We start from the raw sequence: 72,089 nt of genomic DNA, 5'->3' as shown, positions 1-72,089 counted from the left end.
CAGAGAGTAGTTAAAGTAAACATTGGTCCCTTAGAGGATGGGACTAGAGAATTAATAATGGGACACACAGAAATGGCAGACACTTTGAACAAATATTTTCTATCGGTCTTCACGATAGAGGACACTAAAAACATCCCAATATTTGATAAGAGTTATTGCTGGGGGCGGGGACATTAAAAGAATCACTATCACTGTCACTGGAGATAAAGTACTCAGCAAACTAATGGGACTAAAGGTGGACAAGTCCCCTGGATCTGATGGCATGCATCCCAGGGTCTTAAGAGAAGTGGCTGCAGAGATAGTGGATGCACTGGTTGTAATCTACCAAAATTCCCTGAATTCTGGAGTGGTCCCAGTGGACTGGAAAACAGCAAATGTAACATCCTTGTTGAAAAAAGGAGGGAGACAGAAAGCAGTAAACTAAAGACCAGATAGCCTACCATCTGTCAATGGGAAAATACTGGAGTCCATCATTCAGGAAGTAGTAGCAGGGCATTTAGAAAATCATATTGCAGTCAAGCAGAGTCAACATGGTTTTATGAAAGGGAAATTATGGTTGACAAATTTGCTAGAGTTGTTTGAAGATGTAACGCGCAGAGTGGATAAAGGACAACCCGTTGATGTTGTATATTTGGATTTCCAGAAAGTATTCGATAAGGTGCCACACAAAAGGTTACTGCACAAGCTAAGAGCTCACGGGGTTGTCGATACTATTTCAGCATGGATCGAGGATTGGGTAACACACAAAACACAGAGTCGGGATAAATGGGTCATTTTCAGGTTGGCAAACTGTAACTAGTGGGGTGCCGCTGGGACCTCAACAATTTATAATTTATATCAATGACTTGGATGAAGGGACCCAGTGTAACGCAGCCAAATTTGCTGCTGATACAAAGATAGGTGGGAAAGCAAGTTGTGAGGAGGACGCAACAAATCTACAAATGGATATAGACCGGCTCAGTGAGTGGGGAAAAATCTGGCAGATGGACTATAATGTGGTAAATGTCAGGTTATCTCCTTTGGTAGGAAAAATAAAAAAGCAAATTATTATTTAAATGGACGATTACAAAATACTGTTATACAGAGGGATCTGGGGTTTCTTGTACATGAAACTCAAAAAGTTAGTATGCAGGTTCAGCAAGTAATCAGGAAGGCAAATGCAATGCTGGCCTTTATTGCAAGGGGGACGCAGTATAAAAGTCGGGAAGTCCTGCTACAACTGGACAGGGCGTTGGTAAGACCACACCTGGAATACTGTGTACAGTTTTGGTCTGGACTTGTCTCCATTCCCGTGCTGAGGGGATTGCTACACCAGACGGGAGGGCAACCAGGGAGTGAACCTGAAGGTACCTTCTGTGGCTGGGTTCAGTTCTATACTCCATGCTTCCCCTCCCTCACATCTCTCCCCCTCCCTCCCATCTCTCCCCCTCCCTCCCATCTCTCCCCCTCCCTCCCATCTCTCCCCCTCCCTCCCATCTCTCTCCCTCCCTCCCATCTCTCTCCCTCCCTCCCATCTCTCTCCCTCCCTCCCATCTCTCTCCCTCCCTCCCATCTCTCTCCCTCCCTCCCATCTCTCTCCCTCCCTCCCATCTCTCTCCCTCCCTCCCATCTCTCCCCTCCCCTGAAGGTGCTGACTCTGGCTGGGTTCAGTTTTACAGCGACATTGACCTATTTTGGTCAGAGACACACCTGCTCGGCCTGACGCAAGCTTTCATGACATTTAACATTGCTTCTAAAACATGGTGTTGATAGTGCATTAATACAACTTTGCTCGAATTGTGTGCTTTGTGCATCTCAACCACAATGTCTGTGACATTTACAGAGACGTGCACACCTCGCGGTCTCAGCTGACTGGTTTACATTCTCGCAGCCGAACATCCTGTCCCATGCGATTTCTTGGAACATTGTCTGTGATGTACTTTATTATTACAGCTCCATCCTCCTGTTGCTCAGGCAACCGGGTTTGCTGCTGTCCTACTTTGACTATTGCCAGGGTCTTTCGACAGTGAGATTCTAAAATCCCATTTCATCGACAATCACTGGTTGCCCTCTGTCCCCTCCCCTGAAGGTACTGACTCTGGCTGGGTTCAGTTCTACACTCACTGGTTCCCCTCCCCTGAAGGTGCTGACTCTGGCTGGGTTCAGTTCTACACTCACTGGTTCCCCTCCCCTGAAGGTGCTGACTCTGGCTGGGTTCAGTTCTACACTCACTGGTTCCCCTCCCCTGAAGGTACTGACTCTGGCTGGGTTCAGTTCTACACTCACTGGTTCCCCTCCCCTGAAGGTACTGACTCTGGCTGGGTTCATTTCTACACTCACTGGTTCCCCTCCCCTGAAGGTGCTGATTCTGGCTGGGTTCATTTCTACACTCACTGGTTCCCCTCCCCTGAAGGTACTGACTCTGGCTGGGTTCATTTCTACACTCACTGGTTCCCCTCCCCTGAAGGTGCTGACTCTGGCTGAGTTCAGTTCTACACTCACTGGTTCCCCTCCCCTGAAGGTGCTGACTCTGGCTGGGTTCAGTTCCAAACTCAGAAGAACATAAATAGGAGTAGGAGTAGGCCATACGTTCCCTCGAGCCTACTGCGCCATTTAATACGATCATGGCTGATCTGATCATGGACTCAGGTCCACTTTCCTGCCCGCTCTCCATAACACCTTATTCCCTTATTGGTTGATAAACTGTCTATTTCTGTCTTAAATTTATTCAATGACCCAGCTTCCACAGCTCTCTGAGGCAGTGAATTCCACAGATTTACAACTGAGAAGAAATTCCTCCTCATCTCAGTTTTAAATGAGCGGCCCTTTATTCTAAGATTATTCCCTCACGTTCTAGTCTCCCCCATCAGTGGAAACATTCTCTCTGCATCTACCTTGTCAAGCCCCCTCATAATCTTATAGAAACATAGAAAATAGGTGCAGGAGTCGGCCATTCGGCCCTTCTAGCCTGCACCGCCATTCAATGAGTTCATGGCTGAACATTCAACTTCAGTACCCCATTCCTGCTTTCTCGCCATACCCCTTGATCCCCCGAGTAGTAAGGACTTCATCTAACTCATTTTTGAATATATTTAGTGAATTGGCCTCAACAACTTTTTGTGGTAGAGAATTCCACAGGTTCAGCGCTCTCTGGGTGAAGAAGTTCCTCCGCATCTCGGTTCTAAATGGCTTACCCCTTATCCTTAGACTGTGACCTCTGGTTGTGGACTTCCCCAACATTGGGAACATTCTTCCTGCATCTAACCTGTCTAACCCCGTCAGAATTTTAAATGTTTCTATGAGGTCCCCTCTCATTCTTCTGAACTCCAGTGAATACAAGCCCAGTTGATCCAGTCTTTCTTGATAGGTCAGTCCCGCCATCCCGGGAATCAGTCTGGTGAACCTTCGCTGCACTCCCTCAATAGCAAGAATGTCCTTCCTCAGGTTAGGAGACCAAAACTGTACACAATACTCCAGGTGTGGCCTCACCAATGCCCTGTACAACTGTAGCAACACCTCCCTGCCCCTGTACACACATCCCCTTGCTATGAAGGCCAACATGCCATTTGCTTTCTTAACCGCCTGCTGCACCTGCATGCCAACCTTCAATGACTGATGTACCATGACACCCAGGTCTCTTTGCACCGCCCCTTTTCCTAATCTGTCACCATTCAGATAATAGTCTGTCTCTCTGTTTTTATCACCAAAGTGGATAACCTCACATTTATCCACATTATACTTCATCTGCCATGCATTTGCCCACTCACCTAACCTATCCAAGTCGCTCTGCAGCCTCACAGCATCCTCCTCGCAGCTCACACTGCCACCCAACTTAGTGTCATCCGCAAATTTGGAGATACTACATTTAACCCCCTCATCTAAATCATTAATGTACAGTGTAAACAGCTGGGGCCCCAGCACAGAACCTTGGGGTACCCCACTAGTCACTGCCTGCCATTCTGAAAAGTACCCATTTACTCCTATTCTTTGCTTCCTGTCTGACAACCAGTTCTCAATCCATGTCAGTACACTACCCCCAATCCCATGTGCTCTAACTTTGCACATAATCTCTTGTGTGGGACCTTGTCGAACGCCTTCTGAAAGTCCAAATATACCACATCAACTGGTTCTCCCTTATCCACTCTACTGGAAACATCCTCAAAAAATTCCAGAAGATTTGTCAAGCATGATTTCTCTTTCACAAATCCATGCTGACTTGGACCTATCATGTCACCTCTTTCCAAATGCACTGCTATGACATCCTTAATAATTGATTCCATCATTTTACCCAATACCGATGTCAGGCTGACCGGTCTATAATTCCCTGTTTTCTCTCTCCCTCCTTTTTTAAAAAGTGGGGTTACATTGGCTACCCTCCACTCCATAGGAACTGATCCAGAGTCAATGGAATGTTGGAAAATGACTGTCAACGCATCCACTATTTCCAAGGCCACCTCCTTAAGTACTCTGGGATGCAGTCCATCAGGCCCTGGGGATTTATCGGCCTTCAATCCCATCAATTTCCCCAACACAATTTCCCGGCTAATAAGGATTTCCCTCAGTTCCTCCTCCTTACTAGACCCCCCGACCCCTTTTATAACCGGAAGGTTGTTCGTGTCCTCCTTCGTGAATACCGAACCAAAGTACTTGTTCAATTGGTCCGCCATTTCTTTGTTCCCCGTTATGACTTCCCCTGATTCTGACTGCAGAGGACCTACGTTTGTCTTTACTAACCTTTTTCTCTTTACATATCTATAGAAACTTTTGCAATCCGTCTTAATGCATCCCGGGAATCAGTCTGGTGAACCTTCGCTGCACTCCCTCAATAGCAAGAATGTCCTTCCTCAGGTTAGGAGACCAAAACTGTACACAATACTCCAGGTGTGGCCTCACCAAGGCCCTGTACAATTGTAGCAACACCTCCCTGCCCTTGTACTCAAATCCCCTCGCTATGAAGGCCAACATGCCATTTGCTTTCTTAACCGCCTGCTGTATCTGCATGCCAACCTTCAATGACTGATGTACCATGACACACAGGTCTCTTTGCACCTCCCCTTTTCCTAATCTGTCACCATTCAGATAATAGTCTGTCTCTCTGTTTTTACCACCAAAGTGGATAACCTCACATTTATCCACATTATACTTCATCTGCCATGCATTTGCCCACTCACCTAACCTATCCAAGTCGCTCTGCAGCCTCATAGAATCCTCCATGCAGCTCACACTGCCACCCAACTTAGTGTCATCCGCAAATTTGGAGATACTACATTTATCCCCTCGTCTAAATCATTAATGTACAGTGTAAACAGCTGGGGCCCCAGCACAGAACCTTGCGGTACCCCACTAGTCACTGCCTGCCATTCTGAAAAGTCCCCATTTACTCCTACTCTTTGCTTCCTGTCTGACAACCAGTTCTCAATCCATGTCAGCACACTACCCCCAATCCCATGTGCTTTAATGTTTCGATGTGATCACCTCTCATTCTTCTGAACCCCAACCTCCTCAACCTTTCCTCATAAGCCAACCCCCTCATCTCCAGATCAACCTACTGAACCTTCTCTCAACTGCCTCCAAAGCAAGTATATCCTTTCGTAAATATGGAACCCAAAACTGCATGCAGTATTCCAGGTGTGGCCTCACCAATACCCTGTATAACTGTAGCAAGACTTTCCTGCTTTTATACTCCATCCCCTTTGTAATAAAGGCCAAGAGTCCATTGGCCTTCCTGATCACTTGCTTTACCTAACATTTAGCGTGTCGGGCACAAGTTCCCCCAGGTCCCGTGTACTGCAGCAGTTTGCAATTTTTTTCCATTAAATAATAACTTGCTCTTTCATTTTTTCTGCCAAAGTGCATGACCTCACACTTTCCAACATTATATACCATCTGCCAAATTTTTGCCCACTCACTTATCCTGTCTATGCCCTTTTGCAGATTTTTTGTGTCCTCCTCACACTTTGCTTTTCCTCCAATCTTTGTATCATCAGCAAACTTGGCTACGTTACACTCGGCCCCTTCTTCCAAGTTGTTAATATAGATTGTAAATAGTTGGGGTCCCAGCACTGATCCCTGCAGCACCCCACTAGTTACTGGTTGCCAACCTGAGAATGAACCATTTATCCCAATACTCTGTTTTCTGTTAGTTAGCCAATCCTTTGTACCTGCTAATATATTGCCCCCAACCTCCTCAACATTTCCTCATAAGTCAACCCCCTCATTTACGGAATGAACCTTGTGAACCTTCTCTGAACTGCCTCCTCTCTTCTCCACTGAAGATGCTGACTCTGTCTGGCTTCAGTTCGAAACTCACTGGTTCCCATCCCTCTCCTCACCTGAAGGTGCTTACTCTGGCTGGGTTGAGTTCCACACTCACTGGTTCCCCTCCCCTGAAGGTACTGACTCTGGCTGGGTTCAGTTCTACACTCACTGGTTCCCCTCCCCTGAAAGTACTGACTCTGGCTGGGTTCAGTTCTGCATTCACTCGTTCCTCCCCTACAGGTACTGACTTTGTCTGGGTTTAGTTCCACACTTACTGGTTCCCCTCCCTCTCCTCCCCTAAAGGTGTCAGCTCTGGCTGGAACAAGTTCTACAATCACTGGTCCCCTTCCCTGAAGGTGCTGACTTTGGCTGGAATCTGTTCCAAACTCACTGGCTCCCCTCTCATCCAATGCAGATGCTGAATCTTTCTGGTTTCAGTTCTGCACTCACTAGTTAACATAAGAACATAAGAAATAGGAGCAGGCATAGCCCATACGGCTCCTCGAGCCTGCTCCTCTATTTAATACGATCATGGCTGATCCGATCATGGACTAGAGTCCACTCACCTGTCCGCTCCCCATAACCACTTATTCCCTAAGCGTTTATGAATCTTTGTTTCTGTCTTAAATTTATTCAATGTCCCGGCTTGCACAGCTCTCTGAGGCAGTGAATTCCACAGATCCACAACCCTCTGCGAGAAGAAATTTCTTCTTTTAAGTGGGCGGCCCCTTATTCTAAGATTATGCCCTGTTGTTCTAGTCTCCCCATTATCAGTGGAAATTCCTCTCTTCATCCACCTTGTCAAACCCTCCTCATAATCTTACACATTTCGTTAAGACCACCGCTCATTCTTCTGAAATCCAATGAGTAGAGGCCCAACCTCAACCTTTTCTCATCAGTCAACCCCCTCATCCCTGGAATCAACCTTGTGAAAATTCTCTGAACTGCCTCCAAAACAACTATATCCTTTTGGAAATATGGAAACCAAAACTGTACGCAATATTCCAGGTGTGGTCTCACCAATACCCTGTACAACTGTAGCAAGACTTCCCTGCTTTTATACTCCATCCGCTTTGCAATAAAGGCCACGATTCCATTGGCATTCCTGGTCACTTGCTGTACCTGCATACTATCCTTTTATGTTTCATGCACAAGTACCTCCAGGTCTCGCTGTACTGCAGCACTTTGCAACCTTTCAACATTTAAATAATAACTTGCTGTTTAATTTTTTTTCTGCCGAAGTGCATTACCTCACACTTTCCAACATTATACTCCATCTGCCAAATTTATGCTCACTCACTCAGCCTGCCTATGTCCTTTTGCAGAATTTGTGTCCCTGCCTCACACATTGCTTTTCCTTCCATCATTGTATCATCAGCAAACTTGGCTGCGTTACACTCGGTCCCTTCTTCCAAGTCATTAATATGGATTGTAAATAGTTGGAGTCTCAGCACTGATCCCTGCGACACCCCACTAGTTACTGATTGTCAACCCAAGCAGCAACCATTTATCCTGACTCTCTGTTTTCTGTCAGTTAGCCAATCCTCCATCCATGCTAATATATTGCCCCCAACCCCGTGAACTATTATCCCCTCCCTGTCCTGTCCCCCCTGAAGGTACTGATTCTGGCTGGGTTCAGTTCTACACTCACTGGTTCCCCTCCCCTGAAGGTACTGACTCTGGCTGGGTTCAGTTCTACACTCACTGGTTCCCCTCCCCTGAAGGTACTGACTCTGGCTGGGTTCAGTTCTACACTCACTGGTTCCCCTCCCCTGAAGGTACTGACTCTGGGTGGGTTCAGTTCCAGACATTGACATCATTCACTTTGTTCCTGCACCAAGATGGCTACACATGCGCTCTGCTACTCACTGAATCAAAATAGCGGAGCGCTGAACCTACCTTCCTGCACGAAGATAGCCGCCGTTAGCCTGGGCCTGTGACCGGGAGAAAGCCTCGAAGCTGCAACCACCGATATTCCGGATATTATTCCAGGCTTGCAGCGGGCATCGGTTGTTTATGAAGCCTCCCTGGCTCCCCGCTGGTCCATTACTCCGCTCTTTTCCACTGAAAAGGACACTTCTGAGGAGGCTGTACAAAACGTGTTGCCGCCACCATTACACACACCGCGCATGCTCCAAACACAGCCTGGGCCCGCGCCTGCGCACTGAGCTCCTGTAGTCTGGGTGCGGCACATTCTCCCCCGCGGGGCATGCTGGGTACATAAGACCATGAGAAATAGGAGCAGGCGTGGGCCACCCAGACCCCCGAGCATGCTCCCCATTCAATAAGGTCATGGCTGGTCTGATCATAGACTCAGCTCCACTTCCCTGCCCACTCCCCAGAACCCTTCACTCCCTTACCACACCTGGAGACCTGTGCACTGTTTTGGTCTCCTTCTCTCAGGAAGGATATCCTTGCCTTGCTTAGATACAGAGTAAAGCTTCCTCAACACTATCCCACGAGACATTCCAAGGTGAGATATGGAGTATATCTCCCTCAACCTGTCCCATGCATTCCAGAGTGGATACTGCATTGGTTAGATAATAAATAAAGCTCACTCTACACTATCCTATCAAACACTCCCAGGATAGGTACAGCACAAATTAAATATACAGTAAATCTGTGCCAAAGGAACTGTACCCCAGTGAGAGTCAGTGCCAGAGGAAACTACAGCATGGGATAGATACAGAATAATGCTCCCTCTACACTGTTCTGAACAATCCCAGGGCAGGTAAAGCACGGGTTAGATGACCATAGCTGGCCCCTCGAACGAGGATGATTTGCTTCCACATGAGTTCACAGATGTTTCAATGAAGGACCCAATGTTCCAGTCCTGACCTCCAATTGAGGAGGTGGAAGATGCCTATGGGTGGATTGTTTTTAACGTGTGGTGACCGTTGCACACCAGCCACGACACGGGCATGACAGAGCTAGGATTGGTCCAGTGGGAAGGGTTAATCAGGATTACTGGAGACCTGTTTTGCTGTACGGAGCTAGTGTGCACAAATATAACAGTGTGGGCTGGTCCGTCCTACCCCTGGGCTCTCGCCTCTTTTGCGCCCGGTACCCTCATTCGCCGCACCTCCACCACGATCTCTCGCCACTCCTCCACCACAAACATTCACTGCACCTCCGCCACGATCCCTCTCCGCTCCCCCTCCAAAAAAACACTCGCCGCACCTCCGCCACGATCTCTCGCCACTCCTCCACCACAAACATTCGCCGCACCTCCGCCACGATCTCTCACCACTCCTCCACCACAAACATTCACTGCACCTCCGCCACGATCTCTCGCCACTCCTCCACCACAAACATTCGCTTCACCTCCAGCACGATCCCTCTCCACTCCCCCTCCAAAAAAACACTCGCTGCACCTCCGCCACAATCTCCTGCCCCATCTCTGCACCAAACATTCACTAAACCTCCATCACGATCACCCACCAAATCTCAGGCATGCTCCCTCATCACTCCTCTGCCCCGATCACTCGTCACAAGTCCACCACAACCTTCCATGTTCCTCTGCTGTACCAGGGCCCTGCCGATGCTCCTGCTCACGCTCCAAATGGCAATCTGGGGCCTGATGATGTCACCCAGTCGTCTACCTCGAAGCCGTCACACATTTGTGTCAGCTCACACTGAAGCTGCAGTGGCTCGCTCCTGCTCTTTTTATAGCCCCAACCTGTGGAGATGTTCTCTCGCAGGTTGGGGTGGCCCATGATGTGATACATGGGTTAGATACAGTGTAGAGCTCCCGCTACTCTACTCTGCCACATTAAATACTCTCAGGTGAAGTACAGCACGGTTTAAACAGAGAGTAAATCTCTCTCTACACGGTCCCATTAAACAGTCCCAGGGCAGGTACAGCATGGGTTATATCCAGTATCAAGCTCCCTCAACATTGTCGCAACAAACAGACGAGGGTTGGTACAGCATATATGGAGTACATGTCCCACAAACACTCCAGGGCAGGAACAGCACGGGATAATTACAGAGTAATTTCTCCCTCTACACTGTTCCAATAAAAAAAATCCCAGGGCAGGTATAGCACAAGTATTTCATTGTTGATCTGTAAATCAAGTGCCCCCTGATTAAAGCTGGGGTGGGGGGACACTATAACCAACAAAATAAACCAATTAAACTTTGGACAGTAAACTTAAATCAAATTAAAATTTGGTTGCTGGGGGTGATGATGCACTCCAGTCACTCCGGCTGAGTAGCTCTTCCCGGAGTCACAGTGCGCATTTCGTCCTCCAAGGGGTATAACGGATATGAGTAGGTACACAGTAAGAATCGCAATACACTGTCCCATCAAACTCTCCCAGGGCAGGTATAACCTGGATTAAATACAGACCAAAGCTTCCGCTATACAGTTCCCAGGGCAAGTACAGTACAGGTTAGACACAGAGTATGTCTCCCTCTAACGTCCCAGGCATTCCAGGGCAGATACAGCATTTATTAGATATTGAGGAGATCTCCCTCTATAATGTTCAACCAGACATTCCCAGGGCAGGTACAACACGGGTTAGATATAGAGGAAAGTTTCCTCTACACTGATCTATCAAACACTCCCATCACAGGTACAGCACGGGTTAGATACAGAGTAAAACTCCCTCTACACTGTCCATCAAACACTCCTAGGGCACGTACAGCACTGGGTACAAACAGAGTAACGTTCCCTCTACAGTGTCCCAGCAAACATTCCCAGGGCAAGTACACAAATGATAGATACAGAGTAAATTCCCTCTACACTGTCCTATCAGCCACTCCACGGCAGGTACAGAAAGGGTTATAATGCAAAGTAAATAACCCTGTACATTGTCCCATTAACCATTCCCAGGGTAGGTAAAGCAGGGGTTAGATACAGAGTAAATCTCCCTCTACACTGTCCCATCAAACACATCCAGGGCAAGAACAACACGGGTTACATATTGAGTAAAAATCACTCTCCACTGTCCCGTCAAACACTCTGAGCGAAGATACAGCACAGAGTAGATACAGAGAAAAACGTGTTCTACACTATCCCATCAAAAACTGCCAGGGCAATTACAGCAGGGGTTAGACAGAAATGTTTAGGCTGGATGTTCCAGAATTGAGGACTGGGCAACAGAAGGCACAGCCACAAAAGCCACCAATGGTTGAACAATTATAATCAGGGATACTCAGAAAGACTGATATCTCATGGGCGGGATCGGCGGGCGTGGGGGTGTTGTGGGGGCAGTGTGAGCGGAAATTTTGAAATCAAGGCATTGCTTCACTGTCGGTCAGCGAGCACAGGGGTGATGGGTGAGCTGGACTTGGTGCGAGTTAGGACAGGGGCAGCCGAGTTTTGGATCAACACTAGTTTATGTAGGTCAGAATGTGGGAGGAGTGCATTGGAATAGTCAAATCCAGAAGTAAAAAAAGGCATGGATGAGGGCTTCAGCAGTGGATGAGCTGAGGCATGAGCGGAGATGGGCGATGTTACAGAGGTGGAAATAGGCATTCTTAGTTATTTTGTGGATATGTGGTCAAAAACTTATTTCAGGGTTAAGTATGTCACCAAGGTTGTGAACAGTCTGGTTCAGGCTCAGACAGAAGTTGGGGAGAGGGATGGAGTCGGTCACTAGGGAACGGAGCTTGTGATAATGATGATTACAAATATCAGAATATTTCACAGGCTATCACGTGCAAAATGTGTGGATGAGTTTTTAATATTCAATTGGTTTCAAAAACAGGTTAACTGATCGAGAAAGTAACGGATTACAAATCTTATGAAAGACAGTTCAATAAAGGGGTGGTTCAAAAGATTTCAGCTGAGTTTAAAGTGAGACACTGCAGTTAAGTCTACTACAACCACAACTCATGTATGCAAATGGAACAAGTTTGGAGTTTGATATGCTAGAAAGCGAACTAGGTGAGAAGTGATATAAGTTAGATTAAGAAAAAGCTCGAAAAGGGAACAGTCTGTAACAGAACATCAATTAATCTCCTCTGATCATGGAGGAATCAAATATTCAACAAATTGTGTTTGAAACAAAGATAATTTATTCAACATTTATAGAGGGTTTTAATCTCCAGCTTTACAATCTAAATTAACGACTCGGAAAAAGGGACTGAGTGTAACATAGCCAAATTTGCTGATGATACAAAGATCGAAGGAAAAGTAAAGTGTGAGGAGGACACAACAAATCTGCAAAAGGACATAGACAGGCTAAGTGAGTGAGCAAAAATTTGGCAGATGGACTATAATGTTGGAAAGTGTGAGGTCATGCACTTTGGCAGAAAAAATCAAAGAGCAACATATTGTTTAAATGGCGAAAGATTGCACAGTACAGCAGGACCTGGGGATACTTGTGCATGAAATGCAACAGGATAGTATGCAGGTAGAGCAAGTGATCAGGAAGTCCAATGGTATCTTGGCCTTTATTGCAAAATGGATAGGGTACAAAAGCAGGAAAATCTTGCTACAGCTATATGTGAGGCCACACCTGGAATACTGCGTGCCGTTTTGGTTTCCATATTTATGAAAGGATATACTTGCTTTGGAGGCAGCTCAGAGAAGGTTCACGAGGTTGATTTTGGGCATGAGTCGTTTGACTTATGAGGAACAATTAAGTAGGTTGGACCTCTACTCACTGGAATTCAGAAGAATGAATTTGATCTTATCAAAACGTATAAGATTATGAGGGGGCTTGATAAGGTGGATGCAGAGAGGATGTTTCCACTGATAATGGGGAGTCTAGAATTAAAGTGCCTGATCTTAGTATAAGGGGCCGCCCATTTAAAAGAGAGATGAGGAGCAATTTCTTCTCTCCGAGGGTTGTAAATCTATGGAATTCACTGCCTCAGAGAACTGTGGAAGTTGGGCCATTGAATAAATTTAAGACAGAAATAGACAGTTTCTTAAATGATATGGAAATATGGGGGCATGGGGAGCGGGCGGGGAAGTGGAGCTGAGTCCATGATCAGATCATCCATGATCTTATTGAATAGCGGAGCAGGCTCGAGGGGCCGTATGGCCTACTCCTGTTGCTATTTCTTATGTTCTTATGTTCAGGTATAGAGGTTATTAAGATAATCAGAAATAAACAAGAGCTGCCAGAATGAACATGGTTCAGTGCCCAATGCAATCACAGTACATCGTGTTCTAGTCACAAATGCAATCTTTCTCCTCAACCTATTTAAAACTGAGATGAGGAGGAATTTCTTATCTCAGAGGGTTGTAAACCTGTGGAATTCTCTGCACCAGAGCAATGGAGGCTGGGTCATTGTATATATTTAAGGCGGAGATAGCCAGATTTTTGAGTGATAAGGGAGTAATGGGTTCTGGGGAGTGGGCAGGGAAGTGGAACTGAATCTGTGATCAGACCAGCCATGAACTTATTGAATGGGGAGCAGGCCCGCGGGTCTGGCTGGCCCACTCCTGCTCCTATTTCTCATGGTCATATGTACCCAGCATGCCCCGCAGAGGAGAATGAGCCGCACCCAGACTACAGGAGCTCAGTGCGCAGGCGCGGGTCATGGCTGTGTTTGGAGCATGCACGGTGCGTGCAATGGCGGAGGAGACACGTTTTGTAAAGGCTCCTAAGAAGTGTCGTTTTCAGTGGGACGGAGCAGAGTAATAGAAACATAGAAACATAGAAAATAGGTGCATGAGTAGGACATTCAGCCCTTCCAGCCTGCACCGCCATTCAATAGTTCATGGCTGAACATGCACTTCAGTACCCCCTTCCTGCTTTCTCGCCATACCCCTTGATCCCCCGAGTAGTAAGGACTTCATCTAACTCCCTTTTGAATATATTTAGTAAATTGGCCTCAACTACTTTCTGTGGTAGAGAATTCCACAGGTTCACCACTCTCTGGGTGAAGAAGTTTCTCCTCATCTCGGTCCTAAATGGCTTACCCCTTATCCTTAAACTGTGTCCCCTGGTTCTGGACTTCCCCAACATTGGGAACATTTTTCCTGCATCTAACGTGTCTAAACCCGTCAGAATTTTAAACGTTTCTATGAGGACCCTCTCATTCTTCTGAACTCCAGTGAATACAAGCCCAGTTGATCCAGTCTTTCTTGATAGATCAGTCCCACCATCCCTGGAATCAGTCTCGTGAATCTTCGCTGCACTCCCTCAATAGCACCGTCACACAGAAGCTCCTGAGATTTACCTCCAGTGTGAAAGAGGAGCTGGGGTGAGGAGTTGTATGTAGAGAGGGAGTTGAAGAGTCGGGGTGAAGGAGGTATATGAGTGAGGGGGATTTACTGAAATTAATCACTTCTGTTGTGCTATGATGCGGTTCATTTTTATTTTAAAATGTTTAGAATTGCGTGTTTCACTGAAGTTAAATGCGGGGCAGCAGTTACTTGTGAGCACTGGGCTGCTTCTGTTGAATTAATGTGGACCGTGTTAATTGGGAATAGACTGAGTGGGATCATTCTGTGCTGAATGCAATGCTGGGCTGCGGGTTTGCACTTAGTCCCAGTGACGAGGTGCTTTCGACAACAAATCCAAAAACTACTCGCATTGTGACACCAAATCCAGGGACCACTTACACTGCGACACGAGATCCTTGGACCAGTTACACTGAGGCACCAAACCCAGGGACCACTTACACTGAGACTACAAAATTACATACGATTTACGACACACAAATGTTTCCAACCGGGTCCCAGTGGGTAAAGGAGGGTCTCAGATATTTTATTCTCACTCTCCACACCTCGAATTTGTCACCATCTCCCCTAAAGGCGATGCTTAGTACCGACCTTATGGTTTAAGTCCTACATAATTGGAACAGAGAAGGCCCAGAAATATTCACTCCTTGGGTTAGAATCCCCATGTTCAGTCCCAGGGTTAGAAATCCCATCTCATCATTATCATAGGCAGTCCCTCGGAATCGAGGAAGACTTACTTCCACTCCTGAACTGAGTTTATTGGCGGCTGTACAGTCGAATACGAGAGCCACAGATTCTGTCACAGGTGGGACAGATAGTCATTGAGCGAAGGGGTGGGTGGGACTGGTTTGCCGCACTCTTTCCACTGCCTGCGCTTGATTTCTGCATGCTCTCTGCATTGAGACTCAAGCGCCCTCCCGGATGCACTTCCTCCGCTTAGTGCGGTCTTTGGCCAGGGACTCCCAGGTGTCAGTGGGGATGTCGCACTTTATCAGGGAGGCTTTGAGGGTGTCCTTGTAACGTTTCTGCTGCCCACGTTTGGCTTGTTTGCCATGAAGGACCTCCACAAATAGCATTTGCTTCGGGAGTCTCATGTCTGGCAGGCAAACTGTGTGACCTGCCCAGCGGAGCTGATCGAGTGTGGTCAGTGCTTCAATGCTGGGGATGTTAGCCTAGACGAGCACACTGATGTTGGTGCGCCTGTCATTCCAGGGGATTTGTAGGATCTTGTGGAGACATCATTGGTGATATATCTCCAATGACTTGAGGTGTCTACTGTACATGGTCCGTGCCTCTGAGCCATTCAGGATGGTGGGTATTACTACAGCCCTGTAGACCATGAGCTTGATGGTAGCCTTGAGGGCCTGGTCTTTGAGCACTCTTTTCCTCTGCCGCCTGAAGGCTGCACTGCTGCACTGCAGGTGGTGTTGAATCTCCTCATCAATGTCTGCTTTTGTCGATAAGACGCTCCCGAGGTATGAGAAATGGTCCATGTTGTCGAGGGCTGCGCCGTGGATCTTGATGACTGGGTGGCAAACGTTGAGTACTGGCTGGTGGAGGATTTTTGTCTTACGGATATTTAGCGTAAGGCCCATGCTTTCGTGTTCCTAAGTAAATACGTCGACTATATCCTGGAGTTCAGCCTCAGAATGTGGGCAGACACAGGCATTGTCCACGTACTGAAGCTCAACGACAGAGGTTGGGGTTATCTTGGACTTTGTCCCGGAGGCGGCGAAGGTTAAACAGCTTCCTGCTGGTTCTGTAGTTTGGTTCCACTCCAGCAGGGAATTTGTTGACTGTGAGGTAGAGCATGGCAACGAGGAAGATTGAGAAGAGGGTGGGAGCAATGACGCAGCCCTGTTTGACCCTGGTCCGGACATGGATTGGATCTGTAATGGATCCGTTGGTAAGGATTATCACCTGCATGTCATCATGGAGCAGGTGAAGGATGTTGACACATTTTTGAGGGCGTCCAAAATGGAGGAGGACGCCCAATAGAGCCTCATGGTTCACAGTGTCAAATCCCTTTGTAACGTTGAAAAAGCCCATGTATCACGGCTGGCGCTGGCCCCTGCATTTTTCCTGCAGCTGTCGCGCTGCAAAGATCATGTCCAAAGTGCCCCGTGGGGCACTGTGACTCCAGGAGGAGCTCCTCGGCCACAGGGAGAAGACGGTTGAAGACGGCTCGAGCAAAAACTTTCCCAGTGCCTGATTAGCAGGGAGATCCCTCTGTAGTTGCTGCAGTTCGAATTGCCCCCCTTTATCTAAAGATGGTCACGATCACTGCATCTCTGTGATCTCCCGTCATGCTCTCCTCCCTCCAGATGAGAGCGATGAGGTCATGCCAAAAGCACATCTCCGCCATGCATTAGCGCCTCAGTAGGGATTCCATCTGCTCCTGTAGCCTTGTTGTTCTTGAGCTGTCTTATGGCTTTTCCTACCTCATGCAACGTTGGTGTTTCACTGAAATGGGGGCGGGACGCATGCTGTGGGATGGAGTCGAGAACACTCAAGTCAAAGTCAGAATCTCGATTGAGGAGATCTTCGAAGTGCTACTTCCAGCGGGCCTTGACAAAATCGGTGTCCTTGATGAGTGTTTCCCCATTCTTAGCCAGCAGTCAAGTGGGGCCTTGGGAGTTTGGACCGTAGGTGGCCTTGACTGATATGAAGAATCCTCGCACATCATGGCTGTTGGCCAGTTATTGTATCTCCTGTGCTTTCTCCATCCACTACCTGTTCTTTAGGTGCCAGGTTTTTTGTTGGACCTCAGCTTTGAGCCGCCTGTAGTGTTGCTTTGCTGTTCCTGAGTTGGGTTTTTGCTTGAGCCTCAGAAATATAAATTCTTGGATCTCTGATCATTCTCATCAAACCAGTCCTCGTGTGTTCTGGTTGAATGACCAAGTGTCTCTTCACAGGCACTGGTTACGAGGCCTGGAGGGCAGACCAAGAACTGTGGGCATTCAGCATCTCAGCGTCATCAAGGCACGTCAGGTTAGCTGTGAAGCGTTGGCTGTATAGGGCTGTCTTAGCTGGGTCTTTAAGTGCCCCGGCATTGACTTTCTTGTGGCACTGCTTCTGCTGTCCCCTCCACGTTGGGGTTAATGTCGATGATGAGTCAGGCGGTCGTCCGGCCAACAGTCGTCAGCTCCTGTCATTACATGGGTGATGCGCACACCCTTGCGATCCCTGGCTCGGACGATGACATAGTCGAGCAGGTGCCAGCATTTGGAGCAAGGGTGTTGCCACGATGCCTTGTATTTTTCCTTCTGGCGGAACAAAGTGTTGGTGATGAGAAGTTCATGTTCTAGATATTTTGTCAGGAGTAGGATACTGCTGGAGTTGGCTTTCCCTACCCCCTCACTGCCAATCACGCCTCCCCAGAGGGCTGCATCTTTGCCGACCCTGGCATTGAAGTCACCGAGGAGAATCAGTTTGTCACCTGCGGGGACACAGGACAGGGATGTTTCGAGGTTGGAATAAAAATCCTCTTTGGTCTCATCCATTGCTTCCAGTGTTGGGCCATACGCACCGATGACTGTGGCGCATTGGTTCCGGGATAGGGTGAGTTGAAGCATCAAGAGGCGTTCGTTAACCCCACTGGGAGTATCTTTGCGGCTGTCGACCAGATCATTTTGATGGCGAAGCCGACTTTATGAAGGTGGCGTTCTTCCTCTGGTATTCTTTTCCAGAAAAAGGTGTAACCTCCATCTTGTTCCTTGAGCTGGCCTTCCCCTGCCTGCCGGATCTCGCTTAGGGTGGCGATGTCGATGTCAAAGCTTCTAAGTTCCCGGGCAACTATGGTGGTGCGGCATTCTGGCCTGTCCAATGGGAGTCCTGTCGTTTCAGGTCCCGAACTTCATGTTAACGGAGTGGAAGATGCCTGTGTGTGAGTTCTTTTAACGTGGGGTGGCATAGCTGAGCAAGGTCTTGGTCCAGTGGCAAGGGATCCAAGACGACTGGAGACCAGGCACTTCTGTATGAGCCGAATTGCCTAAGGTGAAATGTTGGCTGCAAGCTCGGCGCTGAGTAGCACCCTTGTTGGTAAGTGGTCCGAGGCTTGGTTGGGGGCAGGCATTAGGAAGTCAGTTGTCTGCTAGAGTTCCAAGTGGGAGGTCAGCAAGGAGTAGGAGGGTGAAAGAATCATAGCCAGGCCACCAGTGGGGAAGGGGAGGTCCAGCCGTCGATGAGGAGAGGGATGTAGGCCCGCTGCTGGAGGGACGAAAACCCGCCGCTGGAGGGATGTAGGCCCGCCGCAGGAGGGGCCGGGTGATGTTGTGGTCGCCTGGTCGGAGGCACACCTGCTTGCTGGCGCCATCGTGAGTAACCTGGTTTCAAATGGCTGAAAATTATGCTAATAAAGCACACCAAACTATTTTCTATTTAGATTGGGGTACAGTATTCAATTGCTTAATAAAACATTTTTAAAATAAAATTATTCTTAAAGGTTCCTCCACGTTGTTTAAAAGTTTCTTCAGAAGTTTTAAAAGTTTCTCCCGGAGTTTTAAAAAAGGTTTCCCAAGTTATTTAACATTTTTTCCAGAGGTTTTAAAAGTTTCCCCAAGTTGTTTAAACGTTTCTCTTGAAGTTTTAAAAGTTTTCCCAAGTTGATTAAAAGTTTAAAATGAAAGTCAGTAGTACGCTACCTGCCTCCATACTGTTCTATGGGTGCTGCCATCCGACTGAAGCTGCACAAAGCCCTGGCTAGACCACACCTGGAGCACTGCGGGGAAGTAGAGGCTCAGTCATCTCTGAAGGGGGCCCGAATGCCTGGACGCCATGTACATTCCCAGTGTTAGAATCCCCATGTACAGTCCCAGGTTTAGATTCCCCATGTACTCTCCTAGGGTTAGAATGCCCACATGCTCGCCCAGGGATAAAATCCCCATTTCCAGTCCCAGGGTTAGAATCCCCATTTACAGTGCCTGGGTTAGAACCCCCATGTATGGTCCCAGGGTTAGAATCCCCATGTACTCTCCCAGTGTTAGAATGCCCAAGTACTCTCCCAGGGTTCGAATCCCCATGTGCAGTCCCAGAATTGGAATCCCAATGTACAGTCTCAGGTTTGGAATCCTGTGACTGCACACAGATGAAGAGAAAAATTGAGGCCTTGAATCTGAGTTAGGGAAAAATCATAGAAACATGATTCAATTTCTATCCTAAACTATTTGAAATCAAATCAAATGAATTGTTGCAATTAACACATTACTTTGATGCCAAATGGGAAACAAGTGATGTGTGGGCTATGCAGGAGTGTTTGCGCCCGGTTACACAGCATGTCCCTGGCTCTGCACTCTAAATGCACTTCTTTAGGTTCACAGTCTCATTGACACATCCAACTGACTAGATGGACCTCGCCTTTTAAACCCCATCAGAGAAATATCAGCATTTGATGTTTAATTTGCTAAACCTTTATAAAACACTGGTTAGGCCTCAGCTGGAGAATTGTGTTCAAGTTTGGGCTCCAAACTTTCATAATGATGGCAAGCTTTTAGAGAAGGTGCAGAAGGAATGGTGCCAGGGAGAATGGGAATTCCGTGATGTGGAGAGCCTGCTGAAGGTTTCTCCAGAGAGCAGGAAAGGGTTAAAGGAGATTTCATGGAGATGTACAAATTTATGAACGATTTAGGTAGAGTAAATATGGAGAAAGTGTTTCTAGTGGCATTAGGGAAGGTAACCAGAGGAGTCAGACTTCCGATGTTTGGCAAAATAACGAGAGGTGAGATGTGGGATCATTTATTACTCAGCAAATTGTTCTAATCCAGATTGCACGGTCTTAAAGGGTGGTGGATTGAATTGTAACTTTTAAAAGGGAATTGGATAAATACTTGCTGGGAAAAATATATCCAGCAATGGGTAAAGAGCAGAGGAGTGAGACTCATTGAACAGCTCCACCAAAGAGCCGGCACAGACAGGATGGGCTGCATGGCCTCCTGTGCCGTACTCTCCGTGACAATGGTGAATGATCTTACCCAGAGTGCTCCGAATACGCCCTATCTCCATCAGCAGGGGGGCAACGTGGGTAGGCCTGGTCCCTGGAGAGTATGCCCCTGTGCGGAGAGGCTCCCGTGGACTGATTGGAGCGAGCATGGCATCAGCATCACCAAGTGTGGCTCTCAGGCACCAGGCAACACCAAGTGTGACTCTCAGTCCCGGGCAGCACCGATTGTGGCTCCCAGGCCTCATGCAGCAGGTCGCATGCATCATAGAGTGCGGCTCTCAGGCCCCGGGCAACACCGAGTGTGGCTCTCGGGCCCCGGGCAACACCGGGTGTGGCTCTCAGGTCCCGGGCAACACCGATTGCGGCTCTCAGCCTGCGTGTCAAAGCCTCCGGGCCCAACACCAGCAAATCCCAGGGGCAGTGCCTCCCCCATACCATGAAATACAGCATGCCCAGCAATTCCCAGCCGCTCTGTATCAGGGTGGGTGCTGGATGCAGAAGTCACTCCCTGGTCTCCTGTGCAGTATAGTATTAGGCAGTCCCTTGAATCGAGGATGACCCACTTCCACACCAAAACGTGATGAGTTCACAGATGTTTCAATATGAGACCTGATATTCCAGGTCCCGAACTACATATTGAAGGGAGGGAGATGCCTGTGCGTGGATTCTTTTAACGCGTGTGTCCGTTGCATACCAGCCACCACACGGGCTGAACATTACGAGGTCTTGGTCCAGTGGGAAGGGTTAACCAAGATGACTGGAGACCAAGTTCTGCTGCGCAGACCTGGTGCACATACTCCTACTGCCCATAGATCGCAGTGTGGTCTGGCCCATGCTGTCCCTGGGCCCTTGCCTATCCCGGGCCCCGAACTCGCGCCTCTTGTGGCCCCAATCTCTTCACCCCAAACTCCTGTCTCTTGTGGGGCCCAATATCTCCGCCCCGAACTCTCGCCTTTCGTGGGCCCCAATCTCTTCCCCCACTGAACTCTCGCCTCTCGTGGGGCCCAATCTCACCGTCCAGAACTCTCGCTGCTTGTGGGCCCCAATCTCACCGCCCCGATCCCTCACCTCTCCTGGGCCCCAATCTCTCCGCCCTGAACTCTCATCTCTCCTTGGCCACAATCTCTCCTCCCTGAACACTCACTTCTCCTTGGCCCCAATCTCTCCATTCCGAACTCTTCCCTCTCCTTGGCCCCAATCTCTCAGCCCCGAACTCTTCCTTCTCCTTGGCCCCAATCTCTCAGCCTCGAACTCTCGGCCTTGTGGGCCACAATCTCTCAGCCCCGATCTCCCGGCGCTACTCCACCTGGACCTCACCACTCCTCTGCTGCTTGCCGCACCACCTGCTGTACCTGGGCCGTTCTGATGATCCTGTCCATGCTACAATCGCTGACCTGGATTCCGGTACAAAGCAAAATCTAGAATCTCAAGTCTACAAATCTAGGGCAATTTAGAATAAATCGCCTCTCAACTATGCTGCAAATGTTAGAAAGACGCTTTGGATACCTGGCCTCCTGTGTGGGTCTGTTTGTTGCATCTGTTTGAGCTGGAGTGGAGATGGAGGAGGAGCTGCTGGGTTTCAACCCCAGTAATTCTGGGCCCAGTGGGACCAACAATTCCCCATGTGGGGCTCTCAATGGAGCTGGGTTCTCTTTCCTGAGGGACATTAATGAACCAGTTAGGTTTTACCACAAACTGGCAGCTTCCGTGGCTACTATTTCTAGTGCTGGTGCCAGAAATTACCAAGTTCATTAAGCTCAATTTCTCAAAGTGCCTTTGTGTTTTTGTGGGATCTCTCTCATCCACCCTTTTCATGAATGAAATTCACTTTACAGGGTATTAAAAGTGGAGGATTTATCGACCGGAGGCTCAAACATCACATTAACATCTGACGAAGTCACTCGATTCATCGGGAATGGATTATCATCCAGCAACTATGGATGCAAAAAGCACTGTTCATAGCGGGGAGAAAGTGTACACATGCTCTGTGTGTGGACAAGGCTTCAGCCGATCATCCAACCTGGAGAGACACAAGCACAGTCACACTGGGGAGAAACTGTGTAAATGTGGGGACTGTGGGAAACGTTTCAACTACCCGTCCGAGCTGGAAACACACCAGCGAGTTCACACTGGGGAGAGGCCGTTCACCTGCTCTGAGTGTCAGGAGGGATTCACTCAGTCATCCAACCTGCTGATACATCAGCGAATTCACACTGGGGAGAGGCCGTTCACCTGTTCCGTGTGTGGGAAGGGATTCAATGAGTCATCCAACCTGCTGGCGCACCAGCGAATTCACACTGGGGAGAAGCCGTTCACCTGTTCCGTGTGTGGGAAGGGATTCATTCAGTCATCCGTCCTGCTGACACACCAGCGAATTCACACTGGGGAGAGGCCGTTCAGCTGCTCTGAGTGTGGGAAGGGATTCAATGAGTCATCCAACCTGTTGGCACACCAGAGAATTCACACCGGGGAGAGGCCATTCACCTGCTCTGAGTGTGGGAAGGGATTCACTCAGTCATCCCACCTGTTGAGGCACCAGCGAGTTCACAAATGATTATAGGGGTTGGATTATGCTGTTATTGCTGCTGTTAATCACAACCCGACTGAACCATGTTCATTCTGACAGTTGGGGTTTGTTTCCGCTGATGAAAACTCCTGTAATATTCGGGATATAGACAAATAAATTCATGTTGCTTTCAACACATTGCTGCAGGCTTTTCTCTTTCCCAGCCGAGTGTTTAGCATCACCTGGCTGGAGCTCAGAGAGGACAATCTGGGGGGAGGATCATATGGGTGAAGAACTTCAGCATGGACACAGTCCTTCAGGGTCATACTGAGAGGGGAAAATGGCACTTTGTTCTTTCTCATCTCTCTTCACTGACAGCAACCCGTGCGGGTTAATCTTGACAGTGTAAGGTGCGGATGATATCCACCCAAGGGTGCTAAAAGAGATAGGATGGGAGCTCTGCCAGCCTCTTGCTCATATCGCCAACAGATCAGTAGATTCATGGGTTGTTCCCTGAGATTGGAAGGTAGCACATGTAGTTCCCATTTTTCAATTGTGCACAAGCCAGAGCTCGGAAACTGAAGGCCCATCAACGTGACCTTGATCACTGGGAAGGTGCTTGAAGGGATCCAGAGAGATGCTGTTTTCCATCATGGGGAAAGTGAAGGGGCCATTAGAGATACTGAACATGGATTCCGGAAAACAAGGTCACGTCTTACAAACTAGCTTGAGTCTGTAAAGAAGTTGTTAGGTTGGTGGATGGGGGAATCTGGTTGACATTGTCTGCCTCAAGGTGTCAAACTCATTTTCTAGGGTGGGCCTGATCCAATATCCTGGCACTTGGCATGGGACACATTCAGCAAAAGCTATTAAAATAGGAATAATTGAAGATAAACTACATCGGAATTTACATTTAGATTTTATTTACTGCCGCTGCTCCCAATCCCTGGCACCACTTAGCTTGAGCATTCATGAATTAACCCTGCTCAAACCATAAGCACAAGGGTATCGGTGCATGGTTCTGCCTGTGACCACAAGGCTGTGTCACTGCCACACACAGATACCGTTTCCTTGTTTCACATCTCCATACAAACACCATCTCTTCACACATCACCTTGCTACACAATTGCAGCAGACATGAGCAAGGCCCTGAGGCTTATTACAATACATATTTCATTGCAGCAAAGGTTACACTGGGAGAAATGATCAGTTATTTTCCATTACAGGCAAAATTCCGGACAAACCAGCAGCACATTGGCACCTGAACAGTGTTTCATTGGCCTACAGGCTTTTCTTAAATAGATTTTCTGCCTGGATATAAACTTAACCAGCTTTGCAGGCGTGAGGCCCTATTCACACATTGAAGGTGAGAGAGATGCTGTGGGGCACACGCTAAGTCCAGCAGCTGAAAATGATTGACAGACTGGGTTTTGTGTTTAGTGATCCCGGGCGTGTTACCAATACCAGCAAAGATGAAGCCCATGGAATAAAAGGGACAGTGGATACTGTCTCACTGTGAGCGAGTCAGAATGAGAAGCTTTAACAACAGCCGATGTTTCACAAAGGGAGACCTCTCCAGACGAAAGGACATTGGTGGCGTTTAATGCGCTGTTTGTGTCACTGGGCGACAGGAGGCTATTTGTGACAGAAGGAAAGCTGGTCACAGCAAACAAACAGTTTACCGGCCTGTCCAGGGCCCACTCTGACCTCCACCTTCTCTCTCTCACTATTGATGGACACTGCTGCAGTAATTGCTCCTCTGACCTTTCCTCTCTTGTCCCTCCTACATCCCTAATACACGGCCCGACACAATCTCCCTCCCCCTACATCCTCACTGTGCTGGAATCCACACCAGTCTCACCATCTGCTCCTTGTTCTCTCCCTGGATCCTGAAACTACAGAACTCACTGATCCCTCCTGAAGTCTCCAGGCTCCAAAACTGAAGCTTGGTGGCCCTCAGTCTCCACTCCTTGATTTACCTCCCCTTCTCTCCTCCTCTTTCCCCCTTGGTTGTGTTCCACACTCTGGGCCTTGGGCCTTCCCCGGGAACTCAGTATGAACAGGGGGATGTGTGTTGAGACAGAATGTCCCAGCTCTCCACCTTGAAAGGGACAAGGAGAGGACCAGCTGGGCTGAATGGCTCTGCTTTATGACATCACTGCAGTGCCGAGCAACCACCCTCCCTGAGCCCTGCTCATTATGGGCTGGGTTGAGCTCAGTGCTGTTACAGGAAGGGAAACAGGAGCAGGATCCGAGCCATGTGGAGCCCAGGATCAATGGGGAGAGGTACAGGATCAATTTATACCTTATTGAGTGAGAAATGTCAGTGTCCCGGACACTCCCTGTCCCTCAGTATCTGTGTCAGGGAGCGACCGATGGGTTCACTGTGTATCTGACCTGTGTTGTGCCTGACTGGAGAGTGTTTGATGCTGACATGGGCTGCTCAGCTCGATGAACACAACATTTAACTCAAAGATGATCAGATAAACCCATCAGTTTCTCCCCTGGACACAGGTCCTGAAGGACAGGGAGTGTCTCTATTAATTTGGCTGGTGTCCTTGATCAAATTTAAATTCCTCATCTCTTTTTAAACATTCGTTCATGGGATGTGGGTGTCGCCTCTCACCTCTCATTCTTCTAAACGTTGGAGAATATAGGCCTGGTCTACTCAATCTCTCATAGGACAATCCCCCCATCCCAGGAATCAGTCTGGTGAATCTTCATTGCACTCCCTCTATAGGAAGTTTATCTTTCCTTAAAAGCACCTGAAGGTAACAATGATGTAATTTACTGTGTTCTGTAAGCATGTGCTATTTTGTTTTATTTTTTCTGCACTGTATTGTGTTTAGTTCATAAAATATTAATCTAAATTAAATTGGAGTTATTGAAATTAACTAAGCTATGTTTTATTCAAGGACAATAATGATAGCTTTACGAATGATTTCTGCTGTTTTAACGAATTTTTAATTCCGAAGGAAGTTTTGAAGTTCCAAACTTAAAAAAAAGAACCAAGTGTTGATTTAAAACAAACTTCTGTTTGTTCACTTGAGTAGTAACGAATTCAATCTTGTTTATAATCAATTTACAAGTGGAGTATAGTCACAGATGGAGCACGTGTAACCAGGCACGAGTATCTCCACGCTAACAAACAAAGGAAAAAGCTTACATTTATAGACTGTTTTCTTATCAAACTGGAGCCGGCATTGCCCAATATGGTAGTCTCGGCTACTGCATAGACCAGAGACACAAGTTTACATCAGCAACACATTTAGAAGCATTGCGGCCTGGCTACGGTGATTATAAACCACCAGTTCTTGACTTTTCTTATCCAAACAATATTTCTAATCAATTCTGTTATGAATATCGAAGCCTGGTTTGTCGCAAAACACCAGCTGTTGCTCAGTGAAATCTGTCTCTCTCTCCCTAATAATACGAAACACATGTTTTCCTCTATCGAATGAATGAAACATAAACCCTTTTCAGAAGCTGAATTAACCAGGGTCCACATGTCAACCTGTCCCACAGGTTTTTTTTATGGGTTACATTACCTGTTGATAACGTGTTTTATATCTTTCTTTGTCTTTACTAATCCTGGTTTCCTCTCAGCGTCCTTCCCTTTCCTTATATTTTCATTGTCCCTTATTGACTTCCTTACAGCATAATGCAATGACCAGAATCCCTGAAGCTATTATCCGTGCTATCACCAATCCCAGCTGGAACAATCTAACTAGATCCGACTTTCCAACATTCCTGATTGGCAAGTCTCGGGATTGCCTGTTCTGTCTCTCTATTCCTCTGTATGATTTGCACTGTGTGTTTCTGGGATGTCCTAATTCGCAGAATTATGAGCTTTAAAGCCAGAAACAGGGAGCATATAGTGTTCTATGTGTGGAATGACGCAACTGGCTTCATCCTCCAGAGGCAGTCTTGTCTGCAGATAAGTTGCGTTGTGATGATGTACCAGAACCAACGTTTAGCACCGATGCATGTGTTCCTCGGTGGAATCAAGCTCAAGTGATGTTCTAGTATGGGGCATCGGGTTGAACCCACAGTCATATACGTGACAGTAGTAGTCACACAATACTGTCCTTTTCCTTTATACACGGTATTAGTTTGGCCTTCGCCCCATTTATTTATTTCAATCTGGCATTCTGGAGATTCTTTGTCGAAGGTGAACCCACAAGCTGGAACATCTACAAACCCATGTTGTCCCTTTCAGAGTACAACACTGCATATCTGGTGCTATCCAAGTTCCTCCCTTCTTAATCAGATATCTTGGATATTCCTCATACTGTTTATGGATCGGACCTAACTCGGTCTTCCACCCTTGCAAACGATTCTACCCTATACACCGTCCAAGGTTTCATTTCATTTCCATTTTTCCTTAGCAAAGGCAAGATCAATCCCACTGGTCTAATATCTTCACTTCTTTCTCCTTCTCTCAGGGCCAAAATCCCCATTCCTATTGGCTGCATCACATCGAAGCCTATGACTTGGTTCCCCTAAACCATTTTCTCAGTTGTTCTTCATGAATAAACAAAGGGAATTGATTACTCTCTCTTGTCCAGTCCCTTCTGTTCCACATTCATCATAAATGTCACAGAGGCTACACACAATACCACCAGTGAGCCACATCATGTTCCCATTCACTTTCTATATCTATTTTGTTTACGCCTGTTAACATTACTGTGGCTCCTATTCTGAGCTATCCTGTCAGCTCTCACTTTCCTTGTGATTTAAACTGATTCTCCTTGTGTTCCCCATCTTCCTCATCCCTTGGATCCTATTTTCTATTCTTTCCTAACATATCCTTTTACAAATTCTCTTCCCATTTTGTCTATTAATTGTGAATATCTCCCTTCACATAATCTAGTTGATAGATTCAAGCTCATGTTTAAAACTTTTGATTTCAATTAACAATTTAAAAACACACATTGTCATATAATACATTTCCTGATTCAGTTACTTCGAGTCCATTAAAATGTGGGCTCTTTTACTGGATCGGACAGGTAGAGTTCTTTTTGTGAGGTGGGATGTCATTTTATTTAAGTCCCACATATGATGATCACTATCAGTGTTTGTACTTGGCAAACCAATAGTTAACATTACTGATCAACATACAACATTTCTTACTTTAAAATAACCTGCCGTCATTATCTTTTAAGTTTGTATTGAAGTATTTTATAATGGTCTTGAATTACTTATTGTCCTGATGTGATACTAACTCTTTAAGTGAACACTATTAATTTAGTGTTTGGGGTCAGGGTGTGTCCCAACCCACCTGGTTCAGGGGAGTCTTCCTGGTCTCCCAATCTTCCCAAGGAGCAGGCTTTAGGGTTCTTTCTCTATTACCACCAAAATTATGCTTTTGAGGGTCTCTTCTCGGTTTATCAAGGATTCCAAAACTAACCCTTTTGAGGTCCTCTGCTTCCTCCTGGAGATCGCCTCTCACTTGGATCCATGTTTTGTTATGGAGCCTGAGAGGTCTGGCCTCCTTATCGCCCACCTTCAGCTTGTAGCTGATCTGTACACAGCCATGGCCACCTTGTCCAGACACAGACAGGCTGACTTTTTTTGTTTTTAGCCTCTCTTCAAGCTTTCTTTGTTCAGTACTTAGTGGAGGCCTTGAAACTGATGACCATTCTAGCTGTAAGGAAATCCTAATTAGATCAGCATTTTCGCCACTATAAATTCTAATGCCTCTGACAGGTAGCAGTGTGTTTAACTCTATCCTGATTATTTCAAAGTCGGTTTCTCTATGGAGAATGTGTCACGGCCTCGATGGTTTAAAAAGTTGTCTCACTCTCCTGAGCCACATTAGCCATTTCATGTTGTGCTGTTGTCGATAACTGAGCATGCCTGAGACTCGTTCACACACACACGCAGCGGTATCCCAGTATCATGCCACACGTGACATCTGATCCAAGCCATTTGAGGTGATCTTATCAAAAGATCGTGGGGTGTCTGAAGATGTTTGCTCATCTCCCTCTGCACGGTCCCGATGTCTCGGGTAATGGCCAGGCGATCAAATTCAGTTTTCTTATTGTGCAGTGTAGGCAATGACACAAACATCTCAGAGAGAAATCTTAGCAATTTCCTACACTTCCCTGACTTTAACAAGAATTTACATTAACACCAGATTGTACCCAGGTGATTTATGACAATTCGCCCAGGAACAATGAGTGAAGAAACATTTCTATTTGGAGGTGTAACTTTCCTGTTTTCCTCTTATATCCTCACTCATTTCCTCTCATTACATTTTATACAGTGTTCACCATTTCATTCATGAGCCCGGAGGAACTTTACTGTCTGATACAATATTATCATACTGTCTTTAAACATCGATCAAACATTCCCACTTGCTCCAAGTTTTGACCCAGTTTCTTTGTTTAATTTTATTTAACCAAACCTCTTCTTGGACCTTTTATTCTCCAAAATATGCCAGAGAGCAATTCAGTCTCCAAGAGGAAGGATGTTAGTTACATTTAGCATAACAGTCACCCCCAAAAACTTATTTCTGAATACAGTTTGGACAGAACCAGAGAGACGGGACTTTTTCAAAAATAAAACATAATTATCTCAATTTTCAGTAAATTTTCCTTCCCATGGGTTTGACCAGCGATGCTTAGCAATATATATATGTATCTAAAATCAGTTTTAATTTCACAAACAAATTATGCCCAGACTTTGTCATTTTACAAAGAAGACAAAAGTAACAATTGCGTTTGGATGCAAGTCATTTATCTTCCCCTTCGAGCAGTGTGACTCGGACAATAGGATAACATCGGATATACGACACAGAAACAGGCCATTCGGCCCAACCAGTCCATGCCGGTGTTTATGCTCCACTCGAGCCTCCTCCCTTCTTTCCTCATCTAACTATATCCACATAACCCTCGATTCCCTTCTCCCTCATATGTTTCTCTAGCCTCCCCTTAAATGCATCGATACTATTCGCTTCAACCACTCCCTGTGGCAGCGAGTTCCACATTCTCACCACTCTCTGGGTAGAGGTTTCTTCTGAATTCCCCATTTGATTTCTTGGTGACTATCTTATGTTGATGGCCTCTAATTATGCTGGTCCCCACATGTGGAAACACTGTGTCTACTCTATCAAAACTTTTCATCATTTTAGAGATATTATGTCACCCCTCAGCCTTCTTTTTTCAAGAGAAAAGAGACCTGGCCTGTCCATCCTTTCCCGATAGGTATCCGCTCGCCTTTCTGGTATCATCCTTGTAAATCTTCTCTGCACCCTCTCCAGTGCCTCCATACCCTTTTTATAATATGGTGACCAGAATTGCACACACAAAGTCTAACCAAGGTTCGATACAAGTTTAGCATAACTTCACCACTTTTCCATTCGATAACAATTCAATTCTAAAACAATCGATTCCAATAATTTAACTCAATACTTTAAATTCTTAAGTCCAACTTTGTCAGCATGCTGCGACATTCGATGTCTGCAGATAACTGGAGATAATTTTGTTTTAACTGCTGGATCTTTTGCTATGCCATCAACCTCTTATCCAACTGGAACTGAGACACAAGTCTGCATTTTCTTCAACATACATCAACAATGTTAGAAGCACGTAAAACACTGGTCTTCCTGTGGCAAGCACAAACCACTAGTCTCTGAACTTTTCTTATTCTAACATAATATTTCTAATCTAAACATTCTATGATGAAAATATCCATGGCCAGTTGGTTGCAAACACCAACTGTTGCTCAGTGAAATCTTTCTCTAATGATAACAACCACATTTTCCCCGATATGGAATGAACTAAACATGAACACCTTTCAGAAGCTGAATTAACCGAGTTCCCTATACCAACACCCCTCACATCTTCCTTTCACTTCAACTGAAAGGAAAACACCAGATTGCATCAGTTGGAATTTGAAAGATATTTACAACAGATGCTCGATATTCTTAGAGTTAGCTTTGTTCTATATTCTGTCTACTCGAGGAGTTTGATAACAGACTTTCTCCTGTGAATGTAGAGCTGGAATATTGGGCCGGGATGTATTTACTTGTTCATCTTGTTGACTCGAAATCGTTGCCAATTATTTGACGTGACCTGTATTTTCTTAAATACATTTCCTGAATGGATTCAAATTTAAATTGAACCCAGGTTTGCAGGCGTGATGCTCCATTCACACATCGAAGGTGAGAGAGATGCTGTGGGGCACACGCTAAGTCCAGTATCTGAAAGTGATTCACAGACTGGGTTTAGTGTTTAGTGATCCCGGGTGTGTTACCGACACCTTCCCTCAATAACAAGGCTAGGAGAGGCACTCGGGAAGGTAAGGGGAACTTGAACTAGTCCACGAGAGTAACCAAGGGTATGAGAACTGAAATAATCCAGAGTTAGAAAGGAGAAAAGACCCCAAAATGGTGCAGTCAGTAAAAGGACATCAATTAGTCTTCTCTTATCTTGGAACATTAAATACCGACACACTCTGTTATTGAAACACCAAAATATTATATTCCAGCCCAGTTATAGAGTTATTATCATCAGAAACAAACTTCAACTGTCGGAATGGACACGATTCAGTCAGGATGTGATTAACAGCAGCAATGATAGCAGAATCCAACCACTGCAGTCACTTGTGAACTTGCTGGTGTCTCAGCAGGTGGGATGACCGAGTGAATCCCTTCCCACACTCAGAGCAGGAGAATGGCCTCTCCCCAGTGTGAGCTCGCTTGTGCCTCAGCAGGCTGGATGACACAGTGAATCCCTTCCCACACTCAGAGCAGGTGAATGGCCTCTCCCCAGTGTGAACTCGCTGGTGTGTCAGCAGGCGGGATGACACAATGAATCCTTTCCCACACTCCGATCAGGTGAACGGCCTCTCCCCAGTGTGAACTCGCTGGTGTGTCAGCAGGTGGGATGGCCAAGTGAATCCCTTCCCACACTCTGAACAGATGTACAGCCTCTCCCCAGTGTGAACCCGCTGGTGTGTCAGCAGACTGGATGACTGAGTGAATCGCTTCCCACACTCAGAGCAGGCGAACGGCCTCTCCCCAGTGTGAACTCGCTGGTGTGCTAGCAGGTCGGATGACTGCGTGAATCCTTTCCCACATTCAGAGCAGGTGAACGGCCTCTCTCCAGTGTTAACAAGCTGGTGTTTCACCAGGCTGGATGACTGAGTGAATTGCTTCCCACACTCTGAGCAGGTGAATGGCCTCTCTCCTGTGTGAACTCGGTGGTGTTTCTGCAGGGTGGATGACCAAGTGAATCCCTTCCCACACTTTGAGCAGGTGAATGGCTTCTCCCCGGTGTGAACTCGCTGGTGTTTCAGCAGGTAGGATGACTGAATGAATCGCTTCCCACACACGGGGCAGGTGAACGGCCTCTCCCCAGTGTGCACTCGCTGGTGTGCCACCAGATCGGATGACTGAGTGAATCCTTTCCCACATTCAGAGCAGGTGAACGGCCTCTCCCCAGTGTGAACAAGCTGGTGTTTCACCAGGCTGGATGACTGAGTGAATGGCTTCCCACACTCTGAGCAGGTGAATGGCCTCTCTCCTGTGTGAACTCGGTGGTGTTTCTGCAGGGTGGATGACCAAGTGAATCCCTTCCCACACTTTGAGCAGGTGAATGGCTTCTCCCCGGTGTGAACTCGCTGGTGTTTCAGCAGGTAGGATGACTGAATGAATCGCTTCCCACACACGGGGCAGGTGAACGGCCTCTCCCCAGTGTGCACTCGCTGGTGTGCCACCAGATCGGATGACTGAGTGAATCCTTTCCCACATTCAGAGCAGGTGAACGGCCTCTCCCCAGTGTGAACAAGCTGGTGTTTCACCAGGCTGGATGACTGAGTGAATGGCTTCCCACACACGGGGCAGGTGAACGGCCTCTCCCCAGTGTGAATGTGTTGATGAATTTCCAGCGCAGATGGGTAGCTGAATCCCTTCCCACAGTCCCCACATTTCCACGGTTTCTCCGTGGTGCGGGTGTGCTTCCGTCTCTCCAGGTTGGATGATCAGTTGACGCCTCCTCCACACACAACACGTTTACAGTTTTCCCCCGCTGTGAATGGTTCGAGGGTTTTTCAGGCTGTGTAACTGGTTAAAGCTCTTTCCACAATCAGTGCACTGAAACACTCTCACTCGGGTGTGTGTGTCTCTGCTTTTTCAGTCACACTGATGTTTGTAATCTTTCCCCACAGACAGAATAAACAAACATTTCTCCTTCCACATTCAAAGGCCGATGATATTCAAGTTCTGATGCATCGAGTGACTCTATCTGATCACGACGTGACGTTTAGTTTGAGTTTCCCTTCTTCAAATCCTCCCCTTCTAACACCCTGCAAAAGGAGTTTACAAAAGTCATCACTGTAAGTACAGGATTGAAATTCAGAAGAGACAATTCTAGTTTCTATGGAACATTCTTTCCTTCTGCTGTGTGGTTTTAAGTATTGTCTTAAAAAAATAATAAAGAGGGAGAAGATAGACTGAGAGTAAACTGGCAAGAAATATAAATACAGTCAGAGCTTCTACAGATATATAAAAAGGAAGAGATAGCTAAAATAAACGTTGGTCCCTGAGAGGATTAAACAGGGAAATGGCAGAGACTTTAAACAAATATTTTGTGTGGTCTTCACGGTGGAAGACACTTAAAAACATCCCAATAATAATAGATAATCAAGGGGTCACAGGGAGCGAGGAACTTAAAACAATCACTATCACTGGAGAAAAAGGACTAGACAAACTACTGGGACTAAAGGTGGACGTCCCCTGGACCTAATGGCCTGCATCCTGGGGTCTTAAAAGTGTCTGCAGAGAAACATAGAAACACAGAAACATAGAAAATAGGTGCAGGAGTAGGCTATTCGGCCCTTCTAGCCTGCACCGCCATTCAATGAGTTCATGGCTGAACATTCAACTTCAGTACCCCATTCCTGCTTTCTCGCCATAGCCGTTGATCCCCCTAGTAGTAAGGACCTCATCTAACTCCTTTTTGAATATATTTAGTGAATTGGCCTCAACAACTTTCTGTGGTAGAAAATTCCACAGGTTCACCACTCTCTGGGTGAAGAAGTTCCTCCGCATATCGGTCCTAAATGGCTTACCCTTTATCCTTAGACTGTGACCTCTGGTTCTGGACTTCCCCAACATTGGGAACATTCTTCCTGCATCTAACCTTTCCAACCCCGTCAGAATTTTAAATGTTTTTATGAGGTCCCCTCTCATTCTTCTGAACTCCAGTGAATACAAGCCCAGTTGATCCAGTCTTTCTTGATAGGAAAGTCCCGCCATCCCGGGAATCAGTCTGAAAACCTTCGCTGCACTCCCTCAATAGCAAGAATGTCCTTCCTCAGGTTAGGAGACCAAAACTGTACACAATACTCCAGGAGTGGCCTCACCAGTGCCCTGTACAACTGTAGCAACACCTCCCTGCCCCTGTACTCAAATCCCCTTGCTATGAAGGCCAACATGCCATTTGCTTTCTTAACCGCCTGCTGCACCTGCATGCCAACCTTCAATGACTGATGTACCATGACACCCAGGTCTCTTTGCACCTCCCCTTTTCCTAATCTGTCACCATTCAGATAATAGTCTGTCTCTCTGTTTTTACCACCAAAGTGGATAACCTCACATTTATCCACATTATACTTCATCTGCCATGCATTTGCCCACTCACCTAACCTATCCAAGTCGCTCTGCAGCCTCACAGCATCCTCCTCGCAGCTCACACTGCCACCCAACTTAGTGTCATCCGCAAATTTGGAGATACTACATTTAATCCGCTCATCTAAATCATTAATGTACAGTGTAAACAGCTGGGGCCCCAGCACAGAACCTTGCGGTACCCCACTAGTCACTGCCTGCCATTCTGAAAAGTACCCATTTACTCCTACTCTTTGCTTCCTGTCTGACAACCAGTTCTCAATCCATGTCAGTACACTACCCCCAATCCCATGTGCTCTAACTTTGCACATCAATCTCTTGTGTGGGACCTTGTCGAACGCCTTCTGAAAGTCCAAATATACCACATCAACTGGTTCTCCCTTATCCACTCTACTGGAAACATCCTCAAAAAATTCCAGAAGATTTGTCAAGCATGATTTCCCTTTCACAAATCCATGCTGACTTGGACCTATCATGTCACCTCTTTCCAAATGCACTGCTATGACATCCTTAATAATTGATTCCATCATTTTACCCACTACCGATGTCAGGCTGATATAATTCCCTGTTTTCTCTCTCCCTCCTTTTTTAAAAAGTGGGGTTACATTGGCTACCCTCCACTCCATAGGAACTGATCCAGAGTCAATGGAATGTTGGAAAATGACTGTCAACGCATCCACTATTTCCAAGGCCACCTCCTTAAGTACTCTGGGATGCAGTCCATCAGGCCCTGGGGATTTATCGACCTTCAATCCCATCAATTTCCCCAACACAATTTCCCGGCTCATAAGGATTTCCCTTAGTTCCTCCTCATTACTAGACCCCCCGACCCCTTTTATAACCGGAAGGTTGTTCGTGTCCTCCTTCGTGAATACCGAACCAAAGTACTTGTTCAATTGGTCCGCCATTTCTTTGTTCCCCGTTATGATTTCCCCTGATTCTGACTGCAGAGGACCTACATTTGTCTTTACTAACCTTTTTCTCTTTACATATCTATAGAAACTTTTGCAATCCGTCTTAATGTTCCCTGCAAGCTTCTTCTCATACTCCATTTTCCCTGCCCTAATCAAACCCTTTGTCCTCCTCTGCTGAGTTCTAAATTTCTCCCAGTCCCCAGGTTCGCTGCTATTTCTGGCCAATTTGTATGCCACTTCCTTGGCTTTAATACTATCCCTGATTTCCCTTGAAAACCACGGTTGAGCCACCTTCCCTTTTTTATTTTTATGCCAGACAGGAATGTACAATTGTTGTAGTTCATCCATGCGGTCTCTAAATGTCTGCCATTGCCCATCCACAGTCAACCCCTTAAGTATCATTCGCCAATCCATCCCAGCCAATTCACGCCTCGTACCTTCAAAGTTAGCCTTCTTTAAGTTCTGGACCATGGTCTCTGAATTAACTGTTTCATTCTCCATCCCAATGCAGAATTCCACCATATTATGGTCACTCTTCCCCAAGGGGCCTCGCACAACGTGATTGCTAATTAATCCTCTCTCATTACATAACACCCAGTCTAAGATGGCCTCCCCCCTAGTTGGTTCCTCGACATATTGGTCTAAAAAACCATCCCTTATGCACTCCAGAAAATCCTCCTCCACCGTATTGCTTCCAGTTTGGTTAGCCCAATCTATGTGCATATTAAAGTCACCCATTATAACTGCTGCACCTTTATTGCACGCACCCCTAATTTCCTGTTTGATGCCCTCCCCAACATCACTACTACTGTTTGGAGGTCTGTACACAACTCCGACTAACGTTTTTTGCCCCTTGGTGTTCTGCAGCTCTACCCATATAGATTCCACATCATCCAAGCTAATGTCCTTCCAAACTATTGCCTTAATCTCCTCCTTAACCAGCAATGCTACCCCACCTCCTTTTCCTTTTATTCTATCCTTCCTGAATGTTGAATACCCCTGGATGTTGAGTTCCCAGCCCTGATCATCCTGGAGCCACGTCTCCGTAATCCCAATCACATCATATTTGTTAACAGCCGAGATTTTTGTGTTCATGTCTCTGGAGTGCGACATCAACCCACAACCTTGTGACCCAGAGGCAAGTATGTTACCCACTGAGTCACAGCTGACACAAATACTGACAGAGTTAGAGCAGGTTAGCTCAGTTGGAGATGTGAGATGATGCATTTATCAATGCTTAGATATTTTGTCTATTCCTCAAAATCAGTAACATTTTGGAACGTTCAGGTCAAGGTTCACAGATTAACAATAAGAAATAGGAGCAGGAGTAGGCCATTGGATCCCTCGAGCCTGCTCTGACATTCAATAAAATCATGGCTGATGTGATCTTGACCTCAAGTCCACTTTCCTGCCTGCTCCCCATAACTCTTGACTCCCCTATATTTCAAAAATCTGTCTATCTCCCCTTTAAATATATTGACTGACTCAGTCTCCACAGCTCTCTGGGGGAGAGAATTCCAAAGATTCACGACCCTCAGAAGAAATTCCTCCGCATCTCCGTTTTAAATGGGCGACCCCTTATTCTGAAACTATGCACCCTAGTTCTAGATTCCTCCACGAGGGGAAACATCCTCTCTGCATCTACCCTGTCAAGCCCCCTCAGAATCTTACACGTTTCAATAAGATCACCTCTCATTCTTTGAAACTGCAATGAGTACAGGCCCAACCTGCTCAAGCTTACTTCACAAGATAACTCCTTCATCTCAGGAATCAACCTCGTGAGCCTTCTCTGAACTGCTTCCAATGCAAGTATATCCCTCCTTAAATAAGGAGACCAAAACTGTACGCAGTACTCCAGGTGTGGTCTCACGAACACCCTGTACATTTGCAGCAAGACTTCTCTACTTTTATACTCCATTCCCCTTCAATAAAGGCCAACATTCCATTTACCTTCCTGATCACTTGCTGTACCTGCATGCCAACTTTTTGTGTTTCATGCACAAGGATCCCCAGATCCCTCTGTACCGCAGCATTTTATAGTCTCCATTTAAATAATAATTTGCTTTTTTATTCTTCCAACCAAAGTGCATAACCTCACATTTTCTCACATTATACTCCATCTGCCAAATTTTTGCCCACTCACTGAGCCTGTCCATAACCCTTTGCAGATTCTTTGTGTCCTCCTCACAACTTGCTTTCCCACCTATCTTTGTATCAGCAGCATATTTGGCTGCAGTGCACTCCGTCCCTTCATTCAAGTCATTAATATGGATTGTAAATAGTTGAGGCCCCAGCACTGATCCCTGTGGCACCCCACTAGTTATAGTTTGCCAACCTGAAAATGACCCATTTATCCCGACTCTCTGTTTTCTCTTAGTTAGCCAATCCTACATCTATGCTAATATATTACCCCCAACCCTGTGAGTTCTTGTATTGTGCAGTAACCTTTTATCTGGCACCTTATCAAATGCCTTCTGGAAATCCAAATACACAACTGCTACTGGTTCCTCTTCATCCATCCTGCTCGTTACATCCTTAAAGAACTCGAGCAAGTTTGTCAAACGTGATTTCCGTTTCATCAAACCATGCCGTCTCTGCTTGACTATTATGATTTTCTAAATGTCCTGCTACTATTTCTTTAATAATGGCCTCCAGCATTTTCACAATGATAGATGTTAGGCTAACTGCTCTATAGTTTCCTGCTTTCTCTCTCCCTCCCTCCCTTGTTGAATAGAGGTGTTGCATTTGAGGTTTTCCAAAACACTGGGACCTTGCCAGAATCCAGGGAATTTTGGTAGATTACTACCAATCCATCCACAGTAGTAGTGATGTTGGGGAGGGCATCAAACATGAAATTAGGGGTGCGTGCAATAAAGGTGCAGCAGTTATAATGGGTGACTTTAATATGCACATAGATTGGGCTAACCAAACTGGAAGCAATACGGTGGAGGAGGATTTCCTGGAGTGCATAAGGGATGGTTTTTTAGACCAATATGTCGAGGAACCAACTAGGGGGGAGGCCATCTTAGACTGGGTGTTATGTAATGAGAGAGGATTAATTAGCAATCTCGTTGTGCGAGGCCCCTTGGGGAAGAGTGACCATAATATGGTGGAATTCTGCATTGGGATGGAGAATGAAACAGTTAATTCAGAGACAATGGTCCAGAACATAAAGAAGGCTAACTTTGAAGGTATGAGGCGTGAATTGGCTGGGATGGATTGGCGAATGATACTTAAGGGGTTGACTGTGGATGGGCAATGGCAGACATTTAGAGACCGCATGGATGAACTACAACAATTGTACATTCCTGTCTGGCATAAAAATAAAAAAGGGAAGGTGGCTCAACCGTGGCTATCAAGGGAAATCAGGGATAGTATTAAAGCCAAGGAAGTGGCATACAAATTGGTCAGAAATAGCAGCGAACTGGGAGAAATTTAGAACTCAGCAGAGGAGGACAAAGGGTTTGATTAGGGCAGGGAAAATGGAGTATGAGAAGACGCTTGCAGGGAACATTAAGACGGATTGCAAAAGTTTCTATAGATATGTAAAGAGAAAAAGGTTAGTAAAGACAAATGTAGGTCCTCTGCAGTCAGAATCAGGGGAAGTCATAACGGGGAACAAAGAAATGGCGGACCAATTGAACAAGTACTTTGGTTCGGTATTCACGAAGGAGGACACGAACAACCTTCCGGTTATAAAAGGGGTCGGGGGGTTTAGTAAGGAGGAGGAACTGAGGGAAATCCTTATGAGCCGGGAAATTGTGTTGGGGAAATTGATGGGATTGAAGGCCGATAAATCCCCAGGGCCTGATGGACTGCATCCCAGAGTACTTAAGGAGGTGTCCTTGGAAATAGTGGATGCGTTGACAATCATTTTCCAACATTCCATTGACTCTGGATCAGTTCCTATGGAGTGGAGGGTAGCCAATGTAACCCCACTTTTTAAAAAAGGAGGGAGAGAGAAAACAGGGAATTATAGACCGGTCAGCCTGACATCGGTAGTGGGTAAAATGATGGAATCAATTATTAAGGATGTCATAGCAGTGCATTTGGAAAGAGGTGACATGATAGGTCCAAGTCAGCATGGATTTGTGAAAGGGAAATCAAGCTTGACAAATCTTCTGGAATTTTTTGAGGATGTTTCCAGTAGAGTGGATAAGGGAGAACCAGTTGATGTGGGATATTTGGACTTTCAGAAGGCGTTCGACAAGGTCCCACACAAGAGATTGATGTGCAAAGTTAGAGCACATGGGATTGGGGGTAGTGTACTGACATGGATTGAGAACTGGTTGTCAGACAGGAAGCAAAGAGTAGGAGTAAATGGGTACTTTTCAGAATGGCAGGCAGTGACTAGTGGGGTACCGCAAGGTTCTGTGCTGGGGCCCCAGCTGTTTACACTGTACATTAATGATTTAGATGAGGGGATTAAATGTAGTATCTCCAAATTTGCGGATGACACTAAGTTGGGTGGCAGTGTGAGCTGCGAGGAGGATGCTGTGAGGCTGCAGAGCGACTTGGATAGGTAAGGTGAGTGGGCAAATGCATGGCAGATGAAGTATAATGTGGATAAATGTGAGGTTATCCACTTTGGTGGTAAAAACAGAGAGACAGACTATTATCTGAATGGTGACAGATTAGGAAAAGGGGAGGTGCAAAGAGACCTGGGTGTCATGGTACATCAGTCATTGAAGGTTGGCATGCAGGCGCAGCAGGCGGTTAAGAAAGCAAATGACATGTTGGCCTCATAGCAAGGGGATTTGAGTACAGGGGCAGGGAGGGGTTGCTACAGTTGTACAGGGCATTGGTGAGGCCACACCTGGAGTATTGTGTACAGTTTTGGTCTCCTAACCTGAGGAAGGACATTCTTGCTATTGAGGGAGTGCAGCGAAGGTTCACCAGACTGATTCCCGGGATGGCGGGACTGACCTATCAAGAAAGACTGGATCAACTGGGCTTGTATTCACTGGAGTTCAGAAGAATGAGAGGGGACCTCATAGAAACATTTAAAATTCTGACGGGGTTAGACAGGTTAGATGCAGGAAGAATGTTCCCAATGTTGGGGAAGTCCAGAACCAGAGCTCACAGTCTAAGGATAAGGGGTAAGCCATTTAGGACCGAGATGCGGAGGAACTTCTTCACCCAGAGGGTGGTGAACCTGTGGAATTCTCTACCACAGAAAGTTGTTGAGGCCAATTCACTAAATATATTCAAAAAGGAGTTAGATGAGGTCCTTACTACTAGGGGGATCAAGGGGTATGGCGAGAAAGCAGGAATGGGGTACTGAAGTTGAATGTTCAGCCATGAACTCATTGAATGGCGGTGCAGGCTAGAAGGGCCGAATGGCCTACTCCTGCACCTATTTTCTATGTTTCTATGATGCTCCAGTGCAGTGCTGAGGGACTGCTGTACTGTCGGAGGTGCTGTCTTTTGGATAAGATGTTAAACCGAGGCCCCGTCTGCTCCCATTGCACTATTTCAAGCAGAACAGGGGAGTTACCCCCGATGTCCTGCCCAATATTTTTCCTTATCAGTGAAGCAGATTATCTGGTCATTATCACATTGTAAATTGGTTGCGGCGTTTCCTACATTATGATAGTGACTACACTTCAAAAAGAACTGAATTGACTGTAAAGCACTTTGGGGCATCTGGTGGTGGTGAAAGGTGCGAAATAAATGCAAGTCTTTTTATTTTCTCTGTGTCTTTTATTACTCTACCTTCTCCCATTGTGCCTCCTTTTGTCTGCTGTCACTTCCCCACCTCCTCTTCCCCACCCAACTTTACAGTTCATGTCTTGTGTACATGGTCTCTCTCTCTCTCTCTCTCTCTCTCCTTTCCCTCACTCTATCGCTCACTATAAGCTGTCCATCCGCCATATCTCCCAGTCCTAATCAAATGCTCTCCCTGACCCATCACCATTTCTCCTTCCTTTATAGACAACAACAACTTTCATTTATATAGCGCCTTTAAGAACATAAGAGTTATGAGCAGGAGTAGGCCATACGGCCCCTCGAGCCTGCTCCACCATTCAATAACATCATGGCTGATCATCAACCTCAACTCCACTTTCCCGCCCGATCTCCAAATCCCTCCATTCCCCAAACACCAAAAATGTATCTATCTCAGCCTTGAAATAACTCTGTAAAATGGCCCCTGGTGCTTCACAGGAGCATTATCAGATAGAATTTGACACTGAAGGTCAAAGAGGCACATTTTAAAAAGGGTTAAAAAGGAAAAGAGTGGCTCAAGTAAATGTTGGTCCCCTGGAGGATGAGACTGGGGAATTAATAATGGAGAACAGGGAAATGGCAGAGACGTTGAACAAATATTTTGTATCGGTCTTCACGGTAGAAGACACTAAAAACACCCCAATAGTGGATAATCAAGGGGCTATAGGTAGGGAGGAACTTAATACAATCACTATCAGTAATGAAGTGGTACTAGGTAAAATAATGGGACTAAAGGCGGACAAGTCCCCTGGACCTGATGCCTTACATCCCAGGGTCTGAAGAGAAATGGCTGCAGAGATAGTAGATGCATTGTTTGTAATCTCGCAAAATTCCCTGGATTCTGGGGCGGTCCCAGCAGATTGGAAAACCACAAATGTAACGCCCCTATTTAAAAAAGGAGGCAGACAAAAAGCAGGAAACTATAGACCAGTTACCCGAACATCTGTCGTTGAGAAAATGCTGGAGTCCATTATTAAGGAAGCAGTAATGGGACATTTGGAAAAGCATGATTCAATCAAGCAGAGTCAGCATGGTTTTATGAAAGGGAAATCAGGTTTGACAAATTCACTGGAGTACTTTGAGGATGTAACGGGCAGGATGGATAAGGGGGAACCAGTGGATGTGGTGTATTTGGATTTCCAGAAGGCATTCGATCAGGTGCCACATAAGAGGTTACTGCACAAGATAAAAGCTCACTGGGCTGGGGGTAATATATTAGCATGGATAGAGGATTGGCTAACTAACAGAAAACACAGTCAGGGTAAATGGGTCTTTTTCCAGTTGGCAAACAGTGACTAGTGGGGTGCCACAGGGATCGGTGCTGGGTCCTCAACTATTTACAATCCATATTAATGATTTGGATGAAGGGACAGAGTGTAATGTAGCCAAGTTTGCTGATGATACAAAGATGGGTGGGAAAGCAAATTGTGAGGAGGACACAAAAAATCTGCAAAGGCTCAGTGAGTGAGCAAAAATTTGGCAGATGGAGTATAATGTGGTAAACTGTGAGATTATCCAATTTTGGCTGAAATAATAGAAAAGCAAATTATAATTTAAATGAAGAAAAATTGCAAAGTGCTGCAGTACAGAGAGACCTGGGGGTCCTTGTGCATGGAACACAAAAAGTTTGTATGTTGGTACAGCAAGTAATCAGGAAGGCAAATGGAATGTTGGCCTTTATTGCTAGGGGATTAGAGTATAAAAGCAGAGAAGTCCTGCTACACCTGTACAGGTATTGGCGAGACCACACCTGGAGTACTGCGTACAGTTTTAGTCTCCTTATTTAAGGAGAGATATCCTTGCATTGGAGGCTGTCAGAGAAGGTTCACTCGGTTGATTCCAGATATGAGGAGGTTGTCTTATGAAGATCGGTTGAATAGATTGGGCCTATACTCATTGGAGTTCAGAAGAATGAGAGGTGATCTTATTGAAACATACAAGATAATGAGGGCGCTCGATAAGGTGGATTCAGAGAGGATATCTGCACTCATAGGGGAAACTAAAACTGGAGGACATAGTCTTAGAATAAGGGGCCGCCCAATTAGCACTGAGATGAGGAGAAATTTCTTCTTTCAGAGGGTTGTAAATCTGTGAAATTCTCTGCCCCAGAGAGCTGTGGAGGCTGGGTCATTGAATATATTTAAGGTGGAGATAGACAGATTTTTGAACAATAAGGGAGTAAAGGGTTATGGGGAGCGGGCAGGGAAGTGGAGCTGAGTCCATGATCAGATCAGCCAAAATCTTATGGAAAGGCGGAGCAGGCTCGAGGGGCCAAATGGCCTAATCCTGCTCCTATTTCTTACGTTCTTAGGGTGTTAAAGGAGAGGGAGGGAATTTTGGAGCTTAGGGCCTAGGCAGCTGAAGGCATGGCCAGCAATGGTGGTGTGATTAAAACCAGGAATGTGCAGGAGGCCAGAAATCCTGGAGGGTTGTAGGGCTGGAGGGGGTTACAGAGATAGGGAGGGGCGAGGGCACGGAGGGATTTGAAAACAAGGATGAGAATTTTAAAATTGAGCCTTCGTGCCCAGTCACCATTTCTCCTTCCTTTACAGACGCTCCCTGACCACTCTCCATTTCTCCTTCCTTTACAGACGCTCCCTGACCACTCTCCATTTCTCCTTCCTTTACAGACGCTCCCTGACCACTCTCCATTTCTCCTTCCTTTACAGACGCTCCCTGACCACTCTCCATTTCTCCTTCCTTTACAGACGCTCCCTGACCACTCTCCATTTCTCCTTCCTTTACAGACGCTCCCTGACCACTCTCCATTTCTCCTTCCTTGACAGACGCTCCCTGACCACTCTCCATTGCTCCTTCCTATACAGACACTCCCTGACTACTCCCCATTTCTCCTTCCTTTACAGACGCTCCCTGACCACTCTCCATTTCTCCTTCCTTTACAGACGCTCCCTGACCACTCTCCATTTCTACTTCCTTGACAGACGCTCCCTGACCACTCTACATTTCTCCTTCCTTTACAGACGCTCCCTGACCACTCACCATTTCTCCTTCCTTTACAGACACTCCCTGACCATTCTCCATTTCTGCTACATTTTTTGAAATATTTAAAGATTTTAATAAATCTTAGAAGGTCGCAGGACAGGTTAACAAAGCTGTTAATAAAGCGTAAAGGATCCTGGGCTTTATAAATCGAGGCACAGAGTACTAAAGCCGGGAAATTATGCTAAAGCGATATAAAACACTAGCTCGACCCCAGCTGGAAGATTGGGTCCAATTCTGGGCACACTTCAGGAAGGACACAAAGGCTTTGGAGAGGGGACAGAAGAGATTTACTGGAATGGTGCCAGGGATGAGGAACTTCATTTATGTGGAGACTGGAGAAGCTGGGATTGTTCTCCTTGGAGCAGAGAAGGCTAAGACGAGATTTGATAGAGGTGTTAAAATTCATGAAGATGAGATAGAATAAATAGAGGAACTGTTTGTAACACTGATAACCAGAGGGCACAGATTTGAGGCGATTGGCAAAAACAGAGGTCACATGAGGAAAACCATTTTCCCACAAGGAGTGGTTAGGGTTTGGAATGCACTGCCTGACGGAGCGGTGGAGACAGAGTCAATAGTAGCCTTCAAAAGTGAACTGGACAAAGACTTTAAGCAGAATGATATTGCAGGGATTTGGGGAAAGGGCGGGGAAAGTGGGATAACCGGATTGCTCCCCGAAAGTATCGGTGCAGACTCGATGGGCCGAATGGCCCCCTTCTGTGCTGCAATATTCTGTGATTCTAGAATTCTTTACAGACGCTCCCTGCTCAGTCACCATTGCTCCTTCATTTACAGACGCTCCCTGGTCCATTACTGTTACTCGTTGATTTACAGACGCTCCCTGAGAGTTTGACGCAGACACAGCGCATGCACTGACCGCTCCTTCGGGCTGGAGCGGACCCAGGACCCGGCAGGCAGGGGGAGAATGTTCCCCGGTTTATATCCCCCCCCCCCGGTGTGGGGAGAATGTTCCCCGGTTTATATCTCCCCCCGGTGTGGGGAGAATGTTCCCTGGTTTATATCCCCCCCCGCAGTGTGGGGAGAATGTTCCCCAGTTTATATCCCCCCCCCCCCGGTGTGGGGAGAATGTTCCCCAGTTTATATCCCACCCCCACCAGGTATCGGGAGAATGTTCCCCGGTTTATATCCCCCCCCCCCCCTGGTGTGGGGTGAATGTTCCCCGGTTTATATCCCACCCCTCCCCCGGTGTGGGGAGAATGTTCCCCGGTTTATATCCCCCCCACAGTGTGAGGAGAATGTTCCCCGGTTTATATCCCCCCCCCCGGTGTGGGGAGAATGTTCCCCAGTTTATATCCCCCCCACCCCCTCCCCCGGTGTGGGGAGAATGTTCCCCGGTTTATATCCCCCCCGGTGTGGGGAGAATGTTCCCCAGTTTATATCTCCCCCGGTGTGGGGAGAATGTTCCCCGGTTTATATCCCCCCCCCCGGTGTGGGGAGACTGTTCCCCGGTTTATATCTCCCCCGGTGTGGGGAGAATGTTCCCCGGTTTATATCCCCCCCCCCCCCCAGTGTGTGGAGAATGTTCCCCAGTTTATATCTCCCCCAGTGTGGGGAGAATGTTCTCCGGTTTATATCCCCCCCCACGGTGTGGGGAGAATGTTCCCCGGTTTATATCCCCCCCCCGGTGTGGGGAGAATGTTCCCCAGTTTATATCCCCCCCCGGTGTGGGGAGACTGTTCCCCGGTTTATATCCCCCCCCCCCGGTGTGGGGAGAATGTTCCACGGTTTATATCCCCCCCCCCCCGGTGTGGGGAGAATGTTCCCCGGTTTATATCCCCCCCCGGTGTGGGGAGAATGTTCCCCGGTTTATATCCCACCCCGGTGTGGGGAGAATGTTCCCCGGTTTATATCCCCCCCCCACCCCCTCCCCCGGTGTGGGGAGAATGTTCCCCGGTTTATATCCCCCCCCCGGTGTGGGGAGAATGTTCCCCAGTTTATATCCCCCCCGGTGTGGGGAGAATGTTCCCCAGTTTATATCTCCCCCGGTGTGGGGAGAATGTTCCCCGGTTTATATCCCCCCCCCGGTGTGGGGAGACTGTTCCCCGGTTTATATCTCCCCCGGTGTGGGGAGAATGTTCCCCGGTTTATATCCCCCCCCCCAGTGTGGGGAGAATGTTCCCCAGTTTATATCTCCCCCAGTGTGGGGAGAATGTTCTCCGGTTTATATCCCCCCCCACGGTGTGGGGAGAATGTTCCCCGGTTTATATCCCCCCCCCGGTGTGGGGAGAATGTTCCCCAGTTTATATCCCCCCCCCGGTGTGGGGAGACTGTTCCCCGGTTTATATCCCCCCCCCCCGGTGTGGGGAGAATGTTCCACGGTTTATATCCCCCCCCCCGGTGTGGGGAGAATGTTCCCCGGTTTATATCCCACCCCGGTGTGGGGAGAATGTTCCCCGGTTTATATCCCCCCCCACCCCCTCCCCCGGTGTGGGGAGAATGTTCCCCGGTTTATATCCCCCCCCCGGTGTGGGGAGAATGTTCCCCAGTTTATATCCCACCCCGGTGTGGGGAGAATGTTCCCCGGTTTATATCCCACCCCGGTGTGGGGAGAATGTTCCCCGGTTTATATCCCCCACCCCGGTGTGGGGAGAATGTTCCCCAGTTTATATCCCACCCCGGTGTGGGGAGAATGTTCCCCGGTTTATATCCCACCCCGGTGTGGGGAGAATGTTCCCCGGTTTATATCCCCCACCCCGGTGTGGGGAGAATGTTCCCCAGTTGATATCCCACCCCGGTGTGGGGAGAATGTTCCCCGGTTTATATCCCCCCCCCCGGTGTGGGGAGAATGTTCCCCGGTTTATATCCCCCCCGGTGTGGGGAGAATGTTCCCCGGTTTATATCCCCCCCCCGGTGTGGGGAGAATGTTCCCCGGTTTATATCCCCCCCCCGGTGTGGGGAGAATGTTCCCCGGTTTATATCCCCCCCCGGTGTGGGGAGAATGTTCCCCGGTTTATATCTGGGCCCGGGGGCTGCACTCGGTGTTGTTGTCCCCAGCGTTTCTTTAACCCGCTCCCTGGATCTCGCTCACCTCCTGCGTCAGCGTCTGCCACCGCCGCCTGCACATGCTCAGCTCACACTGCCCGGGTGATTGACGGCAGCTTCCCACCAATAGGAAGAGCGGGGCGGGGCTGAAGGACCGAATGGGCGGTTGGTCCTCCAACCAATTGGAGTGTGTGAGGGGCGGGGCTTCCGGGAGGCTGTAACTAGTGGGGTGCAGCAAGGATCAGTGCTGGGGCCTCAGCTATTTACAATCTATAATAATGACCTAGATAAAGGGACCGAGTGTAATATTTGCTGACGATACAAAGCTCGGTGAGACAGTAAGCTGTGAGTAGAACACAAGAGTGCAAAGATATATAGATAGACGATGTGAATGGGCAGTAAGGTGGCAGATTGAGTATAATGTCGGGAAATGTGAGGTTATTCACTTTGGTCGGAAGAATAGAAAAACAGAATATCTTTTAAATGGTGAGAAACTTTAAATGTTGGTGTTGAGAGAGATTTGGGTGTCCTTGTGCAAGAAACACAGAAAGCGAGCATGCAGGTACAGCAAGCAGTAAGGGGGTGGAGTATCAGAGTAAGGATCTATTGCTACAATTGTACAGGGCCTTGGTGAGACCACACCTGGAGTACTGGGCAGTTTTGGTCTCCTTATCTAAGGAAAGATATACTTGCCTTGGAGATGGTGCAACGGAGATTCACAAGATTGATTCCTGGGATGAGAGAGCTGTCTTACGATGAGAGATTGTGTAGAATGGACCTATACTCTCTGGAGTTTAGAATAATGAGAGGGGATTTCATTGAAACATACAAGATTCTGAAGGGTATTGACAGGGTAGATGCTGAGAGCTCGATTCCCCCGGGCTGGAGTGACTAGAACTCAGGGGCTCAAGATAAGGGGCAGGCCATTTAAGACAAGAGATGAGAAATTTCTTCACTCAGAGGGTTGTGAATCTTTGGAATTCTCTGCCCCAGAGGGCTGTGAATGCTCAGTCTATTCAAGGCTGAGATAGATAGATTTTTGGACTCTCGGGGAATCAAGGGATATGGAGATCAGGTGGGAAAGTGGAGTTGAGGGCGATGATCTTATTGAATGGCGGAGCAGGCTCGAGGGGGCGTATGACCTACTCCTGCTCCTATCTCTGATATTCTAATATTGACATCTAAGGGGCTCTAGATTTATTAGTCCCACCCTTTATCTTAAGGGAACATACTTGCTCTGAACCCTCACTATCTCCTCCTTGAATGCCTCCCATTGCTCTGACACGAATTTACCTTCAAGTAGCTGTTTCCCGTCCACTTTGGTTAAATCACATCTCTGCTTAGTAACATTAGCTTTACCCCAATTGAGAACTTTTATTCCTGGTCAATCTTTGTCCTTTTCCATAACTATCCTAAATCTAACTGAATTATGATCACCAGCACCAAAATGCTCTCCCACTGATACCCCTTCCATCTGCCCAAGCTTCATTCATTAAACCCAAGTCCAGAACCACCCCCTCGCTTGTTGGGCTTGCTACGTAATGGCTAAAAAAGTTCTCCTGAATGCATTTTAGGAATTCTGCTCATTCTATATCTTTCACACTAATTCTATCCCAATTAATATTTGGGTAGTTGAAATCCCCGACTATTACTGCCCTATTATTTTTGCATGCATCAAAATGTGCCGACATATTTGCTCTTCTATCTCCCTCTGACTGTTTGGGGGTCTATAGTACATCCCCAGCAGTGTGATTGCCCCTTTTTTGTTCTTCACTTCTCCCATGTGGCCTCATTTGATGATCCTTCGAACATATCATCCCTCCCCACAGCTGGAATTGTTTCTTTAATCAACACTGCGACGCGCCCGCCTTTTCTTATCCCTTTCTCTATCTCCTCTTAAAACCCTGTAACCAGAAATGTTGAGCTGCCATTCCTGCAGTTCTTTTAGCCGTGTTTCACCAATAGTTACAATATCATATCCCCACATGTCTGTCTGTGTCCTCAGCTTATCTGCCTTAATCCCTAGACTCCTTGCATTGGCATTGAAGTATTTCTGGATTGATTCCTGTGATGGGAGGACTGTCTTATGATGAGAGTTTGTGGAGAATGGGCCTATACTCTCTGGAGTTTAGACGAATGCGAGGTGATCTCATTGAAACACACTGGCACTGGCATTTAGCGCTGCCAAACTCCCTTATTGTCTATTTTATAGCCTTTGTTTCCTCTGCCTTCCAAACACTAGCAAAACCCGCAGTGAGGGTATTGTCCGGTCCTGTTGAGGTGCAACCTGTCCGGCTTGTACTGGTCCCACCTCCCCCAGAAACACTCCCAATGCCTCAGGAATCTAAAGCCCTCCCCTCTGCACCAAACGCCAGCCATGCATTCATCTGTTCGATCCTCTTATTTCTGTACTCACTAGCACGTGGCACCGGGAGTAATCCGGACATTACTACCTTTGAGGTCCTGTTTTTTAAACTCTTTCCTAGCTCCCTAAAATCTGCCTGCAGGATCTCATCCCTCTTTCTACCTGTGTCATTGGTCCCGATATGGACCACAACCTCTGGATGTTCATCCTCCCCCCTCAACAATGTCCTGCAGCCGCTCACTGACATCCTTGACCCTGGTACCAGGGAGGCAACATACCATCCTGGAATCATGTCTGTGCCTGCAGAAGCGCTTGTTTGTTCCCCGAACTATCAAATCCACTCCCACTATTGCTCTTCCACTCTTCTTCCTCCCCGCCCTGTGCAGCTGAGCCACCCACGGTGTCGTGGACATGGCTCTGGCTGCACTCCCCAGAGAAACCATCGCCCTCATCAGTATCCAGAACTGAAAACCGGTTAGCGAGCGAGATGCACTCAGGGAACGCCTGTCCTACTCTTGCCCCATAACGCAGAAAATGTTTTCAACTCATGTTTATCTCTTTCGAAAGTTACAAGTGAATCTGCATCCACCACCCGAACAGGCAGTGTGTTCCAGGCCAGAACATCTCGCTGCTTCATTCGTCCCCTCATGTAGCCTCTGGTTCATTTGCCAATCACATTAAATCTGAACCTCTGGTTACTGAACTTTCTGACACTGAAAATTGTTTCTCCTTATTAAGAGGATTGGCGGGCTGGAGGAGGTTACAGAGATAGGGAGGGGCGAGGCCTTGGAGGGATTTGAACAAGAGGATGAGAATTTTAAAGCCTGAAGCCACCAGCCGTCTCTCCCAGTGCAGAATGTGACTCACTGCTAACAGAAAGGATTTTTGTTTACTTACAATAGAAGCATAATGAAGGGAAATCAATCTCTGTATCTTTAACTAACAGCGACATGAGGGAAATGAATGACCTTTAAACACCTGGTCCACTTGGCACTGAAGTGTCTGAAACTCATAATAGGAACTCCAGGGAAACAAAATACTGACAAATGTTAAACTGTTTTGCTGACAAAAGAAATCTCGATTTAACTTTAAAAGATATATTGTTTAACAGGGGTTCACACAGACTCACCTGACAGGCCGACTCAGGATCCACCCCTCAAGCACCGCGATTGGTTTCAGAACACGCTGCTCCCTGGGCCCTCCGGCCTCTGACCTCTCTTCCTGTTGGTTCCCAGGGCAATCAATCACCACTCGCCAACATTACGCTGCCAGATGAAGTTGAGAGGCTCAGAGGAAGAAATAAAATGGGTCCGTGAATCTGAGTTAAGAAATAAAATTAGAGAAGCATGATTAAATTTATGAACAAAACTATTTCAAGTGAAATCAAATGAATTGTTGCATGGAATCAATTATTAAGGATGTCATAGAAGTGCATTTGGAAAGAGGTGACATGATAGGTCCAAGTCAGCATGGATTTGTGAAAGGGAAATCATGCTTGACAAATCTTCTGGAATTTTTTGAGGATGTTTCCAGTAGAGTGGACAAGGGAGAACCAGTTGATGTGGTATATTTGGACTTTCAGAAGGCGTTCGACAAGGTCCCACACAAGAGATTGATGTGCAAAGTTGGAGCAAATGGGATTGGGTGTAGTGTACTGACATGGATTGAGAACTGGTTGTCAGACAGGAAGTAAAGAGTAGGAGTAAATGGGTACTTTTCAGAATGGCAGGCAGTGACTAGTGGGGTACCGCAAGGTTCTGTGCTGGGGCCCTAGCTGTTTACACTGTACATTAATGATTTAGATGAAGGGATTAAATGTAGTATCTCCAAATTTGTGGATGACACTAAGTTGGGTGGCAGTGTGAGCTGCGAAGAGGATGCTGTGAGGCTGCAGAGCGACTTGGATAGGTTCGGTGAGTGGGCAAATGCATGGCAGATGAGGTATAATGTGGATAAATGTGAGGTTATCCACTTTGGTGGTAAAAACAGAGAGACAGACTATTATCTGAATGGTGACAGATTAGGAAAAGGGGAGGTGCAAAGACCTGGGTGTCATGGTACATCAGTCATTGAAGGTTGTCATGCAGGTGCAGCAGGCGGTTAAGAAAGCAAATGGCACGTTGGCCATCATAGCAAGGGGATTTGAGTCCAGGGGCAGGGAGGTGTTGCTACAGTTGTACAGGGCATTGGTGAGGCCACACCTGGAGTATTGTGTACAGTTTTAGTCTCCTAACCTGAGGAAGGACATTCTTGTTATTGAGGGAGTGCAGCGAAGATTCACCAGACTGATTCCCGGGATGGCGTGACTGACCTATCAAGAAAGACTGGATCAACTGGGCTTGTATTCACTGGAGTTCAGAAAAATGAGAGGGGACCTCATAGAAACATTTAAAATTCTGACGGGGTTAGACAGGTTAGATGGAGGAAGAATGTTCCCAATGTTGGGGAAGTGCAGAACCAGAGGTCACAGTCTAAGGATAAGGGGTAAGCCATTTAGGACCGAGATGCGGAGGAACCTCTTCACCCAGAGAGTGGTGAACCTGTGGAATTCTCTACCACAGAAAGTTGCTGAGGCCAATTCACTAAATATATTCAAAAAGGAGTTAGATGAGGTCCTTACTACTAGGGGGATCAAGGGGTATGGCGAGAAAGCAGGAATGGGGTACTGAAGTTGAATGTTCAGCCATGAACTCATTGAATGGCGGTGCAGGCTAGAAAGGCCGAATGGCCTACTCCGGCAACTATTTTCTATGTTTCTATGTTTCTGTGAATACATCCTTCTGGGCCAAGTGGGAAACAAGTGATGTGTGGGCAGTGCAGAGCGTCTGTGCCCGGTTACACAGCGTGTCCCTGGCTCTCCGCTCCAAGTGCTATGTTTCAGCTCACATCCAACTGACTGGTTAAACCTCGCCCGTCTAAACCCCATCACACAAATAGCAGCATTTGATGTTTAGTTGTGCTCAACCTTTATAAACACTGGTTAGGCCTCAGTTGACACATTGTGCTCAATTCTGGGCACCACACTTTCAGAAGGGTATCTGCACCTTAGAGAGGGACCAGAAGAGATTTACCAGAATTGTACGAAGGAGGAGGGACTTCAGTTATGTGGAGATACTGGAGAAGCTGCGGTAATTCACCTTGGAGCAGAAAAGGGTAAGAGGAGATTTGATAAAGTGTTCAAAATCATAAATGGTTTTAATAGACTAAATAAGGAGAAACACTTTCCAGTGGCAGAAGGGTCGGTAACCAGAGGACACAGAGTTCAGGTAATTGGCAAATGAAGCAGAGGCGACATGAGGAACCATTGTATAAGCAGCGAGTTGTTGCAATCTGGAATGCACTGCCTGATAGGGTGGTGGAAGCAGATTCAATAGTGGCTTTCAAAAGTGAATTGGATACAATATTTGCAGAGCTATGGGGAAAGAGCAGGGGAGTGGAACTAACTGGATAGCTCTACCATCGAACCAGCACAGGCACGATGGGCCGAATGGCCTCCTGCGCTTTCATTCCATGAAAATGGCGGATGATCTTGTCCAGAATGCTAAGATCACATATCCCCAGAAAACCAAGACCGCCTATTTCCACCTCCGTAATACCGGCCATCTCCATCCCTGCCTCAGCTCTCCCTCTGCTGAAACCCTCGTCCATTCCTCGGTTACCTCTAGACTTGACTATTCCAACACACTCCTGGCTGGCCTCCCATATTCTACCCAACGTAATCTTCACCTCATCCAAAACTCGGCTGCCCGTGTCCTAACTCGCATCAAGTCTCGTTCACCCATCACCCCCTGTGCTCACTGACCGACATTGGCTCCCGGTTAAGCAACGCTTCCATTTCAAAATTCTCATCCTTGTTTACAAATCCCTTCTTGGTCTCGCCCCTCCCTATCTCTGTAATCTCCTCCAGCCCCACAACCTCCAGAGATGTCTGCTCTCCTCTAATTCTGCCCTTCTGAGCATCCCTGATTATAATCTCTCCACCATTGGTGGCGTCGTCTTCTGTTGCCGAGACTCCAAGCTCTGGAATTCCCTCCCGAAACCTCTGTGCCTCCTCCCTGAAAGCACTGACTCTGGCTTTGTTCAGTTCTTCACTCACTGGTTCCTCTCCCATGAAGGTGCTGACTCTGGCTGGGTTCAGTTCTACACTCACTGGTTCCCCTCCCCTGAAGGTACTGACTCTGGCTGGGTTCAGTTCTACACTCACTGGTCCCCCTCCCCTGAAGGTACTGACTCTGGCTGGGTTCAGTTCTACACTCACTGGTTCCCCTCCCCTGAAGGTACTGACTCTGGCTGGGTTCAGTTCTACACTCACTGGTCCCCCTCCCCTGAAGGTGCTGACTCTGGCTGTGTTCAGTTCTACACTCACTGGTTCCCCTCCCCTGAAGGTACTGACTGTGGCTGGGTTCAGTTCTACACTCACTGTCTCCCCTCCCCTGAAGGTACTGACTCTGGCTGGGTTCAGTTCTACACTCACTGGTTCCCCTCCCCTGAAGGTACTGACTCTGGCTGGGTTCAGTTCTACACTCACTGGTCCCCCTCCCCTGAAGGTGCTGACTCTGGCTGTGTTCAGTTCTACACTCACTGGTTCCCCTCCCCTGAAGGTACTGACTCTGGCTGGGTTCAGTTCTACACTCACTGGTTCCCCTGCCCTGAAGGTACTGACTCTGGCTGGGTTCAGTTCTACACTCACTGGTTCCCCTCCCCTGAAGGTACTGACTCTGGCTGGGTTCAGTTCTACACTCACTGGTTCCCCTCCCCTGAATGTACTGACTCTGGCTGGGTTCAGTTCTACACTCACTGGTTCCCCTCCCCTGAAGGTACTGACTCTGGCTGGGTTCAGTTCTACACTCACTGATTCCCCTCCCCTGAAGGTACTGACTCTGGCTGGGTTCAGTTCCACACTCACTGGTTCCCCTCCCCTGAAGGTACTGACTCTGGCTGGGTTCAGTTCTACACTCACTGGTTCCCCTCCCCTGAAGGTACTGACTCTGGCTGGGTTCAGTTCTACACTCACTGGTTCCCCTCCCCTGAAGGTGCTGACTCTGGGTGTCTGTGCTCTTTATACACTCTGACCCTCCCAATATATCTGTAATATCTCCCTGTTTTGGTGATGGGCTCTCCCTGACCACTCACTCGCTGACTCTCACCATTTCAGGGAATCATACGGCACAGAATGAGGCCATTCGGCCCATCGAGCCTGTCCGACTCACTGAAAGACCCACTCCCTGCACCTGCCCCAAAACACCAGAAAATGTTCCCTTTGACCATTGCTGGTTTTGAAAGTTATTATTGATGTCCCAGAATTGGGGCCAACCCTCAATATCTGAGTCTAACTAGTGAGTGATAAAGGTTGACCAGAACTTGCTTGTTGTACTCTATACTGCTATTAATGCTGGAACAGATTGATCAGCGGACCCTGCCCCTCACAGCTTTGTGTTCACCTGCAAATTGCACCATTTATGACAGAATCCCATTGGAACAGAACTGGATGCCGTGTGACGGAGACAGATTGAGAGACAGAGACAAACAGAGAAACAGGTACAGACAGAGTGAATCAGAGAGAGGCAGACTGAGAGAGACAAAGACTCAAACACACAAATACATATACAGCTCTCTCAAGACAGAGCGAGAGGCAGAGACTGAGCGATACAGATACATTTCACAATTTCATTTCATTATCTGCTCAGATTGTCACCGAGCGACAGAAAAATGCAAATGCAACAGATGAAAATCAGTTATCACTGAGCAGAATGGGAGAAATCACTGTTTAATTAAGTAATTACCAGGAGTGGGGTTCGAACCCACGCGGGTATAAACCCATTGGATTTTAAGCCCAACGCCTTAACCACTCGGCCATCCTGGTGCAGCCAGCGGTTGGATTCTGTCTATGTGAGAATCTGGGCTTCAACTCCACCTCCACAGACATACACAAACACATCGGGTTTCAGGGAGTATTTCCGAACATTTTTCGGAATATTGACACGTGGGCAACTGTCCTATTCTTTTTCGAGTAATGCTCTGGGACCTCTCACAACCACCCGAGTGCGCAGACGGAGCTTCAATTTAACATTTCATCCGAAAGTCAACAGTGTCAACACTGCAAAATTCCCCAAATGCTGCAGTTGAGTGTTAGCCAAGATTATATGCTCAAGTCTCACGAGTGCGACTTGAACACACAAACTCCTGATTCAGTCAAGAATGCTGCCACTGAACCAAAGCTGAGACAAAAGCTCACAGCCATATTACTTTCCCAAGTCTTTTTTTTAAGTTCCAGGACATACCAAATATCATGGTGATGATTTCCACAGACAGTTGCACATACACATAGACATTTTTACAGATAGACAGACACAGAGACATACACACAAAAATTTACACGCACCAACGGACATGCACAGATGCATTAGACATCTCGAGGGATAGACAGGCTGAATCACTGTCGCAACTTTGGCTGATTTTTGCGATTTTCTATCCGTATGTATCGTGAATATTGCAGATTAATGAAAGAAAGAAAATAGCGGCGGCATTGAAAGGTGTGGGACGTTGTTCCGTCTATCTGAGAATCAGTTTTGCAGGGACTTGGTTAAATTGTCAAACAGAATGAAATATGCTGAGAAACGGAGTCGGCAGGATTCAAATCTATGCGGGGAAACCCGAATGGATTTTTAGTCTATGGCCTTAACCAATGGGCCTCGACGACTGGCTCGCAGCCTTTTTAAATGTTACTCAGTTAAAACTCAACCATCCATCTCTGTGCAGCAGACGGCCACAGAATAGTGAAAAAGTAACCGTTTGCTAAAAATCTGGAAGAGGCTGTATTTCTGCTGCTCTATATTGCCCTGCAACTTTTTAACATGAATCTATACCAAGAAACAGAAGCAAAATTCTGCCTTTTGTAAAATGCAGCCTTCCGTTAGGAAATTGAACCGTGGTCTCCCGTGTGACAGGCGGGGATATTCACCACTTTCCCACGAGGAATTGATGCGCATGGGTTTTGTCAAAGCAATATTCGAGCTGTTAATAGACCTGGACTCCATGAGAAGTCGACAGGCACATTGCGAGAGAGAGACAAACCGACAACCAGGGAGAGACAGACAGCGAGATCGAGACAACGAGAGACAGCAAGTGTGAGACTGAAAACGAGAGGCAGACTGAGTGAGAAAAAGACTCTCAAACACATACATCTAAAGAGATCTGTGTGTGTGTGATCTATAAAGAGAAAGAGGGAAAGAGTGAGAGAAAGACAATCATAAAGAAAGTGACAAGGAGAGAGACAGATGGAGAGAGAGCGACAGATAGACAGAGAGACAAAGAAATAAAAATAAAATGTTGGAAATTCTCAGCAGGTTAGAGACAGGAACTACCAGCGACAGGCAAAGAGAGACAGGCAGGCAGAGACATAGATAAACAGAGATGATGGGAAAGAGTGAGACAGTCAGACAGAGAGACTGAGAGAATCCCATTGGAACACAACTGGACACCGTGAGAAAGAGACAGGCACATTGAGAGACAGTGACAAACAGCAAAACAGGGAGCAACTGACAGCGAGGTAGAGACAGAGAGAGACAGAAAGTTTGAGACTGAGAGTTAGGGTCAGACTGAGTGAGGCAAAGACTCAAACACATACATATAAAGAGATGTGTTTGTGTGATTTATAAAGAGAGGGAGGGAAAGAGTGAGAGAAAGACAGGGACAAGGAGAGAGACAAATAGGGAGACAGATAGAGAGAATTATAAATAGAGAGAGAGAGACATCGAGACAAAAACAGAAAATGATGGAAATACTCATCAGGTTAGAGACAGGGACGAGCAGAGACAGGCAAAGACAGAGATGATGGGAAAGAACGAGACAGTCAGACAGAGAGTATGACAGAATCCCATTGGAACAGAACTGGATACCGTGTGAAGGAGACAGATTGAGAGACAGAGACAAACAGAGAAACAGGGACAGACAGAGTGAATCAGAGAGAGGCAGACTGAGAGAGTCAAAGACTCAAACACACAAATACATATACAGTTCTCTAAAGAGAGAGCGAGAGGCAGAGACTGAGCGATACAGATACATTTCACAATTTCATTTCATTATCTGCTCAGATTGTCACCGAGCTGCAGAAAAATGCAAATGCAACAGATGAAAATCAGTTATCACTGAGCAGAATGGGAAAAATCACAGTTTAATTAAGTAATTACCAGGAGTGGGGCTCGAACCCACGCGGATATAAACGCATTGGATCTTAAGCCCAACGCCTGAACCACTCGGCCATCCTGGTGCCGTCAGCGATTGGATTCTACCTATGTGAGAATCTGGGCTTCAACTCCACCTCCACAGACACACACAAACACATCGGGTTTCAGGGAGTATTTGCGAACATTTTTCGGAATATTGACACGGGGGCAACTCTCCTATTCTTTTTCGAGTAATGCTCTGTGACCTCTTACAACCACCCGAGTGCGTAGACGGAGCTTCAATTTAACATTTCATCCGAAAGTCAACAGTTTCAACAGTGCAAAATTCCCCAAATGCTGCAGTTGAGTGTTAGCCAAGATGATATGCTCAAGTCTCAGGAGTGCGACTTGAACACACAAACACCTGATTCAGTCAAAAATGTTGCCACTCAACCAAAGCTGAGACAGAGGTTCACAGCCAATATACTTTCCCAATTCTTTTTTTTATGTTCCAGGACATACCAAATTCATGGTGATGATTTCCACAGACAGTTGCACATACACATAGACATTTTTACAGATAGACAGACACAGAGACACACACACAAAAATTTACACGCACCAAGGGACATGCACAGATGCCTTAGACATCTCGAGGGATAGACAGGCTGAATCACTGTCGCAACTATGGCTGATTTTTGCGATTTTCTATCCGTATGTATCGTGAATATTGCAGATTAATGAAAGAAAGAAAATAGCGGCGGCATTGAAAGGTGTGGGACGTCGTTCTGTCTATCTCAGAATCAGTTTTGCAGGAACCTGGTTAAATTGTCAAACAGAATGAAATATGCTGAGAAACGGAGTCGGCAGGATTCAAATCTATGCAGGGAAACCCGAATGGATTTTTAGTCTGTGGCCTTAACCAATGGGCCACGACTACTGGCTCGCTGCCTTTTTTAATGTTACTCAGTTAAAACTCAACCATCCATCTATGTGCAGCAGACGGCCACAGAATAGTGAAAAATTCACCGTTTGCTAAAAATCTGGAAGAGGCTATATTTTTGCTGCTCTATATTGCTCTGGAACTTTTTAATATGAATCTATACCAAGAAACAGAAGCAAAATTCTGCCTTTTGTAAAATGCAGCCTCCCCGTTAGGGAATTGAACCGTGGTCTCCCGTGTGACAGGCGGGGATATTCACCACTTTCCCACGAGGAATTGATCCGCATGGATTTTGTCAAAAGCAATATTCGAGCTGTGAATAGAACTGGACACCATGAGAAGTCGACAGACACATTGCGAGACAGAGACAAACCGACAAACAGGGAGAGACAGACAGCGAGATCGAGACAACGAGAGACAGCAAGTGTGAGACTGAAAACGAGAGGCAGACTGAGTGAGAAAAAGACTCTCAAACACATACATCTAAAGAGATCTGTGTGTGTGATCTATAAAGAGAAAGAGGGAAAGATTGAGAGAAAGACAATCATAAAGAAAGTGACAAGGAGAGAGGGAGATGGAGAGAGAGCGACAGATAGACAGAGAGACAAAGAAATGAAAAGAAAATGTTGGAAATTCTCAGCAGGTTAAAGACAGGAACTACCAGCGACAGGCAAAGAGAGACAGGCAGGCAGAGACATAGATAGACAGAGATGATGGGAAAGAGTGAGGCAGTCAGACAGAGACTGAGAGAATCCCATTGGAACACAACTGGGCACCGTGAGAAAGAGACAGGCACATTGAGAGACAGAGACAAACAGCAAAACAGAGAGAAACTGACAGCGAGGTAGAGACAGAGAGAGACAGAAAGTTTGAGACTGAGAGTTAGGGTCAGACTGAGTGAGGCAAAGACTCAAACACATACATATACAGAGATGTGTTTGTGTGATTTATAAAGAGAGGGAGGGAAAGAGTGAGAGAAAGACAGGGACAAGGAGAGCGACAAAGAGGGAGACAGATAGAGAGAAAGATAAATAGAGAGAGAGAGACATCGAGACAACAACAGAAAATGATGGAAATACTCATCAGGTTAGAGACAGAGACGAGCAGAGACAGGCAAAGACAGAGATGATGGGAAAGAACGAGACAGTCAGACAGAGAGTATGACAGAATCCCATTGGAACAGAACTGGATACCGTGTGAAGGAGACAGATTGAGAGACAGAGACAAACAGAGAAACACGGACAGACAGAGTGAATCAGAGAGAGGCAGACTGAGAGAGACAAAGACTCAAACACACAAATATATATACAGCTCTCTAAAGACAGAGCGAGAGGCAGAGACTGAGCGATGCAGATACATTTCACAATTTCATTTCATTATCTGCTCAGATTGTCACCGAGCTGCAGAAAAATGCAAATGCAACAGATGAAAATCAGTTATCACTGAGCAGAATGGGAAAAATCACTGTTTAATTAAGTAATTACCAGGAGTGGGGTTCGAACCCACGCGGGAATAAACCCATTGGATCTTAAGCCCAACGCCTTAACCACTCGGCCATCCTGGTGCCTTCAGCGATTGGATTCTGTCTATGTGAGAATCTGGGCTTCAACTCCACCTCCACAGACACACACAAACACATCGGGTTTCAGGGAGCATTTCCGAACATTTTTCGGAATATTGACACGGGGGCAACTCTTCTATTCTTTTTCGAGTAATGCTCTGGGAACTCTCACAACCACCCGAGTGCGTAGACGGAGCTTCAATTTAACATTTCATCCGAAAGTCAACAGTTTCAACAATGCAAAATTCCCCAAATGCTGCAGTTGAGTGTTAGCCAAGATTATATGCTCAAGTCTCAGGAGTGCGACTTGAACACACAAACTCCTGATTCAGTCAAGAATGCTGCCACTGAACCAAAGCTGAGACAAAAGTTCACAGCCATATTACTTTACCAATTCTTTTTTTTAAGTTCCAGGACATACCAAATTCATGGTGATGATTTCCACAGACAGTTGCACATACACATAGACATTTTTACAGATAGACAGACACAGAGACACACACACAAAAATTTACACGCACCAACGGACATGCACAGATGCCTTAGACATCTCGAGGGATAGACAGGCTGAATCACTGTCGCAACTTTGGCTGATTTTTGCGATTTTCTATCCGTATGTATCGTGAATATTGCAGATTAATGAAATAAAGAAAATAGCGGCGGCATTGAAAGGTGTGGGACGTTGTTCCGTCTATCTCAGAATCAGTTTTGCAGGGACCTGGTTAAATTGTCAAACAGAATGAAATATGCTGAGAAACGGAGTCGGCAGGATTCAAATCTATGCAGGGAAACCCGAATGGATTTTTAGTCTATGGCCTTAACCAATGGGCCACGACTACTGGCTCGCTGCCTTTTTTAATGTTACTCCGTTAAAACTCAACCATCCATCTCTGTGCAGCAGACGGCCACAGACGAGTGAAAAAGTCACCGTTTGCTAAAAATCTGGAAGAGGCTGTATTTTTGCAGCTCTATATTGACCTGGAACTTTTTAAAATGAATCGATACCAAGAAACAGAAGCAAAATTCTGCCTTTTGTAAAATGCAGCCTCCCAGTTAGGGAATTGAACCGTGGTCTCCCGTGTGACAGGCGGGGATATTCAACACTTTCCCACGAGGAATTGATGCGCATGGAGTTTGTCAAAAGCAATATTCGAGCTGTGAATAGAACTGGACACCATGAGAAGTCGACAGACACATTGCGAGACAGAGACAAACCGACAAGCAGGGAGAGACAGACAGCGAGATCGAGACAACGAGAAACAGCAAGTGTGAGACTGAAAACGAGAGGCAGACTGAGTGAGAAAAAGACTCTCAAACACATACATCTAAAGAGATCTGTGTGTGTGATCTATAAAGAGAAAGAGGGAAAGAGTGAGAGAAAGACAATCATAAAGAAAGTGACAAGGAGAGAGACAGATGGAGAGAGAGAGCGACAGATAGACAGAGAGACAAAGAAATAACAAGAAAATGTTGGAAATTCTCAGCAGGTTAGAGACAGGAAGTACCAGCGACAGGCAAAGAGAGACAGGCAGGCAGAGACATAGATAGACAGAGATGATGGGAAAGAGTGAGACAGTCAGACAGAGACTGAGAGAATCCCTTTGGAACGCAACTGGACACCGTGAGAAAGAGACAGGCACATTGAGAGACAGAGACAAACAGCAAAACAGGGAGAAACTGACAGCGAGGTAGAGACAGAGAGAGACAGAAAGTTTGAGACTGAGAGTTAGGGTCAGACTGAGTGAGGCAAAAACTCAAACACATACATATACAGAGATGTGTTTGTGTGATTTATAAAGAGAGGGAGGGAAAGAGTGAGAGAAAGACAGGGACAAGGAGAGCGACAAAGAGGGAGACAGATAGAGAGAAAGATAAATAGAGAGAGAGAGAGACATCGAGACAACAACAGAAAATGATGGAAATACTCATCAGGTTAGAGAAAGGGACGAGCAGAGACAGGCAAAGACAGAGATGATGGGAAAGAACGAGACAGTCAGACAGAGAGTATGACAGACTCCCATTGGAACAGAACTGGATACCGTGTGAAGGAGACAGATTGAGAGACAGAGACAAACAGAGAAACAGGGACAGACAGAGTGAATCAGAGAGAGGCAGACTGAGAGAGTCAAAGACTCAAACACACAAATACATATACAGCGCTCTAAAGACAGAGCGAGAGGCAGAGACTGAGCGATACAGATACATTTCACAATTTCATTTCATTATCTGCTCAGATTGTCACCGAGCTGCAGAAAAATGCAAATGCAACAGATGAAAATCAGTTATCACTGAGCAGAATGGGAAAAATCACTGTTTAATTAAGTAATTACCAGGAGTGGGGTTCGAACCCACGCGGGAATAAACCCATTGGATCTTAAACCCAACGCCTTAACTACTCGGCCATCCTGGTGCCGTCACCGATTGGATTCTGTCTATGTGAGAATCTGGGCTTCAACTCCACCTCCACAGACACACAAACACATCGGGTTTCAGGGAGTATTTGCGAACATTTTTCGGAATATTGACACGGGGGCAACTCTCCTATTCTTTTTCGAGTAATGCTCTGGGACCTCTCACAACCACCCGAGTGCGTAGACGGAGCTTCAGTTTAACATTTCATCCGAAAGTCAACAGTTTCAACAATGCAAAATTCCCCAAATGCTGCAGTTGAGTGTTAGCCAAGATTATATGTTCAAGTCTCAGGAGTGCGACTTGAACACACAAACTCCTGATTCAGTCAAGAATGCTGCCACTGAACCAAAGCTGAGACAAATGTTCACAGCCATATTACTTTCCCAATTCTTTTTTTTAAGTTCCAGGACATACCAAATTCATGGTGTTGATTTCCACAGAGAGGTGCACATACACATAGACATTTTTACAGATAGACAGACACAGAGAGACACACACACAAATTTACACGCACCAACGGACATGCACAGATGCCTTAGACATCTCCAGGGATAGACAGGCTGAATCACTGTCGCAACTTTGGCTGATTTTTGCGATTTTCTATCCGTATGTATCGTGAATATTGCAGATTAATGAAAGAAAGAAAATAGCGGCGGCATTGAATGGTGTGGGACCTTGTTCCGTCTATTTCAGAATCAGTTTTGCAGGGACCTGGTTAAATTGTCAAACAGAATGAAATATGCTGAGAAACGGAGTCGGCAGGATTCAAATCTATGCAGGGAAACCCGAATGGATTTTTAGTCTATGGCCTTAACCAATGGGCCACGACGACTGGCTCGCTGCCTTTTTTAATGTTACTCAGTTAAAACTCAACCATCCATCTCTGTGCAGCAGACGGCCACAGACTAGTGAAAAAGTCACCGTTTGCTAAAAATCTGGAAGAGGCTGTATTTTTGCTGCTCTATATTGCCCTGGAACTTTTTAAAATGAATCTATACCAAGAAAAAGAAGCAAAGTTCTGCCTTTTGTAAAATGCAGCCTCCCCGTTAGGGAATTGAACCGTGGTCTCCCGTGTGACCGGCAGGGATATTCACCACTTTCCCACGAGGAATTGATGCGCATGGATTTTGTCAAAAGCAATATTCGAGCTGTGAATAGAACTGGACACCATGAGAAGTCGACAGACACATTGGGAGACAGAGACAAACCGACAAACAGGGAGAGACAGACAGCGAGAGACAGCAAGTGTGAGACTGAAAACGAGAGGCAGACTGAGTGAGAAAAAGACTCTCAAACACATACATCCAAAGAGATCTGTGTGTGTGATCTATAAAGAGAAAGAGGGAAAGAGTGAGAGAAAGACAATCATAAAGAAAGTGACAAGGAAGGAGACAGATGGAGAAAGAGCGACAGATAGACAGAGAGACAAAGAAATAAAAAGAAAATGTTGGAAATTCTCAGCAGGTTAGAGACAGGAACTACCAGCGACAGGCAAAGAGAGACAGGCAGGCAGAGACATAGATAGACAGAGATGATGGGAAAGAGTGAGACAGTCAGACAGAGACTGCGAGAATCCCATTGGAACACAACTGGACACCGTGAGAAAGAGACAGGCACATTGAGAGACAGAGACAAACAGCAAAACAGGGAGAAACTGACAGCGAGGTAGAGACAGAGAGAGACAGAAAGTTTGAGACTGAGAGTTAGGGTCAGACTGAGTGAGGCAAAGACTCAAACACATACATATACAGAGATGTGTTTGTCTGATTTATAAAGAGAGGGAGGGAAAGAGTGAGAGAAAGACAGGGACAAGGAGAGAGACAAAGAGGGAGACAGATAGAGAGAAAGATAAATAGAGAGAGAGAGACATCGAGACAAAAATAGAAAATGATGGAAATACTCATCAGGTTAGAGACAGGGACGAGCAGAGACAGGCAAAGACAGAGATGATGGAAAAGAACGAGACAGTCAGATAGAGAGTATGACAGAATCCCATTGGAACAGAACTGGATACCGTGTGAAGGAGACAGATTGAGAGACAGAGACAAACAGAGAAACAGGGACAGACTGAGTGAATCAGAGAGAGGCAGACTGAGAGAGACAAAGACTCAAACACACAAATACATATAAAGCTCTCTAAAGACAGAGCGAGAGGCAGAGACTGAGCGATACAGATACATTTCACAATTTCATTTCATTATCTGCTCAGATTGTCAATGAGCTACAGAAAAATGCAAATGCAACAGATGAAAATCAGTTATCACTGAGCAGAATGGGAAAAATCACTGTTTAATTAAGTAATTACCAGGAGTGGGGTTCGAACCCACGCCGGTATAAACCCATTGGATCTTAAGCCCAACGCCTTAACCACTCGGCCATCCTGGTGCTGTCAGCGATTAGATTCTGTCTCTGTGAGAATCTGGGCTTCAACTCTTCCTCCACAGACACACACAAACACATCGGGTTTCAGGGAGTATTTCCAAACATTTTTCGGAATATTGATACGGGGGCAACTCTCCTATTCTTTTTCGAGCAATGCTCTGGGACCTCTCACAACCACCCGAGTGCGCAGACGGAGCTTCAATTTAAGATTTCATCCGAAAGTCAACAGTTTCAACAATGCAAAATTCCCCAAATGCTGCAGTTGAGTGTTAGCCAACGTTATATGCTCAAGTCTCAGGAGTGCGACTTGTACACACAATCTCCTGATTCAGTCAAGAATGCTGCCACTGAACCAAAGCTGAGACAAAAGTTCACAGCCATATTACTTTCCCCAAGTCTTTTTTTTCAGTTCTGGGACATACCAAATTCATGGTGATGATTTCCACAGACAGTTGCACATACACATAGACATTTTTACAGATAGACAGACACAGAGACACACACACAAAAATTTACAAGCACCAACGGACATGCACAGATGCCTTTGACATCTCGAGGGATAGACAGGCTGAATCACTGTCGCAACTTTGGCTAATTTTTGCGATTTTCTATCCGTATGTATCGTGAATATTGCAGATTATTGAAAGAAAGAAAATAGCGGCAGCATTGAAAGGTGTGGGACGTTGTTCCGTCTATCTCAGAATCAGTTTTGCAGGGACCTGTTTAAATTGTCAAACAGAATGAAATATGTTGAGAAACGGAGTCGGCAGGATTCAAATCTATGCGGGGAAACCCGAATGGATTTTTAGTCTATGGCCTTAACCAATGGGCCACGACTACTCGCTCGCTGCCTTTTTTAATGTTACTCAGTTAAAACTCAACCATTCATCTCTGTGCAGCAGACGGCCACAGAATAGTGAAAAAGTCACCGTTTGCTAAAAATCTGGAAGTGGCTGTATTTTTGCTGCTCTATATTGCTCTGGAACTTTTTAATATGAATCTTTTCCAAGAAACAGAAGCAAAATTCTGCCTTTTGTGAAATGCAGCCTCCCCGTTTGGGAATTGAACCGTGGTCTCCCGTGTGACAGATGGGGATATTCATCACTTTCCCACGAGGAATTGATGCGCATGGGTTTTGTCAAAGCAATATTCGAGCTGTGAATAGAACTCTACACCATGAGAAGGCTATGGGATCTTTCACATCCACCCGAGTGTGCAGATGAAGCTTCAATTTAACATTTCATCCGAATGTCAACAGCTTCAACAATGCAAAATTCCCCAAGCACTGCATTTGAATGTCAGCCAAGATGACGTGCTCAAGTCTCAGGAGTGCGACTGACACACACTACCTCCTGATTCAGTCGAGAATGGAGCCACTGAAAAAAAGCCGATACCAAAGATCACAACCGTATTATTTTCCCGAAGCTTTTTAAAATTTCCAGGACGCACCAAATTCATGGTGATGATTTCCAGAGACATGCATACAGACCGACATACACAGACACACACACACACACAATAACCAAAAATATACACGCATCAACATAGAAACATAGAAACAAATAAATTAGTTGCAGGAATAGGCCATTCGGCCCTTCTAGCCTGCACCATCATTCAATAAGATCATGGCTGATCATTCAACCTCAGTACCCCTTTCCTGCTTTCTCTCCATACCCCTTGATCCCTTTAGCCGTAAGGGCCATATCTAACTCCGTTTTGAATATATCTAACGATCTGGCCTCAACAACTTTCTGCGGTAGAGAATGCCAGAGTGAAGAAGTTTCTCCTCATTTCGGTCCTAAATACCTTACCACTTAATCTTACACTGTCACCCTTGGTTCTCGAATTCCACAGAAATGGGAACATTCTACCCGCCTCTAACCTGTCCAATCTCGTCAGAATTTTATATATTTCTATGGGAGCGCCTCTCATTCTTCTAAACTCCAGTGGATACCAGCCCAGTTGATCCAGTCTCTCCTCATATGTCAGTCCTGCCATCCCGGGAATAAAGCTGGTGAATCTTCGCTGTACTCCCTCAATAGCAAGGACGTCCTTCCTCAGATTGTGAGAACAAAACTAAACACAATATTCCAGGTGTGACCCCACCAAGGGTCTGTACAACTGCAGTCAGACCTCCCTGCTCCTGTACTCAAATCACCCAGCTGTGAAGGCGAACATGCCATTTGCCTGCTTCACCGCCTGCTGCACCTGCGTGCCAACTTTCAATGACTGATGTACCATGACACCCAGATCAAGATATACACAGAGTGCCTTATACAAATAGATGGATAGACAGGCAGGTTCACTGTCGCTACTTTGGCTGGCTTTTGTTCCATCTATCTCAGAATCAGTTTTGCATGAAACTGGTTAAATTATCAAACAGAATGAAATATGCTGAGAAACGCAGTCGGCCGGAATCAAATCTGCACGGGGAAACCCCAACGGATTTTCAGTCCATCGTCTTAACCACTCGGCCACAACTACTGGTCCGCTGCCTCTTTAAATGTTACTCAGATAAAACTCAGTCATCCATTTCTGTGCAGCAGACGGCCACAGAATCCTGAAACGGTCTCCGTTTGCTAAAAATCTGGAAGCAGCAATCTGATCTTGCTGTATTTTTAATGTTCTATATACTCTGGAACTTTTTAACATGAGTCGATACCAAGAAACAAAAGTAAAACTTTGTATATTTGAAACAACTGCCTCCTCGTCGGCGAATTGAACCCCAGTCTCCCGCATGACAGGCGGGGATACTCACCACTATACTAACGAGGAACTGACAGATAGTGGCTCTGTCAGACCTGGAATCGAGATGTGAACAGAACTGGACACCATGAGAAGCCGACCGACGGATTGAGAGACAGAGACAAACCGACAAACAGGGAGAGACAGACAACGAGATAGAGATAACGAGAGACAGAAAGTATGAGTCTGAGGCAGACTGAGTGAGAAAAAGACTCAAATACAAACATATACAGAGATGTGCGTGTGTGATTTATAAAGAAAGAGAGGGAAAGAGTGAGAGAAAGACAATGATAAAGACAGTGACAAGGAGAGAGACAGATAGCGAGAGAGAGATAGAGACAAAAAATGAAAATGATGGAAATACTTATCAGGTTAGAGACAGGGACGAACAGAGGCAGGCAAAGACATGGTCAGACAGAAATGATGGGAAAGAGAGAGCCAGTCAGACAAAGAGTCTGAGAGAATCCCATTGGGACAAACGTGGACACCGTGAGAAAGAGACAGATTGAGAGACAGAGACAAATCGAGAAACAGGGACAGATAGATTGAGACAAAGACTCAAACATACAAACGCATACACAGCTCTCGAAAGAGAGAGAGAGGCAGAGACCGAGCGACACAGATACATTTCACAATTTCATTTCATTATCGGCTCAGAGTGTCACATAGGTACAGAAAATTACAGATTCAACAGATGAAAATCCGGTATCACTGATCGGAATGGGAGGAAATCCGTGTTAAATTAAAGAGATACCAGGAGTGAGGTACAAACCCACGCGGGAAAAGTCCATTGAATTTTAAAGCCACCGCCTTAACCACGCGGCCATCCTGGTCCTGTCACAATCTGGATTCTGTCTCTGCGAGAATCTGGATTCAACCCCACTCCCACAGACACACACATACACATCGTTTTTCAGTGAGCATTTACGAACATTTTTAGTAATATTGACACGGGGGCAACTCTCCTATTCTTTTTCGAGTAATGCTCTGGGATGTTTCACATCCATACGAGGGTGCAGACGGAGCTTCAATTTAACATTTCATCCGAACGTCAACAGCTTCAACAATGCAAAATTCCCCAAGTGCTGCACTAGAGTGTTAGCCAAGATTATATGCTTAAGTCTCAGGAGTGGGAATTGAACACACAAACTCCTGATTCAGTCGAGACTGCTGCCACTGCAACAAAGCCGATACCAAAGTTCACAACAGTATTATTTTTCCCAATTCTTTTTTATAAGTTCCAGGACATACCAAATTCATGGTGGTGATTTCCACAGACAGTTACACGCACCAACGGAGATGCACCGATGCCTTAGACATATAGAAGGATAGGCAGTCTGAATCACTGTAGAAACTTTGACAGCTTTTTGCGTTTTTCTATCCGTATGTATCTTTAATATTGCTGATTAATAAAAATCAGAAAGAGATGTCAGTGTTGAAAGGTGTGGGATGTTATTCCACCTATCTCAGGATCAGTTTTGTAGAGACATGGTTAAATTGTGAAATGCAATGAAAAATGCTGGGTATCGAAGTCTGCAGGATTCGAACCTGCATGGGGAAAACTCAATGGATTTCGAGTTCATCGCTTTAACCACTCGGCCACGACTAATGCATTTCTGCCTCCTTGAACGTTACGCAGAAACAACTCAGTCATCCATCTCTGTGCAGCAGACGGCCAAAGAATCATGAAAAAGTCTCCGTTTGCTCAAAATCAGGAAGAGGCAATCTCCTCTACCTGTATTTTTACAGTTCTATATTGCTCTGAAACTTTTTAATATGAATCTCTTCCAAGAAACAGAAGTAAAATTCAACATTTTGAAACAGCTGCCTCCCCGTCGGGGAATTGATCCCCGGACTCCTCATGACAGGCGGGGATATTCACCACTATACAAACGGGAAACTGACGAGCATCAGTTCTGTCAGAGCAGGAATCGAGTTGTGAATAGAACTGGACACCATGAAAAGTCGACAGACACATTGAGAGACAGAGGCAAACCGACAAACAGGGAGAGACAGACAGCGAGATAGAGACAACGAGAGACAGAAAGTGTGAGACTGAGAAGGAGAGGCAGACTGAGTGAGAAAAAGACTCAAACACATACATATACAGAGGTCTGTGTGTGTGATCTATTAAGAGAGAGAGGGATAGAATGAGAGAAAGACAATGATAAATACAGTGACAAGGAGAGATACAGATAGAGAGAGAGAGATAGAGACAAAAGCAGAAAATGATGGAAACACTTATCAGGTTAGAGACAGGGACTAACAGAGAGAGACAAAGAGAGACAGACAGGCAGAGACATAGACAGACAGAGATGATGGGAAAGAGTGAGACAGTCAGAAAGAGAGACTGAGAGAATCCGATTGGAACAGAACTGGACACCGTGAGAAAGAGAGAGACGCATTGAGAAACAGAGACAAACAGGGAAACAGGGAGTGACAGAAAGTGAGATACAGACAGAGAGAGACATAAATTTTGAGACTGAGGGGAGGCAAATAGTGATGGAATGAAAAGAAAAAGGCAGGGACAAAGAGAGAGACAAAGAGGGAGACAGATAGAGAAAAAGACAGATAGAGAGAGAGACAAAGAGGCAAAAACAGAAAATGATGGAAATACTCATCAGGTTGGAGGCAGGGAGTAATAGAGACAGGCAAAGACATGGACAGACAGAGATGATGGAAAGAGAGAGACAGTCAGACAGATAGTCTGAGAGAATCCCTTTGCAACAGAACTTGACACCGTGAGAAAGAGACAGATTGAGAGACAGAGACAAACAAAGTAAAAGGGACAGACAGAGTGAATCAGAGAGAGGCAGAATGAGAAAGACAAAGATTCAAATACACAAACACATACACAGCTCTCTAAAGGGAGAGAGAGGCAGAGACTTAGCGACACAGATACATTGCACAATTTCATTTCATTATCTGCTCAGAGTGTCACCGAGTTACAGAAAAATGCAAATGCAACAGATGAAATTCGGGTATCACTGAGCAGGATGGGAAACAAATCTTTGTTTAATTAAGCAATCACCAGGACTGGGATACGAACCCACGAGCGTAAAAACCCACTGGATCACCAGCCCAACGCCTTAACCACTCGGCCATCCTGGTCCCGTCAGCAATTGGATTCTGTCTCTGTGAGAATCTGGGCTTCATCTCCACCCCCACAGCCACACACATGCACATCGGGTTTCAGGGAGCATTTCCGATCATTTTTAGCAATATTGACACGGGGGCAACTCTCCTATTCTTTTTGAAGTGATGCTCTGGGACCTCTCACATCCACCCGAGTGCGCAGACGGAGCTTCAATTTAACATTTCATCCGAATGTCAACAGCTTCAACAATGCAAAATTCCCCAAGTCCTGCAGTTGAGTGTTAGCAAAGATTATATGCTCAAGTCTCAGGAGTGCGACTTGAACACACAAACTCCTGATTCAGTCGAGAATGCTGCCACTGAACCAAAGCTGAGACAAAAGTTCACAGCCGTATTACTTTCCCCAAGTCTTTTTTTTTAAGTTCCAGGACATACCAAGTTCACGGTGATGATTTCCACAGACAGTTGCACATACACAGAGACATATATGCAGATAGACAGACACAGAGACACAGTCGATTCAATCTCTCCTCATATGTCAGTCCTGCCATCCCGGGAATCAGTCAGGTAAACCTTTGCTGCACTCCCTCAATAGCAAGAAAGACCTTCCTCAGATTACGAGACCAAAACTGAACACAATATTCCAGGTGAGGTCTCACAAAGGTCCTGTACAACTGCAGTAAGACCTCCCTGCGCCGATACTCAAATCCCCTAGCTATGAAGGCCAACATACCATTTGCCTTCTTCACTGCCTGCTGGAACTGCATGCCAGCTTTCAATGACTGATGTACCATGACACCCAGGTCTCGTTGCAGCTCCCGTTTTCCAAATCTGCTGCCATACAGATAATATTCTGCCTTCATATTTTTGCCACTAAAGTGGATAACCTCATATTTATCCACATTATACTGCATCTGCCATGCATTTGCCCTCTCACCTAACCGGTCCAAGTCACCCTGCAGCCTCTTAGCGTCCTCCTCACAGCTCACACCGCCACCCTGTTAGTATCATCTGCAAACTTGAAGATATTACACTCAATTCCTTCATCTAAATCATTAATGTATATTGTAAATAGCTGGGATCCCAGCACTGAGCGCTGTGGCACCCCACTAGTCACTGCCTGCTTTTCTGAAAAGGACCGTTTATCCCGACTCTCTGCTTTCTGTCTGCCAACCAGTTCTCTATCCACGTCAGTACATTACCCCCAATACCATGTGCTTTAACTTTGAACACCAATACGTGTGTGGGACCTTGTTGAAAGCCTTTTGAAAGTCCAAATACACCACATCCACTGGTTGCCCTTGTCCATTA

At 46.3% G+C, this 72,089-nt stretch overlaps 1 protein-coding gene, 6 non-coding genes and 1 pseudogene across 7 annotated transcripts; 1 reads left to right on the top strand and 7 right to left on the bottom strand.

The window, feature by feature from the left end:
- Positions 1-22,467: 22,467 nt before the first annotated feature.
- LOC139235315 (zinc finger protein 239-like) lies at positions 22,468-22,875 on the top strand (the record flags this gene model as incomplete). Its single annotated transcript, XM_070866465.1, has 1 exon — positions 22,468-22,875. A coding segment is annotated over one exon (408 nt), but the record flags the coding sequence as incomplete, so codon positions are not given.
- A 60-nt stretch (positions 22,876-22,935) lies between these two features.
- Positions 22,936-33,588, bottom strand: LOC139235419 (zinc finger protein 250-like; annotated as a pseudogene).
- Positions 33,589-55,254: 21,666 nt separating this feature from the next.
- Positions 55,255-55,337, bottom strand: trnal-uaa (transfer RNA leucine (anticodon UAA)). The gene has a single exon. It is a non-coding gene; the product is annotated as a tRNA-Leu (tRNA).
- A 2,323-nt stretch (positions 55,338-57,660) lies between these two features.
- On the bottom strand, positions 57,661-57,743 carry trnal-uaa (transfer RNA leucine (anticodon UAA)). Its single transcript has one exon. It is a non-coding gene; the product is annotated as a tRNA-Leu (tRNA).
- A 2,320-nt stretch (positions 57,744-60,063) lies between these two features.
- On the bottom strand, positions 60,064-60,146 carry trnal-uaa (transfer RNA leucine (anticodon UAA)). Its single transcript has one exon. It is a non-coding gene; the product is annotated as a tRNA-Leu (tRNA).
- A 2,324-nt stretch (positions 60,147-62,470) lies between these two features.
- Positions 62,471-62,553, bottom strand: trnal-uaa (transfer RNA leucine (anticodon UAA)). The gene has a single exon. It is a non-coding gene; the product is annotated as a tRNA-Leu (tRNA).
- A 2,304-nt stretch (positions 62,554-64,857) lies between these two features.
- Positions 64,858-64,940, bottom strand: trnal-uaa (transfer RNA leucine (anticodon UAA)). Its single transcript has one exon. It is a non-coding gene; the product is annotated as a tRNA-Leu (tRNA).
- A 5,770-nt stretch (positions 64,941-70,710) lies between these two features.
- On the bottom strand, positions 70,711-70,793 carry trnat-ggu (transfer RNA threonine (anticodon GGU)). Its single transcript has one exon. It is a non-coding gene; the product is annotated as a tRNA-Thr (tRNA).
- Between the last annotated feature and the right edge of the window lie 1,296 nt (positions 70,794-72,089).

This window comes from Pristiophorus japonicus, chromosome 23 (genome assembly GCF_044704955.1).
Source record: "Pristiophorus japonicus isolate sPriJap1 chromosome 23, sPriJap1.hap1, whole genome shotgun sequence".
NCBI classification, from domain to species: Eukaryota; Metazoa; Chordata; class Chondrichthyes; family Pristiophoridae; genus Pristiophorus; species Pristiophorus japonicus.
The sequence above is the reverse complement of the archived record's forward strand: the minus strand, read 5'-3'. Positions and strand labels throughout refer to the sequence as shown.